At 41.8% G+C, this 60948-nt stretch overlaps 2 protein-coding genes across 11 annotated transcripts; both read left to right on the top strand.

Annotated features, from left to right (window-relative positions):
• Positions 1-9609: 9609 nt before the first annotated feature.
• NAP1L1 (nucleosome assembly protein 1 like 1) lies at positions 9610-34423 on the top strand. Of its 8 annotated transcripts, none has more exons than XM_083574654.1 (15): positions 9610-9896; positions 19010-19048; positions 20895-20983; positions 21602-21704; positions 26948-27089; positions 27289-27369; positions 28296-28424; positions 29165-29236; positions 30208-30347; positions 32245-32390; positions 32491-32510; positions 32864-32986; positions 33530-33562; positions 33702-33752; positions 33870-34423. In XM_083574654.1, exons 2-15 carry the CDS (start codon positions 19032-19034, stop codon positions 33903-33905), a joined length of 1182 nt encoding a protein of 393 aa, XP_083430780.1. In that variant the 5' UTR covers positions 9610-9896; positions 19010-19031; the 3' UTR covers positions 33906-34423. The 8 variants fall into 8 exon arrangements, with proteins under 8 accessions (XP_083430780.1, XP_083430782.1, XP_083430785.1 ...); XM_083574656.1 differs by having other exon boundaries at positions 9622-9896; positions 28299-28424; XM_083574659.1 differs by having other exon boundaries at positions 9755-9896; positions 21650-21704; positions 28299-28424.
• A 5402-nt stretch (positions 34424-39825) lies between these two features.
• On the top strand, positions 39826-46243 carry PHLDA1 (pleckstrin homology like domain family A member 1). 3 transcript variants are annotated; one of them, XM_083574754.1, is made up of 2 exons: positions 39826-40734; positions 42204-46243. In XM_083574754.1, the coding sequence occupies exons 1-2, from the start codon at positions 40433-40435 to the stop codon at positions 42328-42330; spliced, it is 429 nt and encodes a 142-aa protein (XP_083430880.1). In that variant the 5' UTR covers positions 39826-40432; the 3' UTR covers positions 42331-46243. The 3 variants fall into 3 exon arrangements, with proteins under 3 accessions (XP_083430880.1, XP_083430878.1, XP_083430879.1); XM_083574752.1 differs by having other exon boundaries at positions 39826-40965; XM_083574753.1 differs by having other exon boundaries at positions 39829-40730.
• The last annotated feature ends 14705 nt before the right edge of the window (positions 46244-60948 follow it).

Genomic DNA, 60948 nt, shown 5'->3' with positions numbered 1-60948 from the left:
CTTGCCTGGAAAACATTCATTTATTTAAATGGCTGCCTTGGAAGCTCTTTTGAGGGAGAAAATTGAGGCTTTCCCCTAAGAAAGTTGCAAGGAAGGACCAAATAGGCATAGTGGTATGTAATCCTGACTGGCCCTACTATGAGGTAAGGTGAGGCATCCACCTTAGGCAGCAGATTTTGGACATGAGAGGGTAGCAAATTGTCAAGCTCTTTAAACTGTAATTATTGTACTTTATTGCCAGGGAGTAGGAGAGATGCTTGTGGGGTTTTCTGTCTCAGGTCCCCAAATAACTTGGTCTGGGCTGAGGTACTATGCACCTTCATTTGTTGGGGAGACATGGTGCCATTTGCTACTCTGCCTTCTGGCAGCAAAATACCTTGGTCTGCTCTGGCTCCTCCCTTTCCCCTCAATTTGCACCTTCCTCCTCTGTAGCAAAGGAAGGGAATGGGAGCAAAGGAAGCTCACAGCCAGGACAGAACCCAACACATTCAGGTATTTATTTCAGTAATGATTTAAGCATCTTATTTCAAATATATTCTTTGTCCATTGGGCAAGCAGAAATGCTTTCACTGATGGAACAATCTCCTTACGTTGAATTCTACCCAATATTCTTCCTAGTGTAAATGATCCCAGAGTTTGCTTGCTTTTGTCTTTGGCGATTTCTGAAACCTCCAAACACTTAAAATGTGAGTTGTAGTTTGTTATTTTAATCATATGTGTCAATAAAGTAATATCGGTTTCTCCTTACTTCCCCCCACCCATTCACCCTTGCAGAATACATATGTAGATCCATAATAACAAGCTGAGGACCAGTAGAGGTCCAGAAAAAGTAACTGGCAAATCCAAATTGATGATAGACTGGAACCAATAGGGTTCACACATCCATCCCACAATAATACATTTGCAGAGCAAATATTGTGTGGACTAGAAGTTAAGTGAATGAACCCCTCACTTTGATTTTGTCCTGCCAAACTGCCTCCCTGGCTCTCTATATGTGTGGTCACAATGGCTTGCACAGCAGTTAGGACTACAGTTGTAGTCCAGCACATCTTGAGTGCATGAGGGTGAGGAAGGCTCTTCTATGGTGTGTACTAGCTTGGCCCCTTTCAGCTTATTTTGCTTCTCTCCATGGCTACAAAAATAGATTCCTGCAGGGTTATTTTCTATCAGCATAGGTATCTGATAGCCAGAGTGAGTCAGAAAGAATTGCCATCCTTGACATTTCTGATACACCGCATAAGGATGCTGAGTAACATCAATTAGCTTTATTACAGGCAGACGATACACCTTAAAAATGCATTAGGATAAGGTGAATCTTAATGTAACAGCTATTTTATTCAAGTATACTAATGTACACAAAGGAGACCACTGCTTCAGGTGCAAGGTGTATACGGCATAGATCCTGTTCAGCTATGAGTTTGGGTGTCTCACTGGATTGCTGCTGTTGAACTGTTGCGCAGTCATTCTCCTGCACCCCTTCTGTATGGAACTTGGGGTATGCATAAAGGTAAAGGGACCCCTGACCATTAGGTCCAGTCGTGACCGACTCTGGGGTTGCAGCGCTCATCTCGGTTTATTGGCCGAGGGAGCCGGCGTGTAGCTTCCGGGTCATGTGGCCAGCACGACTAAGCCACTTCTGGCGAACCAGAGCAGCGCATGGAAACGCCGTTTACCTTCCCGCCGGAGCGGTACCTATTTATCTACTTGCACTTTGACGTGCTTTCGAGCTGCTAGATTGGCAGGAGCAGGGACCGAGCAATGGAAACTCACCCCGTTGCGGGGATTCGAACCGCCGACCTTCTGATCGGCAAGCCCTAGGCTCTGTGGTTTAACCCACAGCGCCACCCGCGTTCCTGGGGTATGCATAGGATGATAATAACTTACTAAGTGAGCACTTCTGGGAAGACTCTAACTAACCTACCCTATCTCAGCTTAACCAACCACATAGATTGTTGTGCTAAAAAAGGGCTAGAGAGAACCATGTATGCAATGTGTGGGGAACCTTTTGCCCTCCAGATGTTGCTGAATTACAGCTCCCCTCATCTCTGGCCACTGGTCATACTTTCTGGGGCCGATAAGAGTTCTAATCCAGCAACATTTGGAAGGCCAAAGGTCCCTCACTTCTGAACTTTATGGAGTAAGACATGTCATGTTGTGTATCTCTTGGCCTCAGCAGTCAATGATATGAAGTGGGCAATCATACATAGAAATATAATCTTTTTATTCTTAACTATGTAAAATGAAATTTGACTTTAATGCAAAGCTCCATTTGAGAATAAACTTCAATATGAAAGACTCCACTATTTCAAACTGAATACTCAGAGAATATTCAGAGAAAATTAGCATTTAAATTTTGGACGGTGAACTATTTTAGGAAACCCTCCAGATTGCCTTTAACTTATGTACCGTTCTGTAAGACTACAAAACAAATTTTCTACCACCAAGAGAGGAGTTTAAAAGCTTTTTATTCCATTGTGTAGTTTCTTCGGTTGTAAGCCACCTTAAGGACCACTTCAATGAAAAGATGGGATATAAATCTTTTAAATAAACAATAAATCTTTGAACTCAGTTTGAGATGTGATGCCAGAGGGCTGAGATTTCAGTGCTAAATATTAATCTGAGCATGGCTCACTGCAGTTAAAATAATAAAGCAAAAAGGCAGTGAATTAATCAAACTTCAAAAATAGAGCCTACTGAATTATAACACCAATTAATAATTTATGATAGCAGCACACGATACGACAGTTCCCAGATCAGAGAGACCAACGAAAAGAAGAGGCATTTGATAAGCTTTGGATAAAGATAGAAACTGATCCAGCAAGTTTTAAAAGGTGAACTTTCCACACAATATCAAGTAGGGTTGTTTGGGGTTTTTTTGCCGAGTAAGAGCCGCACAGCCAACTGAGCTTTCTTCCTGAGGAAATCTTAAGGATCTAAGTTCAGCCAGTGGCTTCTTAGTTGTCTGCAGCCAAGAGAAGGTGGGATGTTTCGAAGACAGTGAAAGAAAGAGCTCACCCACTGCTCCTGTTCAATCTGTTTTCAGGACTCCACAGGAGTACGTATATGAAAATGTAGCTACTGTACTTCTTTCGGTGTATTTGAAGCCGCAGAGTTTATTGTCTGCCAATAAGCATTCAAGTCTTGAACCTGTCCATCCAAACTTAGGTGTTACTAGAGAGTGAAGGTGGGCATGTGTCTCCTCTAAAAATGCCCCCCTTCTTCCCATTCTGCTGGGAAAAAAACACCCTATTGGTAGCAGATGGCCAAAGCAGGAACCACAGCTGCTGATTGAGCCAACAAGCCATATCTGCTTTCCACCTCTTTCTTCTGAGACATGCTGCAAGTGGCAAGGTTTGGTGACTATAAAAACCTATTTGACATGAAAAGAGTTTTATGACATCATATCACATTCATCCCACCCACCACTAATATCACCACTGAATCCAACATAATTGAGACAAGGTCAATGCAAGCATGTGGAGGTTCTTGCACAAGGATACGTCTGTCTTTTGTAGATATTTATCGAAGCATTATTAATTGGATTTTAGCACAACAAATGCAAATTTGCTTACTCATTTGCTGTGCATAGTCTAGTGCCTTCTATCTTGAGGTCATTCTTCTGTTGCAGAGATACTGCATTTTCTGAACGACAGATGAGCTGTATTTCGTACCTGATGAAATGGGATGCTTTCCTTAGACAGGGCAACCATCGCTAGAATGCTGTTGCACAATTGGCATGCCATTTAACTAATACTGTCTATGATGACATAACGCTGAACGATATCTGGAAAAGTTTACAGTCAAGGGAACTTTACAAGGTGCTGCTTATCATCATCTGAGCTTTCTTTTCTAACTAGCTGCAAGCTGTACACCAGGTGTGGGAATCTTTGGGCTCCCAGTTGTTGCTGAACTATAACTCCCATCATCCCATGCCATTAGCGTGTTCAACAACATCCGGAGGTCCAAATTTTTCCCACACCTGCCGTTCATCATAAAGTAAGTTTACTAAGGAGAAGAATATTGCAACCCAGTCCCAGAACTCAGTCCATTAGACTATGAATTTGAAAACCTGACAAAATGTAACGCTAATTGTTACAAAAATGTTCAGTTTGATAAATTCATGTTTCTGCGCAACTGCAGCAGAACTTGCAAATGGAAATAGGTGAAACATTGTTGTGGGTAAGTTACTGCATGTCAGTTCATCTTATATGTCAGATTCTTAACAGCTTGTGACAAAATGTAAGGCATTACCCCTTTCCCTTGCTCTCTAGAATTTAAACTGTACAGATAAAAACCGAGCATGTTTCTATATTATACATACCTCACCAGCACATTGATCTTATATTCTTTCTATGAATCACTTTCAGTTTATTGTGTAATATCTGCAGTTCCAATTGCAGTAATTTGGACAGTACTGGGATGTTATAGGTATTGATCCTGAAACACAGTAAATATTTTGTATCATATGATTTAGATGAGTCTGTTTTACTCAGACTGAATAGCACTGTAGACATTGAGAAAACAAATTTATGCAGCAATTTTCTTTCCATCAATACTTTGTCATCTAGAACTGACTCATATCTAACCCATGACCTTCAGCTCAGTCTGACATGGAAGTCTCCCAGTCCTATTTCTATGATGTCTGCTACCAATTTACACTGTAAGGTAAAGGTAAAGGGACCCCTGACCATTAGGTCCAGTTGTGACCGACTCTGGGGTTGTGCGCTCATCTCGCTCTATAGGCTGAGGGAGCTGGTGTTTGTCCGCAAGACAGCTCATGTGAGACAGGTCATGTGGCCAGCATGACTAAGCCGCTTTATACTGTAGCTTCTTGTAAATAATTGTTCAGGCTCTGTTTCTCTAACATCTACTGTATCTCTCCAGTTACCCTTCATCCTTCTATTACTATCCCAAAACCTGACTAGAACAGTGGCTTGTAGCCCTGTGATCATCCCAAGGCAAATCTGCTTCGACTTGGTTTTCGCTAACACCCAGAGACCATGCTAGTGCCAGGCTCGCTGGCTACCCCCACGCCTTCATTCAAAAATGCATCCTTCCAATGCTTCCTTTCATTAAAGAAACAAACAAACCCTGTCAAGCTTCATCAGAGGTATTTGCATAAAACATGCAGTTTGACCCAGAAGAGGACTGTGTCACACTTTAGCATTGTTATCCAAAGCTACTAAAACGCACTGTTTTGCATCTTATGCCACTTTCTGATTTTCTCTATGCACTGTACTCCCTGTGTGCATAATTAATCCTTGTGGTGTTAAGGCAAGAATCACGGCTTGTCCCTGAAGAGTTGAAAAACTAGTGAAGAATAGATACTTTAAAGAAACTCATATTTATGTCAAAAAAATGTATAATCACGTTTCAACTTTTCATTCTACCCCATACCACATTCTTGTTCTCTTTTCTTTTCTTCTCATGATGTTCCAAGAGGTTCTACCTATATTTCTCTACTTGACTGTTGTGTCCCCTGGGTGGAAAACTACTCTTTTTTCACTAACGAAAAGAAACAAGTGAAAACAGAAAGATGGGTGGGAATCTTGTTTAAACTTACATGGGGAACTGAATCCCCTGCAATGTGATAGCATCACTGGGGCTCTATTAAACTATAATCTAACTCGTTTCCTGATGAATCACTAATCTGCCTCTGCTCTAAAAATATCAGTCAGGAAGTAAAGAACAATAGGGAAGGTACTGTGAGTCCTTCACTGAATTACTATCTTGATTATATATGCAACATTTTCATTGCCAAGAAAAAGTGAGCATGTCATGTTTGATGCCCCACAACTGCCATAGAAAAATACATCTTCCAAACAGACTATTTACTGAGCCATCAATTTCTCTAGCACAATGCTGGCGCCATTTATTACAAATTACAATGTAAGATCCAAAGAAACCCTAAATAATCCATATGCTAATGTCACCAAGCTCAATGAATGAACATGCTCTGATCCTGCAGCTTTAAGCATTTTGTTAGTGGCAAAATTCACTAAGTGGCACAGCTTTTCCCATCACAAAGCTGCAGTGATGGAAGAAGTCACGCCCATGATAGTTGTTTATCCACTGTATCCACTCATGCCAATATTAAGTTGGTAAGTCTTTCAGGTGCCACAAGACTCCTTATCCTTTTTTGCTACAATTTAACTAAAACTGGGAAGGTATTGTATGTTGCAGTTGGGAAAGCGTGTGACTCTCTGCAGTCAGTTCAATTATGAGTTCTGTAATATATTCAGTCCTATTAATACTCACTTTATTCTGGTAAAGGTCTCCCGTAAGACTGCAATCCTACCTGGAAAGTATAAGACTCATTGAACAAAACGTTATTTACTTCTGAGTTAAAATGCATAGAATTTGGTGGATACTTGCTGGTCCACTGCAGAAAAAGCAGGTTTTTGTTTCAAGAGTGCACAGCATTCTTCATTTTTGGGTGCTTCCATGCTAGCCATTTACTTCATGCTTGCAGTGTCCCAGGCACTCGTTTTTAGGTATATTTCCACATGACGTCATGCTGGAATTGAGCATGTATTGATTAAAACCCCTCCCCCACCTAACATATTATATAGCTTTACCTAAGGGGGGGGTATAAGACCAGTAAAATCACAAAAACTAGACAATTCAAAGTGAAATTATTTCATATTGTTGTAAATCGCTCTGTGATCTTTGGATAATTCAGGTGCAGCTGTCTCTCTCTCTCTCTCTCTCTCTCTCTCTCTCTCTCTCACACACACACACACACACACACAGAGTCCTGTGTGAGTTATTGTGCCACCAATAATAGAGGCATGCCAGGCTTTTCAATGAAGCATAAGTCCTACTCCACCATGAAAAAAAACCATTCAGGTCCAGCTGTCACCTCCATCCGCTACTATAGGTGCTGCATGAGTTATAAGTGTGGGCAGACAGTGACAACTGTACAACAGTGAACTTCATGTGGGCATACAATTCCAAAATCCCTGCTGTACTTTGTGATTTGTACATATGCTCAATGAGGTGAAGCAGATAGTCAGTGGTAAGCACTAAGAAAGGGGGAGGGCCTACATATGCAAAACAGGCACACTGAGTCATGCACTGATGTGGACAGGATACAGCAGACGTAAATACTTAAAATTCACAAAGGCGTGTGCCATTCCTGATCCTGAAACAAAGTCAATGCTGGTGCTGAGTCCTACTGCAAATTAAGGCTTGATGTCAGGAGTATTTTGAGCCTAACTGCTCAGTAGTAGAAAGCAGTAGGGCTCAAGCTTGCTTTGAAACCATCTGGTTATTGCTCCTGATTCACCAGATGTGAATTAGGCTGTGGCTGTTCAAGGGGGTGAAGGGAATGCACTCTTTGGGCTCACAAGCACTCTGTAATGGTGGCATCAGCATTGTTAAGGCATTTCTACAACAGATAAAAAGCTGGACACAGTACATATGCAGTTCAGGAAACTGATCAGAAGAAAGTCTGAATATGAGAATCCCCACATTACCTAACACTAAAAAATCAAGATGTTAAGTCTGAGCACTGCAAATTTCTCCTGTCTTCTGTTCTCACCTTGGTCCCCTCCTGTCTATTCAGCACTCTGCTTTGACATGCAACACCTCTGCTTAGAATCTTCATAGCCTCGCCCCTTTCTGATTGCTCTGCTTTTGAATCCTGTACATCCCTGCCTATTTATTTACTTAAGTCCAGGACAAAATATCCAGGTGAACATAACATATCCATAAAGCTGCAAATATACTTAGCCAATACCTGGACAATGATGCACAATAACTGATGGTTGAGCTATACATCATAAAAATCCTTAAGTAGACTTAAGTAGCCATCTGAAACGAAATGATTCTTGCTAAAGAGTAATAGGCAAGAAGTTTAGTGTGTGCAGACACTAAATGTCCTCTGCTTTGTAGAAGCAAGGCAAACATCACGTGGCACCCTTAACCGTGCCTCCCTGGCTGAACGTAATGATGGAGCAAATTTATATGGGGCAAGGCAGTGCCTCAGTTAACTGGTCCCAACCTGTTCAGGGTTTTATATACTTCTAGCAATACCTGGAATTTGGTCCATTAACATTTAGACAACCAATGCAGATCCTTATGCAGAAGTGCTATTAAACTGTTGATGGGAACCCCCCCACCAGCAGCCAGACAGTTGCATTTTACACAATTTGTGGCTTCTCAACCAAACACAAGGGAAGTCCCACATAAAGTAGTAGTGTAATTTTGAGATTACCAATGCATGAAGCACAGAGACCAAGCTATCTTGATCCAGGAATGGCTGCAGTTGTCTTACCAGATGAAGTTTATAGAAGGTGCTCCTAGCCACTGAGACCACTTGGGCCTCTAGTGATAAAGATGGATGCAGAAGGACCTCCATACTTCAGACCTGTTTCCTTAGCATAAGCCCATCGAGGATAGGCACTTTACCTGTCTCCTAAACACAGAAACCACTCACACACTGTGCCTCCATCTTACCAGGACTCAAACTTTGTTTATTGGCCCCCATCCATCCCACTACTGCATCCTGGCATTGGTCCAGGGCTTGCACAGTCTCACCTGATTCAGATGTAATAGAGAAGTAGAGCTGAGTGTCATTGGCATACTGATGATTTCCCACCTGAAAATTCCTAATGAAGCTTCCAACAGATTTATATAGCTATTTAAAAGCATTGGCGATAAAATGGCGCCCTATGACCTTCACTCGTCCATCTCCAGAATCCTCAATTGTCCCAAGTCTCCAGCTTCCTCAAATGAGTCCATCCTTTGTCCCTTGCTTACCCTTTGGCCTAGAACTTACACCCAGGACACCTGTGTTATTTCCTTGAAATCTCTCTCAAACCCCACATTTTTGAGCGAAGACTGGACAATTTATTTCACACTGACCTGAAATCAAGCTTAAGTACCGAAATAAACACATTTTATTCTCCTGGCTCCATCTTCCTCTGCTGCCTGCCCTGTATCAAACTGGAAACTCTTCAGGGCGGAGATCTGTCTTCTTACACTTTGTAATGCACCGTGTTTGTGGATGGTGCCAATGATGATGGTGAACAGGTCAACATGGCAATATTGACCAAGTCAGCGCCAAAATGGGACAGAATGGAAGATGGGATCTCTCTCTCTCTCTCTCTCTCTCTCTCTCTCTCTCTATATATATATATATATATACAGTACTGTGTACAGCGCTTGTGCATGTGCTTGAGTGTGGCCCCTTCCCACCTCCTCTCTGTACACACGATGGCTGCAAGCGCACAGAAGAGACGCAGGCAGGATGTGCTTGAAGCGCTGCTCAGTCTGTGGCCAGGATTAGCCAGGCTGGCCGTCACGCAGGGCCGGAGGGAACCACCCAAGGCGCGCCCCAAGCTCTCAGCTCTCCCTTTCCTTGCCAACTGCCCGTCAGCCCGGGCTCGCGGCGCTGCAATCCCCCCTCCCCTTTCACTTCCTCCCCCCCCCCCAACTCCACGCACACGCTCCACACACCCAAGCGCGCTCGCGCTCTGTTGTTTGTCCCAGGGAACCCGGGACCACGTGGCCTTGCCTGTGGCGTGCCCAAGGCCTGGCTCGCGCCCGGGCCGAGGTGGTTGGCTGGGACTTTGGTTGGCGGGCTGATTGGCGGGCGAGAGAGAGAGAAAGAGAGGCGAGAGGAAAGAAGAGCCCCTTGCTTGTCACTAGGCAGCAAGGCTCGCCGTTCCAAGGCGCGCGCACGCACGGGGTTGCCTGGAGACAGGGGCGCGCGGGAAGAGGAAGGGGAGGGGAAGGACAGAGGAGGAGGGAGAGGAGGAGGAGGGGGGGATGTTACGTGGTGACGTTAATTCTATATGAGCGCGAGCGGCGGGAGCTCGGGTCTTTTTACCGCCAGCCGCGCGGCGCTTCTCCCTCGCTCCTGAGTCACTGCGAGACCCGGCCTCGCGCAGGTAGGTAAGCGGGGCGCGTGGGCTCGGAGGGTGGGGGCCGCCTGTTACAATAGGAGGCGGTTGGTGGCGGGGGAGGGAGGGGGAGCCTCTGCCCTGGCTTGCAGGGGATCTCGCGCTCTGCTCTGAGGCGGAGGGAGAGGGAGAAAATAGGGAGGGAGCAGAGGTGGCCCCCTTCTCTGGCGGCCCCTCCGCAGGCGGGGAACGTTCCCCCACCGTGGCCGTTCTCGATGGGGCGCCGTGGGGGGCAGTGCGGGCGGGAAAAGGGCCGCCCGCCCGCCCGTCTCCGCTTCTCCCTCGGGGCGAGGCTGCGGTCAAGCGGGCCGCCTCGGCTTGGCCTAGTCTGGCCGGCTGAGCCACAGGCGAGCACGTGGGGACGAGACGGGGCTCTGGCTGGGCGGCCTCCCCTCTCGCCCGCCCGCCCGCCTCGGGCGTGTTGAGGAGAAAGGAGCCGCGGCGCTGTGGTGCCGAAACGTAAATAAGCCTCGCGGCGACTGTGGCGGGTTGGGAGGGCGGAGGAGCGGGAGGGAAGCGGAGGGCCCGATGGGGAAGGGGAGGCACCGCGCCTGGGCAGGGCTTGGAGGGGGGGCGCTTGTGGCGGGAAGGTTGAGAGTCCCTCCACGCTTCCTTCTCTTCGGAGGAGAGGCGAGACCGGCCAAAGCAGCTCCGGGAGGGCTGGGTGCTGCTCGAGGAAAGGCTTCCCCCCGGCGGAGCCTGGCCGGGCTGCATTCGCCAGGTAGCAAACAACCGCTGGCCTCGGTTTCCCGCATTTTGTGTGCCCTTCTTGTCGCTCTTGGAGATTGAAAGGCTGCAGGGTGAGTGCGTGTGAATAAAAATGGGCGTTTTGCTCTTTTTGAGGTGTCAACTAAGTGTAACAAATAACCGGCCGTTTCTGGCTCGGGGGGGGGGTAGTTGCGCTGCCTTTAAATTATACCAAACGTCCTTTATTGGGTTTTTTTTTTAAGGTGCCACAAAACCCGAGGTTTTCTTTTTATATGGTTAGTTTACAGTCGCCTGGGTGGGTTGCACTGAAGACGAGGGCACGGGGAATGACGCTGGGCGGAGGCAGGGAGGCTTACGGTCTTGAAGGTACTGCCCACTGCCGCCTTGGTTTTCAACTGGCAGATGGATCATCGCACGTGGGTTGCGTCTGATCCAAGGTGGGTCTCTTCTTGAAGCGGTGGATTACGGGTACCGAGAGACGTGCCATGTAAAATATTAAAAGAAGGGTCCGTGTTGTGGGTTAGGTTAAAAGTGGTTCTGAAAAGGCAGCAAAAGACGGATTTGTCTCTGTAATGATAGGCTGGCTAAGTGGAAAAGCTTGTTGTGGAACGAAGACCTTCAAGACATGGCTGTTTTCTGTAGGCTTTGTTTAACATCCAGCAACAGCCTGTAGATGGTCAGATAAGTGCTGACAAGGCCTGACACTCGGCTGGAGTTGGTGGCTTTTCTTAAGTTGTAAATACCAAGCAAATCAGGCTTTAAAATTGGCTTGGATTTCAAACAGTAGGTTTCAAGGTTCATATTTACCTTGAAGATCTCATTGAACAATGGATGTTGAGTTTTTCACAAACAGGGATTTTAAAGATCAAAAGTGACCCTTCTAGGCTCCATGTTGTGTGTCTGACCTAATATTAAATTTTGTGTATGGACGGTAATGTCAATTTTTGTGGCCTTAGTATATTTGCTACAGCAGTATAGGCAGTGTAAAAACATGCTATAGATTTGTTGGTAACCTCAAGCAAGTCACCAGTCTCTGCTTCAGTTACTCTTCTGTAAGTTGGGAATATTAAGGTGTTTGAGGGTGGATTCGCAGAATTGTAAAGCACTTTGTTCCCCATGTTATTCAGATATTCATAGCAGACAGTGATAAAACATTCAGAATAACAAAGTCTCAGTTTAACAGATTCCCATTATGTGTGTTTTAATAGAGGTCTAAAACTGGAATTCTTTTAGCAGTTAATTAGGAGCAAGCCCTGGTGAACTTGGTGGGACTTACTTCTGAGTAGACATATATAGGATTGTGCTGTTAGTGAATGCATTGTGGCTTAATTCCACATAGGTGTGCATAGGATTAACCATGCTTGGCTTGCATATCTCATAAGGCTCAAAATTGGAAGGGGTATACAATTGATATTACATACCACTGTGTAGTTCAAATAAAAATTGCAAAAGTGACCCTTCAGGTGTTCCTGTGATTCAGGATTTAATAAACTATGATTTAATAAAGTAAATAATAAACATTCACGTGAGGGGAGCTGAACAGGAGTATTGGGAGTTCTGCACAGACCTCCATTTTCTGTGTTCCCATGCATGTGTGCCATGAGGATGCAGGGCACTTGTGCATGGGGGGGGGGATCCCTGCATGTGCTTGTGGTCTGCTTTGAGGTTTCTATCTTGCCTTGTCTTGGAAGGTTGCAAATGGCACCGTGCATGTGCCTTTAAATGAATGACAATCCTAGTTTACCTTAGTACAGTGACTTCACCAGACTCATAGCATCAACAGAAGTGATACTTAATGAAACTTGTGTATCAGGGTCAATGCATGGAAGTTAGACTGCATTTTGGAATTATAGTACAGGGATGTAATAATTTTATCCAACCCAGTAGAGAAAAAAAGGGGAGGAGTTTGGATTTTATATCCCGCTTTATCACTACCCGAAGGTGTCTCAAAGCGGCTAACATTCTCCTTTCCCTTCCTCCCCCACAACAAACACTCTGTGAGGTGAGTGGGGCTGGGACTTCAAAGAAATGTGACTAACCCAAGGTCACACAGCAGCTGCATGTGGAGGAGCGGAGAGCGAACCTGGTTCATCAGATTATGAGTCTACCACTCTTAACCACTACACTACACCACACTAGCTCTAGTGCATCCCTATCTACTATAAAACTGCTTAATATGGGTAAAAATTGTTGAAAGAAGGTGACACTAGGTAGACTAGCAGCAAACTAGTCAGAGAGAACTGGCCAAACACTGAGACCAAAATACAGCCACACCTGCTATGAAGCTGTTCTGCCTTTAGTTCATATGACTCTTCTATGTCCAAACTCTTTTATTTGTTCTTTAGCAGTTCTTTTTTGTTGACAAAGTAATTCCAGGTCTCTTTTTACCATCTTGAAAGCAGCACTTTTTACACTTCGATGACTAGTGTATGTATTTCTGCTAGTCTTTTTAATATACTGGTAGCACAGTACAATGTCACAGCTTGTTCTATTCACCAGTAAGGTCTCCTGATACGAGTTTGTTTTCATAGTTCAGTTAAGTATAAAATTATTTCCTTTACAACTCAATCCTTCTCTATTGATTATATTGGCAGGAATTCTATTTTTATGTTGTAAGGATTGTGTGAGCTGTGACCAAAATGTTTGGGGAAAGTCTCAGAAAACAAATAAGGAGGGGGCACTTAGATGCCTTTGTCTTTCAGTTCCCTTGAATACCAAGAAGGGAATATAATGTGTGAAAGTTTGAGGTGGAGGAATTAGGTGCATACTGCTCCTCAAGTTGTCCTTTGCCTTTGTCCACTTCTAGAGGCTATCCCCCTTTACATTGAAATGCCTGTTGGAACATTTAACCTACTGCATGTTGATTGAATGGATCTGAGAGGGTTCTAGTGTACTGTTCTTGAATATACTTCGTTACTTCTAAATGATTGGCAGCAGTCCCTTGTTCCGTTTGGAAGCTCTAGGAAATACAGTGGATGGTCGGGTTGCGAACGTGATCCATGCGGGAGGCACGTCCGCAGCCCCGTGCCTGCGCATGCACGGGTTGCGATTCAGTGCTTCTGCGCATGTGCGACCGCCGAAACCTGGAAGTAACCCGTTCTGGTACTTCCAGGTTTTGGTGCGTCCGTAACCCCCCAAAAAACACGCTACCTGAAGCGTCTGTAACCCGAGGTATGACTGTAGTTCTTAACAGAGGTAGCAAACATAGTTGTCAGATATATGGACTGCAACTTGTAACATTCCCAGCTAGGATTGAACAACAGACTTGTTTGAATCCCACACTGAATCAGACTGATTTGTGCTGAATCAGGATAGGGTCAAGGCAGCTATAGAACATGTCAGGTAGACCCAGATTGATTTGTAGTGATATGTGCTGATCTAGAGCTCAAAACAGTCTCTCAAAACTCCAGATAGACTGCCTCCAAAGTTGTGCAATTATTGCAACATCATATAAGGAGAACATCCAAGTGAGGTAGGAGCGGGAGAGGAGCAGGACATTGTTCATTAAGGGTCAGACTCTCATCCAGCATTGTCTCTTAGGAGTTCTGACTCTTAGAAGTAGTTTGGTGGCATTTATGTTCTTTTTCCTGCACAGTACTCTACCTATCCTTAGGCTTATTCGTTTTCTATTCTTTCTTGATCAATCCTAGTCCCATACCTACACAATAACATAAACATATTTGTCTTTGTCTTAGCTACTTAAGCAGTGTCACACACCCCTCCCATTTGGACCCTAGTTTTTTAAGGTTAGGTTTGCATTTTATTTACATCGGTGTTCTGTTTTCTGTGTCTCTTTATTTGTGCTTTTGTGTCGGTAAGTCTTGTAAGTACATTGTGTGCAGTCAGTGCACAAGGAGCACATATAGTATAATAGCACATACATCAGCATTTTAATTTTTTTTCAAAAAAGCAAACTTCACACAAAAACCCTAGAGCTACTAGTCTTAAATCTGGCAGGGTTGATCTCCTTTTGGGCAGCTATTCTATCTCCAGATTTCATGCACCTAGGTGAAAAAACAAAGTTATGGTCATTTTGATTTCCTGGTGCAAGTGAATTGAAATACAGTGGTATCTTGGGTTACGAACCATCCTGTTTACGAATGCTTCAGGTTACGAACTCCGCAAACTCGGAAGTAGGTGTTCCGGGTTGCGAACTTTGCCTCTGGATACGAACGTAATCCGCTTCCAGGGCCTATGTAGGGAATGTACGCCTTGGGTTAAGAATGGACTTCCGGAACGAATTAAGTTCGTAACCCGAGGTACTACTGTACAAGTTTTGGATTTTAGGTAGCGTAGTATATGAGCTGTGTATTCTATGGGGCATCCACTGAAATAATTTTCTGTGTGAGATACTGTTATCTTAAAGGGTGTAATGGCAGTAATAAAGTCTGGATCATCACTGATGTTTTTTTTAATAGGACCTGTTTGTTACATCATAGAAATATTAATTTTCAGGGCATTTTATCTTGAGGTCTGCATACTATTTCTGTTTCTCAATAATACATATTTTAGTTGCTCACAGTACTGATGGTTTTTATTTTCACTTTATTGATTTATTTTCTATTTACTAACTGGGAATTTTAGTCTTGTTCATGCTAGGGTACAGCAGCATACAAATCTTATCTCTGGCATGTTGTAGTAATTTTCAGTATTTTTTTCATAAGTATATCCAAGTACTATTTTATACATAAACTAGATATGAATCTAGTAGCATCAGCATGCTTGTAAATTGACTTCTGCTCATTCAGGTGGGACTTACCCTTCCTTTTGGTCCCCTGCAGACCCAATGTGCCCCCATAACCTGCTCTGGATGTTGGGTGACCCTGAAGAGCTGATGGGAGGATAGTAGGGGACTGTAGAGGGAGACCATCTTAACATGTACATAAAATATTTGGGAAAAATTATTCCAAATATTTTAAAGTCTCTTTTAGGAAATACATTTTATCCCCCCACCCCCATGGTTTCAGAAAATAATATTTCTATACCATTTAATGTTTAGATGTGTTCTTTAGTACATTTCGGTTGACATACCATCTTAGCAAATTGCCCTGTCAAATATGTACGTGTTTACTTTTTAAAAAATTCATATGAAAAGAGTAGATAGAATTAGCATTTGAAGCAACTTTGGATCTGGCGATCCTTTGTGTTTAGCCGAATAGGCTGTCTTGCATTCAGCTTCATTTTCATTTCTGAAGCTGCCTTTAGACTTCAAACCATAAGGTATATATAACAATACTTTTTCTCCCTCTCTGCCCAAGAACATCTCCGATAAGATTTGCTTCAAAGCTAAAGAGAAGATACCATGCTTATGTTAATTATCCTTTTCTAGCAGGTTGAAGCTAACAAAGCAATGACAAAGTATGAATGTTATTGTTTGACTTTTGTTTGAAATACATTAACTTCTGCAGATTGCTTTCTAAAGAATAAACTTGTACCAGGAATAGTTTTATAGAAGGCCATCCAACTACAATGTATTCACTAAGTAAGACAGCTGCTGTCACAAACTTGAAATTTACTCCCCATCCACCCAAGAGTTCAAAGAGGAAACGTACAGTCCAGTTGAAGGCTGTGAGGAGAATTTCAAGGGAGGGGAGGGGAAAATCAATGTTATGTCTTCCTTTACCCCAAGTCTTTGCAGACTTGAGCATTGTGCAGATTGATTTTACCCCCAAGAAAAATCTAGCCATGGTTATGCACTTTAAAAAGTTTATGTATATGTCATGGTCTTTTTTTTTTTAAATAAAAAAATGGACATCCTGCATGCATGAAATATGCAGGAAGTGACAGGACTCATGCCTAACCCAACTTTTTGTTAGCAAGTGCTCATATTCTGACATTTCAGGATGAAACGGGCTGTTCATTTGGCTGAGAACCTGCTTCTATTGTATTACATCTATTTTCACTTACTCCATTAATATAGAAGCGCTTTTGTAACTTAATTCCTCATATCAATATTTTAGTTGTCCTCCAAGTTTAACTTAAGTGTACTTAACTGTGCTTAAGAAATGAGAGTTTGAACTTTGGGTTTGGTCTTTATAAGCAGCTGTTCTGATCATCATTGGTAAAGCCTGATGACACTACTAAGCAAGGCTTCAGAGTGAGCCCTGGCATTGTGAGCCCTGGCATTGTCAGCATGTCTTGCAACTTTGTGCCAGCAACTCTGGCAAGGCAGAAAACTGTTCTGGAATCTCAGTTGAAGGTCTCTTGAATATCACTGCTGCTTCTGTCCTAGTGCTGGGGTGAAAATACTTGATAGAAAATTCTGATAGAGAATTCCAATGAGAGATTAAATGACTTGCTCTGCAGTGCAGAAGGAATGAATGATGGAGAAACTGTAGTTCTGGAAGATTCGTGGATATTAGGGTTTTTGATGAGGGGCAGAATCATTTATTGAATACCACTGTTGAAAATGTGGTAAGATCACATCCTTGCGGATACATAAGTTTGTCAAGAATAAATGAGAACTTTCAATAATTTCCACATTCTTTTAACCCCCAGCATGCTAGGCTCGGTTGTACATCATGAATCTACTCTTTCCCATCTCTTACTTTCTTTTTTTATCCTTACATATTTTTATTTTTAAAAGAAAATGGAAGTTGCTGGTTGCAACTCATCTCTGGGATGCAATCATTGATCACGTAGTGAAGACTCAGGCACTCTTGATAAATCCTATGCCATGCCACTGTTGCTTCTATATTTGCACTCCAACCATAAGAACAGTTACTCCTGTGCTCAAGGAGGCTGAGTTGAAGTTCTTCCATGGCCTTTGTTACTCCCATTTAAGATGCATCTGATGGCTTGGCCTGCAAGAGTATCTACTCAGAGTGAAGAGCAGTGTTTGAAATTCATCAAGCTCATTTTGCAAATGGCCATCGGCCACTTGCAACCACATGAAGATGCCTGGGCTGACTGACATCTTCACCATCTGGAAGTCCATGCCTAGACTTCATTGGATCTGGACTGTTTTAACACACTTCTGCCACATCCTGTAGAATTCTATCAGTTCTAATTTATCTGCACAGTTGAAATAAATTTCAGGAACCAAAATGCTTTTTATGTGCAGCTTGAGCAGGAGCAGTGAACAACCTTAGTTAAATGTTGTAGCTTACTCCACCCCATTGCCCTGCTTACAGTTGTGAAGAATATCCCTACGTTATGAATGGTCCGTGTCACCATTCATTAAGGAAAAAAAGGTTATGCTGGGCATTGGAGTCCTGAAGTCAGCAATGTGCTGGGAGATTGGAACTTTTCCTTTTATCAGTGTGTTGCTTGTCTGCAAGGTGCTTTGAAGTCCAACTTCAGGACCTCAAAGCACCAAACATCAAATCACCTGACATAATTTTTGACACCACTTATTTTGGTCCACGGACCCAGAACGTTTCCACACTTCTGCTGTAAGAAAGCATTTTATCAAGTTGTAGATGGGAATTGCTGATAGCCACTTCCTTAACAATACATTTTTCTTTTGCCAGCATAGTCACAGGGATTCTGCAGTTATATCCATGCAGTTCACACCTGAATTTCTTAATCACCATAATTTTTCTCATGCTGATAATGCACAATGCTGCAATTTATCCCCAAAATGTATATATCATGAGTTGTGAGAAGAAACACCCTAAGATTATGACATCAAAATAGTATTTATACATAGTATTTAAAGTTGTGCTTCCAGATAACATGAAATACTGCCATATGTAAAGGTTTTGTATCATGCAGAAGCCTTCAAATCTTGTATCTTCATCTGCTGAATCTTAGGCCTGTGACACTAGGTACAGGATTATTTCATATGAGTATGAAAGGATGTGACCAAATAGGTGATATGGGTGAGAGGCGTTCGTGAAAAGAAGGAAATGGACATCAGAGAAGGAATTGAAATGGGACATGCCTCACATAGCCAAAAACGGCTGGAATCTGGAGATCTTAAAATAAATGGTGGCTGGTTGAGCGATCAGCCCTGGTGAGGCCACTATGTTAAGTCTTCCATGCAGAAGCCTTTTAAGTGGTCTCCCATCTGATGGCTTGCAGTGGAAGAATTTGCCTTAAATAGCACCGTCTCTTGACTGACAAATAGTCCTGTAATTCAGAATGTGCACAAACCTAGCAATGCTAAAACCTTTTGTATATGATTTTGGGGTGGGAATACAAAGTTTAGACACATTGGACTTCAGTAGTCGTAATGTCGTACAATCATTAGCTTTTTCAACCAGTCTCCGACATTAGTTGTAATGTTAGAATATGAAATGATTGACGGTATGACAAAACTTCAGACTGAATATCTGTTTCCCAAAGGCGTTATAAAAGGGTCCTATCCTGTTTTATTATTTTACTGTTCTGTTTATTTTATTGTTTAAGCTGCAACTTAATGTAAAATAATGTTTTCTGTTCTTTTCTAGGGGTTTTCTGAGGTCTGGGAAAATGGCAGACATTGACAAGTAAGCATGCTAAATTTTGGCTAATGTGTCGTTCTAACTTTAAAAGCTTCTATTGTGTGAAATCTGCAATTGTGTTCTTTCTTACAAGGGCATATATAGTTAGTAGCAAACAGTGTTCTAGGTTTTCCAGTTCTTAATATAAATTTGTAAATTTATAGGCAATACTTTTTAATCCTAGACTTAGTTCAGATACTTAGCCCAAAGCCCAGCAGTGTTTATGTTGGAGAAGCAAATACCGCTTATTTTGACCATGCACATGATACAATGTGTTCTTCCCACTCAATTTTTTGTGTGTATCAGGCCTTCATGTAAGGGCTCTTTTGGTGCTTTTCCCATATCAAAACATATTAAATGTTATTGTACATTTATGCAAAGTCTATACTGTATTCATAGTAAACTTTACTTGGGACTTAGGGACATATCCAGCAGGTTCGACTGAGTAATAGCAATTTAATTGTATATATGGATCCTGGTCCCTTAAAGCAGTGTTCCCCAACCTTGGGCCTCCAGCTGTTTTTGGACTACAACTCCCATCATCCCTCGCTAGCAAGACCAGTGGTCAAGGATGATGGGAATTGTAGTCCAAAAAACAGCTGGAGGCCCAAGGTTGGGGAACACTGCCTTAAAGGGTTGGCAGTAATTATAAACCACATACATGGACTCAGAAAGAGGTGTGTACTGGTCATTTTTTATGTAGCTATTTGGAAGCAGGCTTGTGGTTTACCCAATAGACGTACATATCAGGTGCAAACTAGAGAACATTGCATGCCTTCAGTCCTGTCACAGTGAGGACAGGGTGTTTTCTCTTCAGTTAGGATAATAATGTTAAATCAGAAAGACAGTGTTGTCTTACCTCCTCCTGAAAATGTCAGTTACAGTTGCTTTTGATGCTAAAGGCAAGGTAGTACACAGTTGGGGAAAGATGCAAGTAGAAACATTTATGCAAGGAAGGTAGAACATCAGTTAATTTTCAGTATGTCTATGTAGAACATGGGTTGCAAGTTGTGAATACAAATTTTACTTCATCCCCTCCCTCAATAAAGTTAAAAAATCAAACAGTCAGCTTGTAGAAGTCTGATTCTAATAATCATTTATCACTCTTGGAGGGTCTTATCAAACCTTTGTTCTGTTGCCCACCAGTTAAGCAGTGCTGTGGCTCTCAGAAGTATTAATGTGGCTTATTATCAGGATGTGACCATTACAGAGTATAGTTATGCTCAATCTCCTGATGCCAAAGGGTTTGACAAGTTATATCCTTCCTTCTACTTGTGATGGATCTCTGGTGTAAATAATATCTTACAATACTTTTCACTAGATTTTTCTTTTTGCAAAAGGTCACATATTTTATCTGCTTTACACTGCACCTAACACCTTCCAATAATATACGTGCAATTGCAAACTATCCAAAGGTTCTCTGTATAGCTGGAGTAAGTGTGCATCTCTCCTCTTCCTCCAGTGATAATTGCTTTTTAAATCAAACTGGAGGGAAAGTTAGGATATTGCGGATGAGAGGAAATCATTGGCTATATCTTTCATGCACAGTGCCTTTTATGGATCATGAGTATACACCTTAATAGAACAGTGTTTGTCTCTGATTATACTGGCTTTTTGCATGTTGCATGTGCTTTTGCAATGAGAGCCTTAAAAAGCTCAAGTCCCTGCCAACTTAGAGATAACATATGGGATGTGCATTAGAGAAATGGTTTGAAAGACACTAGCTTCTGGGCATTTTCTGAACTTTAATATGCTAGATTAAATCTGAATTGGTAACTTGCTAGATGTACTTTCATTTACATTTTTGGGGTTAAAGAGATTCAAATTCCTGTTTTGACTTGGAATTTAATAGCAAAGAACAGGCTGAGCTGGACCAGCAAGATATGGAAGATGTTGAAGAGGTAGAAGAGGAAGAAACTGGAGAGGATGCTAACAGTAAAGGTAAGGGGAAAATGAGCCCAGGCAAAGGTTTTCTTCTGTAGGCATAATGGAAGAAGTGCTTTTCTTGGCTTAGTCTGATACCTGCTGGTTAAATATTCACCTTCAGCAAATCTTGCCATTCAGAGGAAAAACAAATTGATTGTTTAGTGCAATGCTTACCTTAAATGCTTTAGGCAAAATTGTCCTTGTATTAAATACTAATGTGATTTTTGTTTCCCATCTCATAATCTAGCTTTTTCTGTGCATGCTTACTTGGAGGCAAGTATTGCTGCCCAAGTAATGTGTATAGGATTGCTGTCTTTATAAACATAGATATTTAGCATTTAATTTTGCGACTTGAGGTGCGTGTTAGACCTTATGTATCCTAATTATATCTGCTACCTCTTTTGGTTACTTAACATGGGAGGTAGACATTTAAACATAGTGATCCTTCTGCTATAACAGTAGATCTGTTGAGGCAGGTTTCTTTTGACGCTTGACTTCTAGACAATAAGTAATGCAAAATCTTGACATTTTATGTTATATCATTTGGTAAAATCTGAATTGCAAGCACTGGGCTAAAATTTCATAATGGGGGAGTATAATAGTGGTTTTTAAAACTTCTTTTGTTTTGTTAAGCACGCCAGCTGACTGTACAAATGATGCAGAATCCTCAAATTCTTGCAGCCCTTCAGGAAAGACTTGACGGTCTGGTTGGAACACCTACAGGATATATAGAGAGGTAGAGTGTTCTGCAGTTACATATATTAATTCCTCTTTGTTTGTTCTTACCTCTTTAATAGATAAAATTGTTTGTGTCATGTTAAATGGTCTTTGTTCTGCAATATTAAGTACAGAAGTACGACCTACAGGTTAGAAATAGTGATGTTGGAAGGTAGTCTAAAATCAGGACATAACAATCTGCTTGAGAGAGTAATAGTGACTGCTACTTCAGAAAACTTAAGTAATTAAGGTTGCAGTTACACACACACACACACACACACACACAGCTTGAGAATAAGTATAACTGAACTCAGTTGGGCATGGAAACAATTGCAGTTTTAGTATTGAAGATCAGAATGTGGTTGCTGAACCACATATCTGTTTTGTGGGTGTTGTATGTTTGAGCATACAGGTATACAGGCATACAGGTATACAGGTATTTCATTTTTGAGACATACACAGAGTTTGCTTCCTTTGAAATTTGCAGAGCATATGTGTGCTCTCCATATTGCACATTCTGCCCCTCTTGAGTAACTTCTGATTTATCTCAGGCTACACTGACTCCTGAAAAAAAATCATTGTAATAAAAGGATAAAATTTTCTTGGTATGCATTTCGTAAGTGTGGGGATGGAAGATTGAAACCGATTGACCATACTGCTGAAAATTCACAACCCATGTACTATTTCAGGCTTCAGGTATAAAAGTGAATGTTGTGCCAGTGTAATAGGCCCCAAGTCCACTGCTTTCCACACAATGGAGAGCCACAAGTTTTTGGTAGGTAGGTAGGACAAGTAGTAACAATCCTCACGGCTGAGTGGGCAGTGATCTCCATCACTAGCATTTTGTGGGCTACTTCAGAAAAGTATTAATGTAGTACAACTACCTTCAGATCATCTGCAAGATTGAACTGATGGATGCTGGGTAGAATATACTGCTTTTAGGTTGGAAGAAGGAAACAAGTTTCAAATGATATGTCCTTTAGATAAATCCAAAATGTGAGAATTACTTTTAAAAAAGGAAAAAGCAGGTATGCATTTGAATAGAGCTTCAATAAAGTAAGTTTCTCATTTTTTGTGAAGACATCTGTACAAGTGTTGTCCCCAAGAAGCACCTGCAATTCCCCCCGTTTCTTTTCCTTTTCCTTTTTACATGCAAGTGTCTATAATGATTCCCTGATAACTGTTTATCTGAATAAAAAATGTAATGGGAAGCTGCAATTTTGACCACAGAAGGAGGCATGTTTGGTTTGTTACCTCCAGGCTTTTTCTGTTCCAAAAAGCCTCTTAGGTGTCCCATCCTGAGGTGCCACATAAGCATTTTATTTCTATTCAAGCGTAGAAGTGGAATTCTGTAGGAAGGAAGCAACTGGGCAATCAGTTTGGAGCAGAAATGGCAAGCAAGGAAAAGGTCAAGCACCCTAGAGCTGCTGCTCTGAATAAAAAAGTCCCCACACCATCTAATCGCTGGCCACAATTGATCTCACATCTGCTGTGAACTTGCTTTCTTTTCTCTCGTAGCATATTTAAGTAACCTGCAAGGTCCTTGATCCAAGATCAGCAAGTCCTTACTGAGTTTCATGCTGTGCTTTCACTGAGATACTATACCTTTTTGAGAGTTTTCAAAAAGCCAGCTCTTCATCACTTCAAGTACAGTAGCTCATCCCTAAAGCTTATATAGCATGTCAACTAAAGCATTTGAAGCAAAATAAATTAACAGGAGTACTGTGTTTGAGCTTTGTCTAATACTTGCACGTTTGCTTGATCTTAAAATGTTTTGTAGATGTCTTTTGCATTTCATACTTGATATCACCTCTGAATATGAACTAGAAGGGCAGGTTTGGACTACTTATCTATAAAATATGCAATGTATTCCTTGCCTAAATTGATTCAAGAGAAGCTACTCTCTGTTACACAAACTGACAGATGGAGAATTTGGAGCCCTTATTTATTACTGTAACTTTTACTCCTTTGTCAATTTTTAACTTGATCTAGTGCACTGAAATATAGTCTCCCATATCAAGCTAAAGAAATACCGCTCAGCTATATCATTTCCTTTTGTAAGTAGTCAGCCACTGTCCCCTGGCCAACTGATATAACTGGCTGGTGCCCCATAATCCCTGACCATTTACCATACTGGCTAGGACTGGTGACAGCTGTAGTACAAGCATCTGAGGGCACAGTGTTAACTACCCTTAGGCTGGCCCAACTGCTACTCAGTTACTGAGGCACCCACCTGTCAATCACCTGTTGTCATTAAGCCATCAGGTGACAGCATAAAATGGGCTCACTATCAGCATTGATTAGCTTATTGGCACTGACAGTGAACCCCATTTGGTCCATTTTCAGGCAGTGTTTGGATTCAGACCATGTCTGGAGACAGGACATTTCCCCCCACTGCAAACCTGTCTGTAAAGAGTCTGCAGAGGACAAATGCCACTTACCTTTGATTTGTAACAGCTTACTCATGCAAACAGGGGCTCTTGGTGGGTGTGCAAAAATGCAAAGGAACAAGAAGTTCTCTATGTCATTATTTGTTGGTCTCTGTTTTTTCAACCCAACATAAAGAAATTTTACTGAAGCCAAACAAAAACAGGTATCTCATTAAAAAATTGTGGGGAAACACAGCTTCTGCTTTTAATACTCTTTACAAATATTTAAATGTTTTTCTCTTGACCATAAACTAAAGGTAACAAATATTGTGACCTCCAGGTGTTGTTTGGCTGCAAATCATGTCTGATGAAAGTTAAAGTCCAGCAAAATCTGGATGCTCCCCCTCCCTAAACCCATCCTATGATCAGCTGTGTGTTGCTGCTTTGGAATCCCTGTTGTAAAAAAGGCTCTTCAGTAGTTTAATTACTCCACAGTGCCTCAGAAGCAAAAATGATTGGTATTGGATTTCTGGAAAAAGAGTTTCGCATTCACATTTAGATAAAAAATGCCCATCAATAGAGCCCTATTTTTGTATGATTTAATATGGAGCGGTTATTAAGAACCTGATTTCTTGTTATGTAAAGAGGAATTGTTGTATTTCCTCCTTTTTGTGTGTGTTTACTAATTCCCCCTGCTTTTGTGATTGACCAGTATAGGCCACATTAGCCCAAACAGAGTAGGCAGCAAAGTTACCCAATTTTGAAAAAAGACACAGTAGAGTGTCCCATTGATTGCAGCAGGGTATATCGCCATGTGGTATTTTTTTGGAGTGTTGCTGTACTTAAGAAGCATTCACTTGGGGTTCTTCCCCCCGCCCAAGGTTTCTGGAAGAATATTGCTTACCCCTTTTTTAAATAGCCTTCACAGTAAACTTGGGTCTCGCTTCTGCAGCTTGTAAAATTGCTTTAGTAATGTGTTGCAATCTTTTTTTCTTTTCTGGTTTTGGTCGTGTTTCAGAACATTTTCACATTACCAAAAATAGGATATGAATAACTGAAAGCAAGGATAATATTCAAACGCTAGGTTATATATGGTGATCAAATTTAGAAATAATTACTAGAATTTCAATTTCATAGACTTCTGAGCCAAATAATTGCCTATCTAAAATTCTCCACCCATTGACCACCTTGTCTCAGTAAGAGACAACCTTGTCTCCTGAATGTCCGGTGTTGGGCATCCAGGAAGGTGGGTAGTGGCCTGAATCTGAAAGAAGGCACGTCCACTCACATTCATTACTGAAATGAAGTTATCTGAATGGGTTTCTGTAAGAAGCTGTCGTTTTGGCCTCAATATTGAAATATGCAACTTTCATACTATTTTTCAACTTGGTGTGAACAGATACAACAATATAAAATTAACCTTGAATTTTACTGACTTGCAGCTTTATTAGGTTTTGCTTACAAATTCTACCTGAAAGGTGTCGCCATGCTATTTATTACAAAGCATACCTAATACTGACATAGCTTGTAATGTAAAGCAGTTGTGTGCTGGTGTATCAATCCTGGGGATCATGTAACACATTGTTTTTATCAAACTCTGACTACAGAAAACACTATATAAATAAATACTAGAGCTTTGAATTTGGAGCTTTTGCTTACTAACTGTCCTTAAGTCCACCCAAAACTAACTTAAAATATGAAAAGGGGGGGATGGAGAAAAAAGTAGGTGTATAATGTTAATATTTTGAGTGAAATATCAGTGCAGGAACTTCTATCAGTATCGTTGCATATGTGTGTGTGTGCATGTATGTATAGATGTTCTTTTTAAACAAGTCTCATCTATTCAAGAAATGGCAAGTTTTGTCCTAAGCATTGGTGCTGCAGGGTTTAAGCAATTTGCTATTGGACATGCTTGGTGAGACAGCAGTATTGGGGAACTTAAGGAACTTACCATGCTGTACTTCTCCCTTGTCTTCTGCTTGTATATGACGAGGTGCCAGAGGCATGCTTAAGTCTTGACTGGTGATCTTTGCAAAGTTGACATGTGCAAAGCACACCTGAAGTTGCTTAAACAGTGTAAGGCTAGGGGGCATGATGAGTCGGGTAAAGGTGGCTCAGGCTGGACTCTCTTAAATTGTTATCCTTGTCACGAATTAAAATTACCAGCTCAGAATACTGTAATAGATCTTTGTTGTCTGTGCCTAGTTGTTGCCAGAATTCACTTTTACTTCAGTATGTGCTGAATTATTAAAGAAAACAATGGGTTCTTAGAAGCCAGAGAATTCAAAAATTCTCTCAATGTTCAGCACTCAGTCCTTTATCCTAAAATCAGCTGACCTGAGCAGCATTTTTAATGTGTTTACTCAACTTTTCAGTTGTTAGTGTCATGTCACTTTAACTTTTGAACTGCATGGAGTGCACCTAATATACTACTTGCAAAGAAGTCACAGATAGTTGTTTAATCTGTCGTTTCAGGTGCTAAATTAAGTTATTTAAAAAGTTAGTTTCTAAAACATATATACACCTTGAATTTTGAAATTTCAGTTGATAATTGATATTAAGAATTGTGCTCAAATTGAACAATATTTTCCACAAAGAAATATGGTCTGAAACACTTAAGGAATTTCCTGGGAGGGGCGATTATGGGGTTTATCTTGTTCTATATGTAAGTGATTCAGAATTGATTCAGAATTGATATTGTATATGTTAATATCCATAAAACCTTCAAAAATAAAAACCACTCTTGTGTTAATATCACAATTTTGCTCTGCTGTTGCTCTTGGAAATAAAAGTTAACAGCATAATCCAACCTGTTTAAAGGAAACTTTATTAGGAGAATGAATCCACATGATTGTCATTGATGTAACAATGCAGCATTATTTTCCTCCCTCAGCTTGCCTAAAGTAGTTAAGAGACGCGTAAATGCACTCAAGAATCTTCAAGTTAAATGTGCACAGATAGAAGCAAAGTTCTATGAAGAAGTTCATGAATTGGAAAGGAAATATGCTGCTCTTTATCAGCCCTTGTTTGACAAGGTACTCTTTATACTTTTACCTCTAGGGATGAGAGTTTAATTGTGCAGAGTCAAATGGGACCAAATTCCCACTGGTTCAGTAATTCTGTAACCTTTTATTTGCAAAAAAATTAATAATAATACTTGTTTGTTGCTTTTGTTGGGTATCGGGTCAAACTAAATTCTGGTAACCTGAATAAACAAACAATTTACTCTTCCAGAGGAGTGAAATCATCAATGCAGTTTATGAACCTACTGAAGAAGAATGTGAATGGAAAACAGATGTTGAAGAAGAAATTTCAGTGAGTACTTAAATATGATTGTGGGTGGGATTAATTGTGTATTCGTGCTTTACAAGTTTGAAGTACTGTAGACTTATTCTAGTAGTAAATGCAGACAAATCATTTAATTTATAACTCTGCAAATTGTTTGCCCCCTTGATGGCTAGTAAACATTTTGATCGGGTTGATGTTGTTTTGTATTGGATTGATATAGCAGCCCACCAATAAACATTGCCTATGTGTCTTATAACAATTAAACACAGTGACCCCGTTCTCATGTGGCTCTAAGATAAGACATGGCTTAGTGCAAACATGTGGAATTCCAAAGAGCAGATTGCAGCTGCTGCACTCTTCCCTGGTCCTCCTGCTGCCAAGAGGTCTGAAACACTTAGTGTTCTGTGTGAACCAGGATTCATGGTTTGCCTCCTCCAGAGAAACCATGTGCTTGTAACCAAATTTTGTTTGGGAGTTAATAACTCATGATGTCTGGGATGAGACAAACAAAGAGTCTCGGTTCAGACAGCACATCATACCATAGTTTACCTCACACCAGTACAGTAGCAGAAGGACCAGTGGAGAGCGCATTCACACTAAGCCATGATTAGGCTTACTATTATATGCATACTGAACCAATATATATAAAAGTAATTTAAACAAGACAGCCAAAAATCTTCCTGTACAGATGCAGCATAAAACAGCACAAAACATTTTACAACTCATATTTAAGAGTTAAAATGTTCTGATCCTATGTGTGCCTTGAGAGGTTCTGTGTAGCTTTAAATAGTAAGATGCCTGTCTTACATAAATATTGGAGTATACAGCTGCTAATCTGATAGTAGTTGACTGAAGGTTTTCCTGTTTGTTGTGGTTACTAGTATAAAACTAGATTTCTTGGTTAGTGTGCAGCACTCAATTTTTAGAAAGAGTAACTTCTTAATTTTAACAAGGAGGAAATGAAAGAGAAAGCCAAGCTTGAAGAAGAGAAAAAAGATGAAGAAAAAGATGACCCTAAAGGAATTCCTGAATTTTGGCTGACTGTGTTCAAGAATGTTGACTTACTCAGTGATATGGTTCAGGTAAAAGAATGACTTTTAATTTCTTGCAATTTTGCTGGTAAGCTAAGGGTTGCATCCAGTGTTGTCTTGCTTAGAGTAGACTCACTGAAAATTATGTGCGTGACTTTCCTAGGTTCACTGATTTAAGTGGGTCCACTTAGAGTAGAATTTAGTTCAGACTCTAAGGAGCCTGGTTTTTTTCTGGAATTCAGCTTTAGTTTCTAGTAATCCATTTTTTTCTGAGAAACATTCAGAAAGAATAGATCATTTGTCTTTATGAACTCAAAATTCTACACCGTAAGAACATGACATAGTTGTCTTAGATCAATCTACAGTGGAATCTCATCCAATATTTTGTTCCTAAGTGTTTCAGCAGTGCCTTTTGGGAAACCCACAAGTTAGGGGGTGAAGGGTGCAGCCATTTAAAATTGGTCCCCAGTATCTCATATTTGGTGGCATACTGCCTCAGAACATGGATGACCCAGTTAATTTCATGGACATCAAGTGCTAATCTAAAAGCTTTTTAAAGTAGTGGTCCTGGTTACATGCTACGGCAGTGAATTCCTCTTAATTTTCTGAACTTTTACCACCTATGATGAATGTTATTCAGCTGTCATTGCTCTCACATGAGTCTAGCTTTGATTGAAATATGGATTTATGAATCAAATGCTCACCCCAGATTATTTTTATTTGCTTCCTTTTGCTATGTTACACTGCTTTTTCTTCTTGTAGCTACATGATAATTGTCATGTTTTTTGTAGGAACATGATGAACCAATTCTGAAACACTTGAAAGATATTAAAGTGAAGTTTTCAGAGGCTGGGCAGCCTATGGTAAGTTCTTGATGAGAGTGCATTGAATATTGAGATACATAAACTATGCTTCTGTTCAGTACCGTTCAGTAATCAACTGCAACACTTGAAAATTTTGCAATCTATTCTACACTTGTAGGAGTCATAAACTTTATGGTCCACATGACTTGTTAGCTGAAAATAAGGGTTGAGTTACATATGTAGGATTTTGATACTTAATCATGCAAAGACTTATCTCTGATTTTCAGCTGAATGTGTGGACTGGCTCCATTTGAAAAGGATATATTATGAATATGGATATGTGAAGATTCCATAAGAACTTTATAAAGATCTGTGTTTCCAGTTGGGCATTGCTAAATGAGAGCTTTACTGAAAATGGGATCCCACCAGTGTAAGTTCCCTGAAAAAATGGGGAACACAAATGAATGCCATACAGAAAATGAAATGTACATTTACGTGTTTGTTTTGCAAAATTGAAGTATAACAGTTCTGTTATACTTTTGAAGTATAACAAAACATTGTGTAGACCTGCTTTCCCCAACTTGATACCCTCCTGATGTTTTAGACTCCAACTCCTAACTCTAACCCAGCCAACTCCCTGCTGGCAGAGACTGATGGAAGTTACAGTCATAGAATCATAGAGTTGGAAGGAACCCTGAAAATTCTCTAGTCCAGCCCCCTGTAGTTCAGGAATGTGCAGCCGTCCCTTACGGGGACTGAACCTGCAACCTTGGCATTATCAGCACCACACTCTGACCAACTGAGCCATTCAGCTGATGTGTCCAAAACATCTGGAGGACATTGAAGGTGTAGAAGGCTGCTCTATCCAATGTATACATTTGAGCAGGAAATAGAACTTAAGCAGCACTGTTTGCTGCTTCATTGTACTAAAGTAATTCCATTGTTTTGACATATTGGATAGCTGACCTGCGGTGCTTAATGATGCATCATTCACTTCTTTCTAACACAGTCTTTCTATTTTTTTTAAAAAGACTTTCACATTAGAGTTCCACTTTGAACCCAATGAATATTTCACAAATGACGTGGTGACAAAAACATACAGAATGAGGTCAGAACCTGATGATTCTGATCCTTTCTCCTTCGATGGACCAGAAATTATGGGTTGCACAGGGTAAGTGTGATGTTCTCTTAAAATAAGTGGTTGGCAGTCTTCCATAACATGAGAATGGCCCAGTTTGCATGTAATTCTAAGCCAAACTCTTTGCAGGCTCCTCAAAAGGAGATAGCAGCCCAGTCATTTTGCTACTATGCTGAGCCAAGCTGTGGTTTTGCTTAGCATCCTTTTCAAATTCACATTCATAGTTTACCTCTCTCCAGGCAAACCAAGAGCTATAACCAAAGTTTACCTGCTTGGTTTACCAGCACGTTTGCAAATGAGGACAAAATCTGTAATATATTGTAAGAATATATACAAGTTAACTGACAATCCAGTAAATTTAAAAAGTGAGGCAAAGAAAAACAAAGAGTAACATAAATTCCACTAATAGCAGCTGCTATTAAGTTGTCAAGTAAAAGAAGAGTTTTTTTACCTGTCAACCTAAAGGCTAGCAAGTAGGTGCCTGACAAATAAACATAGAGTTTTACATAGGCAATGTGCTATCACATGAAAAGAACTTTCACTTGTTGTTGCCCACCTTGCCTCTGAAGGTGGCGGTATCCAAGTCAGGGCCTCTGTTGAAGTCAGTATGGGTATTTATGAATGTGTGCCTGCTTACTTCATAATGTAAATTTGCTTTAGTACAATAGATCATATTTTAATGGACACAAAATGTTTTAACTTGTGAGTGATATACCCCTTACTCTAAAGAGATATAGATAAGTTAAATATAAATTATATGTGCATTCTCTACACCCAGCAATCACAGTGCAGAAAATGACAAACATTTAAACCTGGTACAAACCATTTCACTAAAGTGTAATTAAATTCACAGATATTTCCTGACTCTTACTCATGACCAAAGTCCAGCCCAAATTGAAGGCCTTGCAATATTCACCATTACATTTTAATTAGCAATTTTATCTCTCCTAACCTCCAGGAACATTAATGCCTTGCCTATATGCTGAATTCCTTGTGTAATATGCATGATGGAAAGGTTGCTGGGGTTTAGCTTGAGATTGCTCACTTTTTGATTTAGGGCCTTGTGCATTGCTTTGAAGTCAGGTTCTTCTGATCCTGGTATTTGAACCAGAGTTATGAACCTAGTTTCTCGTAGTTGAATGGTGCTTGTTATCCTGCCTGTGCACGATCATCACGAGTGCCTAGATACTAATCCACCCAGCTTTGTCTTGCCAACCTAAAGACAAAACTAACTTCTATTGCAACATGTTCAAGGGAAGTTACTTAAAAACATCTGGATGTTCAAAGATGGTTACTTTAAAACATCCAGACCTTCTCTGCATAGGCAGAGGAATTTCCCCCCACCCCCAGCATGTTCAGCATTACTTGAAGTAATTAGTGGCAGAGTTTCAAAGTGATGGTAACACCTTTGATACTACAGTGCTGCCTACAATACACTTGAGAGGCTTTATGGAGAAGATTCAAATAGGGGGTTTAAGGGCAAGGGATCAGGACAGCCTGTTGGAGGACTGAATGTCCTGGAACAAGAGAGACCCTGCAGCCTTTCAGCTTAGCTGTATTGCAGGTGGGATATGTGTTGAAATACTGTATGATGAGAGAACTCATTTTCAAACCATGTATTTTGCGGTTTTATGACCCCCCTGCCCCCCCGGTGAACCGCCCTGAGACCTGCAGGTATAGGGGGGGTATATAAATTCAATAAATATTAATACTGTTCAGAGGGAAAGAAAAATGTAATTGATTCATTTAATTCAGGTGTTACTTTCTTCCTCGTACTAGACAGCTCTGGAAAAAATAGCCTGACACTGGCTTGTTATTCATAGGATTGAATTGGACTCCAACATCACAAGTACTTAACTGCCCGTGTTCTAAACTAGCTGAAATACTTATATAAGGATACCCTTGATTTATTAATTTAATTTTCTCATAGGTGCCAAATAGATTGGAAAAAGGGAAAAAATGTTACTTTGAAAACTATCAAAAAGAAACAGAAGCACAAGGGGCGTGGAACAGTTAGAACAGTGACAAAAACAGTTTCCAACGATTCTTTCTTCAATTTTTTCAGTCCTCCTGAAGGTAAATGGTTTCTGATGTTTTTTTTATTACAGTAAAATCTGAATATTGTGGATTTTAAAATATAAGTATAATCCTATATCTTACTACTTTTCCTTTGCAGTTCCTGAAAGTGGAGACTTGGTAAGTCCCTCTAGTTTAATTTCCTAATAAATATAACTCGGAGAATATTTAAGATAAAAGCAGTAGCAAGAGATAAATTTTGGGCTTCTTTAAGATAATTTAAAATGATTTAAGCAGAATTTCAAGTTTTCAGACCCAAATTAAATGTGTTATTTTTGGTGACTGAGATTGAGAATTCAGCACTCAGTCGGGGCACAAATAAAGATTTATTTTTTTTGGAGATAATTAATTTTGCAATCTGTTATAAATAATTGGGGAGAATATGGCTTTAGACAAATTTTGTGTCATCGAGTGGTATCATTTTTCCCCTAAATGCAAAGTCATATAGCTTTGAATTCATATTACCTGTGCAGGATGATGATGCTGAAGCAATTCTGGCAGCTGATTTTGAAATCGGTCACTTTCTACGGGAGCGCATAGTTCCACGATCAGTATTGTATTTCACAGGAGAAGCCATTGAGGATGATGATGATGATGTAAGTGGTGCTTGTTTTCAGCTGTGCCAAAATTACCTTGGAATAGTAGCTGTACCCCAGGGCCTAAACGGAGCTATAACTTACCACACAGACTTCATTCATTATAATAGAATTAGACATAGATGGAAGTGCATTTTACGTTACAGTGCTAGATTGTACGGTTACACATAGGGCTGAATTTCAGGCTGTGTGCTTTATGTTCTTCATGCAAGAGCTTTTTTTTAGAACACATAAAGTATGAATTGGGATACAATCAGAATGAGTTTCCCCCCTAAGCAGGCGCAATAATTAGATGTCAAAGCAATTTGGGTTTAGAGTGTAGATTTCATTTTCATGCTAAGGTTTAAGTGTATGCAGAATTGTGGCATTAATTGGGTTTTTGCTAAAAAGTTGCCACGCTTTGCAAAGTGCTCCTGTGCAATGTAAATTAACATTGTATGTCTGGAAATAACTGCAACTCAAAAGCTCTAATTTGCAGAGTAATGTCCTTAAAGTACTACTGTCCTCTTATCTTAATTTTTGTCTCCCTCCTTCTCCCCCCAGTATGACGAAGAGGGTGAGGAGGCCGATGATGAGGTGAGTTTCATGGTGGCTTAACTGGTTTCAGTAGTTAAAACGTAGCACAAAGGTGCTTACGAATCCTGGAATGTCAGACTCTCAGCTTTGTTCTTTATGACCCCAAGTGCGCATTCAATGTATGTCCTGTATATTTCAGGAAGGGGAAGAAGAAGCGGATGAGGAAAATGATCCAGATTATGACCCCAAGGTCAGTAATTGATGCATATGATCTATGTAAATCATTTCCCTCCAATAAAGTTATCAAAGTCCTTTAGCACAGCTGTGGTCTTCACACTGATATGTTGGTGTGTTTTTTCTTCAACAGAAGGATCAAAACCCAGCAGAATGCAAGCAGCAGTGAAACAGTGTGTATGTGGCCTTGAGGATTATCTGCACTGTAATAGCCTAAACACAACTATTAGTTACTTACAGCCTTATGTTTTGTATCTTGGTAGAATTAAGTAAACAATTTGTTAAAACAAACTGACAGAACCAGTTTAAAATGTAGGTTCCTTGTACCTAGCATTTTAATAGTACTTTTCTGCCAAAATGTAGAATGCAGTAAATCCCTAAAGCATGAATAGTTAATTCATTGCTATATATAGTTTGGTTCTTGTGAAGTCTGTTGTCATGTAGCTATTAGACTGCAGCTGTGAAGATACCAGAACTGTTGACGGAGACCAATCTTTGCCTCCTTTCCTGAAGAACCAACCAAATCTGTCAATTTCCATCAAGACCACATTGGACGTTCATAACTGTCTGCTTGTTTATGCTCTAGGTTTTTGTATTTTGTGATGGTGACCTACAGAAAAAAAACTAGAGACATCATATTAAGGTTGTTTACCACTGGGGTGTGAATAAACCTAGTATTTTCAGAAATTAGTTGTGTGCCTGTGTACATTAAAAAAAAAATCTTACAAGTATATCACTGTAGGATGTTTTTGCTGAACAGGACCAGCCCTTGAGGGTTATGTGCACAAGCACCATTGAAATGCCTCCAGGGTTGTACTCCTGCACAAGTTCGTTTCAGTAGGCTTGCATAAACTATTTCAAAGGACTTTTGCACTACAACTGTAGCACTTTCCTGCCTAGAAACTTTGAAGATCCAGTAATAATATAACTTTTTAACTGCCTTATCCCCTTAAAAGTAGGACAGGAGAACCTCTGACCATCCATATGTTTTTGGACTCCTATCCCAACCACCATGATCAGTGGTCAAGAATGATGGGAATCGTAGTTGAACATCTGGAAGGCTATGGGTTCCCCATTCCCGGTTTCTTCAAATAAGGTTATAGGATTAGGTGCTTCTCTGACATGTTTCACAGAGGGTAGGCATCTTCAGTTACTCCTTTAACATGGTCTTTACTTGTAGCTGAATTGAGATTCATCCTATCTAAATCTCCAGTGTGCTCCAGCCAACAAAAAAGAATAAATTTTGTACGTCCAGTTTTGAGTTAAGCTGGTGATTGTCTGACAAACTTCTCGGTTGTAAACTACTAACCAGTCTTTATCAGAACATCCACCTGGAAGGTTGGCCAATTTAGGTATGCCATTTGCTTTTTCCTTCACTACTTCCTTACATCTGGATATGCATTGGGGAGAGGTAAACTATCACACCCAAAAAAAATAAACATTCAGTCAGCTTGAAACTTTCCCAACTTTACAATTTGTCCAGGACTACTACTTTTTTTAGAAGTAGTGTGTCAAAACTATTCAGACTCAGGATAATTGGGCAAACTCAGAGATGCAGAGTTTTGGTGAATGCTCCGAGGCTATTGATGCCCTACTTTCTATTGTAATTCTAGTGCCACCTGAAAAGATGCTTCTGAAAGATGGAAAAACCCTTTTGCCTGGCACCTGATACAGCATGAGGAACCACAGTCAGGAGAAACTGAATAGGAGTCCTAAGCCTTACAACAGAATTCTTTCTGCAAAACAAGGATATATTTAGCCAGGGCCAGCCCACCTATGAGGCAAGATGAAGTAACTGCTTCAGGCAGCAGGGTCCACAGGGGCAGCAGATCCTGATATTAAACTTTCTCTTCCCTCCCCCCCACACCTTCCTGATGTAGATCTTTGCTCACCCCTTCTTCCCTGGCAGGGAGGGAGCCACCATTTTGCGGTTTGCCTCAGGTGCCAAACTGTCTTGGGCCAGCCCTGTCTTTAGTACACGGCAGGTTTTTTCACACCAATACCACAATTGCCGGAACAGCAAGTTATATTTCACCACTTAAGGTATTTTCATACTACATACATATATTACCCCCACACTGCTGAATATATATCTTTTCCTGTTTATTGGGAGGCCTACTCTTAATACAAGAATTCCAGAAATAGACCTTGGGCTCCCAAGAAGAAATGCAGCATAAAGAACAGTGGGTGCAGGAGCCAAACTCTTAAAAGCATGAAAATCCCTACAAAAGCTCCCAACTATATATTGCCCTTCATTGGTGGGGGCGGGGGGAGTATGTGTGAAGCAAACAAGCATGGGGGGCGGGATTCTACAAAGGCTCTGTACAGTTTGTGTGTGGAAAAGATTGAAACATTGCTTATTCAAAGGCCGTAGCTTCACTGTTTAGATGAGTTTTAGATTCTTATTAGAGAGCATATTGATCCTGTGTCAAAGCAGATTCAGTGGAAGAAACGAGTCTCAGAACCTGCAGCTTCCTTAGAAATGCTACCTCTTTTAGAGGAGGGTGGGAGGTGCCTTCTGTTAGTACTCCCTCAAGTACCAGCTGTGAACCCAATAACTAAATAACTTTCAGCTGGTTACAGGGTGGCTGCTGGGGTGGTCTGATGCAGTGCAACAGATTGTAGGCACAAGTTCAACTGCAGTCACTGAAAAGGCTCTTAACTGAACACATTCAGTTTTAACTCCATGTAGCAGCATTCATCAAGGCTCCATTCCCTGTACATCTGGCCCAAGGTAAATATGTTCCAGTAACATGTTCTGTTTGTGTATTTCTGGTAGCTATGCTTTTCCACAAGGAACAAATTTGGCAAGTTTGTAGGAAAGGATAAAGACAGGCAGCCAACGCCTTTAAAATTGCAGTTCGTTTTAAGTTCAGCATTTCCCAACACTAGTTTGGCAACTTCCATGCACGTTGAGTTGCTTTTAAAGGAATTTATTTTGCACAGAGTAATATGAGCAATTACATTTTGCAACATTCCTAATGGATGAAATATTTCAAGTGTGACATTTAAGAATGTTTTGTACATACCGCTCGTATTTGACCACTGACAATGAGCCCACCTTTGGGTCACCTGACAAGTGAATGGAAAGTGCAGTAAGTATCACACTTTGCATACTACTGAAGCAGGGGCTTTTACAGGATCCTAGAGATGGTTAGGGATGCAGGTGACGCTGTGGTCTAGACCACGGAGCCTAGGGATTGCCAGTCAGAAGGTCGGTTCGAATCCCCACGATGGGGTGAGCTCCTGTTGCTCGGTCCCAGCTCCTTCCAACCTAGCAGTTCGAAAGCACGTCAACGTGCAAGTAGATAAATTGGTACCACTCCGGCAGGAAGGTAAACGGCGTTTCCGTGCGCTGCTCTGGTTTGCCAGAAGCGGCTTAGTCATGCTGGCCACGACCCGGAAACTGTACGCCGGCTCCCTCGGCCAGTAAAGCGAGATGAGCACCGCAACCCCAGAGTCGTCCGCGACTTGACCTAATGGTCAGGGGTCCCTTTACCTTTAGAGATTGTTAGGGTTTGTTGGTGCCATGTTTAGTTTTCAGACAAGTGGCTGTATCTGCTGCAGGAAAAACAGCTAAATTATGTTTCTCTTTGAAAAGTAAATTATTTTAGCATAAGCCTTCATTGGCCAAAACAACTTGATTTGATGTCTGGGTTATATATATGTACATTGAGTACAGAAGACTTTTGGGGAGGTGGAGGGGAAACACTTTTACTATGGCAGACTCAACAGGTCAAGTGAGAGCTATAGGTGTACCACATTTTTATGTTGAGCATAAACACAAAATTTAGTTTGACACTAGAGGGCGTCTCTGTGTTACAGTATATAAGGCCAAATTAGGCTTGCTGCTTGTTTTGGTAACGCATCTGATATGAAGATGCAGACAAAGCTGGTTGAATTCTGGTTTTTGAAAGTGCTAATCTAGCAGAACTTAAAGGTAAAGAGACCCTTGACTGTTAGGTCCAGTCACACTAATTCAAATAATGAGGTATCTGTGTATCTAAACATCATTTACTTCCATTATCATGGAACCTGAACATAATCTTTGGAATATATGCTATGCTCATGGATGTGTTGAATTTTAAGATGGTATTGAATAAGTATCCCTACCAAATGTATTCTGCTTGTATGAATGTTAAGACATTTTATATAGGACTGCCATGGTAGCTAGAGCGGTGCTGTTTCCTAATACAGGAAGAATTCATTATATTAGACCTGCATATCATAAAGCCTTCCCCCACAGAGGAAATCTAAATAAACGTTGATAGCTTGGAGTGGCAGAATGCTAATACACGCATTCAGAAGTGTATGAGGGAGTTGACACCCATTTTTGCAGCCAGATGTTGCTGCTGAACTCTGCTATAAGTAATAGAAACAAGGCTATGTAAGATAAGCAGAAAAACCAAAAATGGAGGCTGACATAAGATGCCAGAGGAAAAGGGGATTTAACCACGCTTTAAGATCAGAAAGATCTGTGGACTAAAAAGAGAAATGGGAGTGGAAAGAAGGGGTGAGCTATGAGATGGGCAGAGAGGGAGAGGGTAAATTTGAGCGGGTTTTACAATTTTAACTAAAAAGCTTTGCTGCTTATAAACGATGTAGGCTCTCAAGTTATAAAAAGGGTCTGCAAAGGGATTTGATGCATTTGGAAACCCTGGTATATTTTTAAGAAGGCATTATGAAATAGCTTCCTTTCCTTCACTAGCAAGGATTGTGCTGTAGCTTCCTTCAACATATATTTTAGAGCTATTTTAGCGAAGGTATTTATAGAGGGCTTCAGAAAGCATGAGTTGCGCTCAGGGTGTTTTGATCCAAGTCTCAGCTGCTGTGTTCACATGATTACGTAGATTTGTACACTTCCTTGACCGTTGACAGATATAACTTGGGTGCAAGCAACAATTCTGTTTATTTTTCTTCCGTATTTTTTCAGTCACAAAGTGCTGGCTTGTATACGATTCTTTCATTGATTTTCCTGTTGTCAGTCACTTGGTACAAAGTCGAGGAATGCAACCTTCCTCTGAAATAGATTCAGAGGAATCTTGACTACTTCCACTGTCTTAGAGTCCCTGAAAAAGATACCTCTAAAAGGCTTTCTCCAGCAGTCCTGCTAAAACAGGGGTCAGCAACCTTTTTCAGCTGTGGGCCGGTCCACCGCCCCTCAGACCATGTGGTGGGCCAGACTATATTTTGGAAGAAAAACAAACCAAAACGAATTCCTATGCCCCACAAATAACTCAGAGATGCATTTTAAATAAAAGCACACATTCTACTCACATAAAAACACACATTCCTGAGAAGGCGATTGGGCCACAGGTTGCCTACCCTGTGCTAAAACAACTCAAACTCTTACTATTTGGAGCAGTGCCTATAATCCCTGGCCATGAACCATGGTGGCTGTGGGCTGATGGGAGTTGGAGTCCTCCAGCATCTAGAGGGCCATAGGTTCCCCATACCCAGTTTAGACCACAATAAGTTGGTGTGTATCTTGGGTCCCCACTCGTGCCCTCAGCATCAAACCGCCTGCCTACTAAGCCCTCCCTGCCCTTCTCATTTTTTTACTTCAAAGTGAGGAGTTTGGGTGCTTTGTTTTGTCAGGAAGTTCAGTGTATGTATTGTTTGGGGAAGGTGTATGTTACCTGCTTTATTGGGGACAAGTGCCTGAGCATCACTCATTTGTCTGTGCAAAGAGCATTTCATTGATTTTCAAATGTCTCCTAAAAGATTGGGGATCTGCAGTGCGGGCTCTCACTTGCTAGCCAACCATGTAGGCTGTCCAGTTGCCTTACAAGAAATGATAGTGTTATTTGGTGATCCTATGAGAAGGTGCATTGGATAGTGACTATGACACTCCTCTATATGTTCAGTCTTGAGACTGCGTATTGGTGCGTTCGGGCCCCTAGGAGTTTTAGCCTCCACATCAGCACAAGTATCATATAAATGCCTCGGGGCGTTTTTTCACACCGTGCGTGCCGCCCTCGATCCAATATAACGATCGCACTGCGGAGGAGTTCCGCCGTTGCAGAAACAAACAAAACTGTTATGGATGATTCGTGAAGCCCCGCGTCGTGACACAAGCAGCTCCTCAGCAGAACTGTTGCCTTCCGTCGGGAGGAGAAGTTGGGCGGGCAGGGAGGCGTCGGGAGGGCGGCCCTACGCCCCCCCCCCCGCGGTGAATCAGCTCCTGTGGGTGGCGCATTCTCCAGGGGGCGCCAGGACTGCAGCCTGCCTGCCTGCCGATGCCATTTAAAAAGTGCTCCAGCCCCGAGCGCGCCGGGTTCCTCGCCGCCTCGAGTTTGAGGAGCGGAAATGGCCAGCGCGGGAGAAGCGCTTTGTTCTTTGGCGGCGGCGCGGCGGTTCGCGTGAGGCGCTACAGGCCTCTCTGGCAGGAGGGCAGGAGACGGAGAAGCGGGGAGGCGCGCCGGCCCTGAGGCGAAGGGTGTGCGAGCGAGAGCGCGGCGGGGCTTCCCTCCTCGGCCAGCCTCTCCTTCCGCGAGCGCCCTCGGCCCCCTTGACGCGCCCGGCTGGGGTGGAGGAACCGCGTTCAAAAGCAGCGCGAGCCCAGCAGCTTCCCTCAGTGGCTGCGGGGGACGCCCGGGCGTCGTCGGAGGCGGAGAAAAGGCTCCCGGGACCCCGAAGGCTCCTCTCCTTGCCCGGGTCTTGCGGGAACTTTGTTCCGGCGGCGCCGCCGGGAGGATGCTGGAGGGCGGCTGCAAAGCCGTGAAGGAGGGCGTGCTGGAGAAGCGCAGCGACGGCTTGCTGCAGCTGTGGAAGAAGAAGCGCTGCATCCTCACCGAGGAAGGGCTCCTGCTCATCCCGCCCAAGCAGCCGGAGCTGGCGGCGGCGGCGGCGGCTCCTGCTCCGCCGCCTGCTGCTCCTCTCCCCGGCCTGGAGACGACGACGACGACGACGAGCGCGGCGCCCTCCGTGGTCGCCAAGATCAAGGAGCTGCCCTTCTCCACCATGAAGACGGTGGACTGCGTGGAGCGCAAAGGCAAGTACGTGTACTTCACGGTCGTGATGGCCGAGGGCAAAGAGATCGACTTTCGGTGCCCGCAGGAGCAGGGCTGGAACGCCGAGATCACGCTGCAGCTGGTGCAGTACAAGAACCGCCAGGCCATCCTGGCCGTCAAGTCCACGCGGCAGAAGCAGCAGCACCTCGTCCAGCAGCACGGGCCGCGCCTGCGGAGCGCCTCCAACTCCGCCTAGCCGGGCCCCAGCCAGGGCAGGTAGGAGCCAGGCGGGGAGAGGGCAGCTCTCCTGCCGCCGATCGCCCCTCTCCCCTTGCAGCCCTTCCCCAGCGTCTCTCTGGAAAAAGCCTTTCCGGGCGGATTCCCTAACAATCATATCTCTCTGCCGTCTTAGTTTTGCCCGGCGAAAAGTGCCGTGTGGGGTTGCAAACTCGTGTTGCTTTCCTGAAGCGCGCGTTTGGATGGGCAGCCCGCTTCACGCGCGCGATGTTTTGCTTGGAATCATAGAGTTGGAAGGGACCCTGAGGATCACCTAGTCTAATAATAATAATAATAATAATTAATAATAATAATATAATTATTAATAATTTATTCTTTATACCCTGCCCATCTGGCTGGGTCCCCCCCCCCACTCTGCACTGCAGGAATCTGCAGCTGCCCCATGCATGGGGTCGAACTTGCAACCTTGGCGGTTATCAGCACCAGTCTGTAACCGGCTGAGAGAAGTTGTGCATGAGGCTCAAGCATGAAAAACACGCGCAAATGCTCTCCTGTGGTTCGTGCACGTGTGTATGTTTCATTAGCTGTGTGTGTAAAAGAGAGAGTCACTGGGTGACTTTCATTCCTTTCCCTGCACAGAAATCCTCTTCTGTAATTAAGAGTAAGGCTTGAAGCGCTTGATCGGATCCCTCTAGCAACCCTAGAGCATGTTGTTTGTCTTGCTCGCTGGATAGCTTTTCCAGCCCTTCTCAAACAGCATGTGCTTGCAGTGTGCTGTGGCATGATGGATTCTTGTGCAGCTGCTAGATCAAGGCTGGCCCAAGTGCTTTGCCACCGGAGACAGAGCAAGAAATGCTCTCCTCCGCAAGTCAAGGTGAAGAGCACCCAAAGTCAATCAGGTGAATTTGCAACCATGATTGCTGTGCTTTAGCAAACACCAATTATTATTTTTTTAAATCCCTGCCCGTATCTGCAAATCATTCAGTTCACATGTCATGCTTCTCCTTCCAAGCAATGGGGCTGAGAACAGTTAGTGACCCTTTGCATGTAACTGTAAAAGGAATGGGTGGTGGTGGTGGTTAGAGCTAGCGTCTTCCTGGTACTGAAGCCTAGTTGTGGAAATAGCTGCCAGAGCCTCAGGTTGTTGCCTCTTGGAAGGACACTTCGCAAGAGACCCTGTGCTTTGTATTGTCGCTGTTTTAGGTAGGAAGTGTGTCTGTGGCTGTAAAAGAAGAATGCTGCTCAGTTATTCAGATCACTGTCCTGTGTTGTTATAGATGGAATTCAAGCAATGCTTCTGGAAGCAAGGTGGACCCTCTCCATCGATCACAACCTTGGCAAACAAAGGGACTGCAGACACAAGGGAGAGCATCAGTTCTGCTGCTGGAGTCTTTCCACTTTTGATACTGCCCGTGATTACTCCAGGGAAGCGTTTCAACTCTTGTAACTTTGACTACTGCTTATGAAGATTTGAAAGGATTATTTGGTCTGCTGGGCCTCAAAAAATATAAGATTGTTGCTGCCATATTCCACCACCCCCCCAAATCTGTTTTCTTTTTTATGTTAATTTATTAGTGGAGACTTTTGCAAGGTATTTCTGAATGTAGGCCATTTAGAAAGGAATCACACACAAGAGTATAGTTGCATTGGCTATATTGCTACACTTGAAGGGAGGAGGAAGGCATAGGAGAGAAGGTGATGTTGGAGAAATGAAGAGATGTACCAGAATATGGACTTTACAACTAGTCCCCCCCCCATGTCACTTTTTACATCCGTTTTCCGTTGCCACAAGTGAGAGACTATTATGAAACGAACGTGTGAAATATGTCCTGGAATAAGGAAAGCAATGACTTGGAACCTGATTTCTAGGTTGCTTTAATTTTTATTATACGTATGTTCATTTGGAGAGTATTATATTTTGTATTCAGTAGTAAATGCATTTGGGTATGCCACTTGTATGTATTCCTGCTTCGTGAAGAGGCTAAGGAAATCTGACTTCATGATCAAGGATAATCGATTTAAAAATACAATCATGCTATGTTCTTTTATTCAGATAATAGAACCATGCAGAGAACTGTTCATTGCACTTCTTTGTTTAAGTTTGGGACCCTGTCTGTAATGTTTCTCAGAGCTGTTACTTGATTCTGTTCAAATCATTCTAAAACCTCTTCAAATGCTACACTAATCATCCCATCCAGTAAATGTCTTACTGTTTAACTGAGGAACTTTCCCAGAGTTCCTGTAATTGAGTTCCTAGATGAGCCTCAGTGCAACATTTTCCATTGCCCCCTGCCATAGCCTCTAAGAACATAGGACATTTCAGTCAGGGAGCAGCACTTATTAATTTTTTAAAAAAACTAAGCAAAGATTCTGCTTTTGTTGTTTGTTTCTATTTACAGTCTTAATATGGAACAAGTAAGGCTTCTAATAACATTGTTTCTTTTCAAAAGGTATTTATAAATTGGTTCATTCAGTTACAAGGAGCCTAACGTAGTTAATTGGATAAGGGAAGGCCTTGGGTCTTGCAAGCACGTGTTGAACTTAAATCCAAACTTAACCAGTCCTGCATCAGGAGAAGACATTGTTGGGCACCTGCTGATACTGAAAGCATAGGTTCCTCTGAGTATCCAAGACTGTTCTCCTCTTCACTGTTAAAACCTGTTTACCTGAGCATGCAAGCACTCTAGGTAGATATGTGGATCGGGCAAGTGAATAGATTGCAGCAGCAACCATTGAAGTCATTCAGCAAGGAACCTTATGAAGCATGCCTTGCCCAAAGGCTTCCCAAAAGCCAACCCTTTATAAAGGGTACCTTGTGGTTCCTTTTAGCATTTCCAAGTTAGTCCAAGTCTGCCAACAACAAATAATGAGAACTTACTCTGCCCCCATTAACAACAGATTAGTACTGCAGAGCACACTCTGTTAAGAATGCAGGCCTATACATACTAATTCAGACAAGTTATGAATGGCCTGTCTTAGGCTTTGGTGATACCCAGTGTTCGTCATACCCTGAGTAGACCTATTGAAATCAACAGGCTTAAGTCTATTGATTTCAGTGGGCCTAATCTTCATGTCTGTTGACAGTATTCCTGGCTTCTTTCCTCAACATTATCTAAATAGTGTTTAAATGTTTGTAAAATAGATTACTCCGAAACACCAGTGGTTTCAGAAACAGGACTTAACATGATTAGTTTTGCCAGTCTCCTTTTCCCAACCAAATCATTGAGAGCCTCTCTCTGTGTCTACCTCCACTTCCACTGTTTAATGTTATGGAATGGGGAATTGGACCAAAATATTAAATTCCATGCTCAATTTCTTGAGGTTAACTGATGTTGTCATAACTGCTCAATACAGTGATACCTCTGGTTATGAACTTAATTTGTTCTGGAGGTCTGTTTTTAACCTGAAACCGTTCTTAACCTGAGGTACCACTTTAGCTAATGGGGCATCCTACTGCCCCCATGCCGCTGCCGCGCAATTTTGTTCTCATCCTGAGGTAAAGTTCTTAACCCGAGGTACTACTTCCGGGTTAGCGGAGTCTGTAACTCGAGGTGTTTGTAACCCGAGGTACAACTGTATGCTGTGTTTTTTGAAAAACGGTGGCAGAAGTCTTCAGTCATGCCAACTTTTGTTATTTTTCACAATGTATTGGAAAACTTTGATGCTAGCTAAGCCTTGTAAGCTCTGGCGGGAAGGTAAACGGCATTTCTGTGCTTCTCTGGTTTGCCATGTGCCATGGCCACATGACCCGGAAGCTGTACGCCGGCTCCCTTGGCTAATAAAGCGAGATGAGTGCCGCAACCCCAGAGTTGTCCGCGACTGGACCTAACGGTCAGTGGTTCCTTTACCTTTACCTTTAAGCCTTGTAATGGTGGATTCAGCTGATGCTACTGCCTTTAATGCATGACTGACTAGGCTAAAGGCCCACACACATTACCCCCAGTCACCACAGAGCAAATTGTATGAAAAATATGAGAAGTGTGAAGGAATCATGCTTATTCTCTGATATGAGGAATAAACATCTTCACTTTTTGTGGCCTCCTGTTGGGCGTATCTTAAGGACAAACTTCCTTCCCATCCCAAGATCATTTTTTTGTACTGAGAATATGTGACTTGTATGATCAAGTTGGCTGTGGCTTTGTGCTTCTTTAGGATTGCTTTATTTTGTATTACCTTTAAGACTTAGAAGAAATATCCACAGAAATTGCTCCGCTGCGTCTCTGTTGCTAAGAAATGTCTTTGCAGTGTATGAAACAGAGGTCATTCCTAGACTGTTTGAGACTATGACAGAGGGCAACAACTTTAGGGTTGTCTCTAACTATGCTTTACTCAGAACACACCCATTTTAATTAATGAACCTCAATAATATTACAAGTTTCATGAGGAAAGGACAAATTTTACCAAGGAAATTCAGGGTATAGTTACTTAGTAATAATGGATGGTTTTGCACATGTGCTTTTTTGAGCTTTTCCTCCCTCTGTGTGATGTTCTGCATGATGCAGAGACCCCACTAATGGAGCCTGTTACAGTGGCTTCACTACCAGCCTGTCTCCAAATAAGGTCCTAGTGAAAAGTTTTACATTAGTGTTGCAAATTAATGGTGGTGGGGGGGGAAGTAACAGGTAGGCCACCTGTGATTCTCCTCAGATGAAGATAGAACTTTAATAAAACAAACAAATTTCCACATCATGGTAAACCTATGAACTGCAGAGGTTTTTCGTACTTCGCTCCTTCCTGAACAAAAGCAGGAGCAACCAACCACGGTCCCTGACTTAGAATTACATTGGAACTAGGGATCAGGGTTTCTTTCATGCCAAACAAACTACAGTATGAAGCCACAATTTCGTATTGGCTTACTAATTGTGGTTTGTTTGAGCAAAACAAAACAAAATCACCGGCTTGGATTTATCACAGAGTCAGGGGTCATGGTTTGTTTACTCATCCTAGGGGAGGAGTGAAGCTGGAGCAATCTCCACATTCATTATAAACTTTATAATGACGTGCAAACTGGACATTTGTTTCTCAGTAGGAGATGCCTGTTTTCAGTTTTCAGAAGAAAGGAAATCACCCCTGTGGTTTTTCTGTTACATTTTGGAAGTAAAAAACTCCCCACCCTTTTCTTTTTTAGTTCATTGTTTTCAATTACTGGCTTTTGCAAAGTAGCTACAGTGATGTACCAAATGTTTTCTGGCACATTGTGAGCTGAAACAAGTGTTATCAAACAAAATATGTGTAAATATGATGCAAATGATTTCTGAGAGATGTGATTTATTTTTCAATATGCATTCCATTTCAAATAAAGAAATATTCATTGAAATGTTCCCTTGATATGGTATGAAAAGACTACATCTTCAAAGGAAGATGGAAACAAATTTTCTGGACATAATCAATAGACTGCTGTAAATCTTACATCTGTGGAATATCATTTTCATTGATTCAGCCATTTTGAGGTCACGACATAGAAGGTAGCTTGTTTTTAAAGAAAATCTATAATTGGTTTTCATTAGAGAGAGGCCCTCCTAAGAGAGAGGCTAGGTGACAAAAAACTAATAATTACAGTGGATATTTTCAAGAAGGGTTTCCCCCCTTTATGACTCACTTGAATGCAAGGTGCATCAATAACACTCTGCTCAACAGGACAACCTTCACCTGTAGCCTCTGTTCCTTTCCTCCTTCACAGCATGGTCCTTTTGGAGAAAATTGTGCTTGCCACAGGCTATAAGCTTTGCTTTCAGGTTGACTTTTTAATATTTCCATTTTACAAAAGAGTAATAGAGGCTGGGAGGTAGCGATTGCACAAGACCACCCAACAGGTTCATGACTGAGCCAGAATTCGATGCCATATTTCCAAAGGTCCAGGCTGAATATGATGTTCATATAAAAAGAGGGAATTTAGTAGTTCACTAAAGTATGTGTTATTATGTGACTAGGAGCCATCACATCACAAGTTAACTCATTTCCAGTAAGGAGGGAGGGGAAGACACTGAAAATACTGTATGTTTTGAAACAAGGCCTTGTCTGTCCATGCATGGCAATTTTCAGCACTCGAGCGCCTGGCATGCATTCAGCCAGCACCAAAACATTGTGACCTCCTTATTACCCAAGGGAATTGCAAAAGGATTTGCTTAGTCATCATCACACAGCAGTTCTGTAAATCAGTGGGAGGAATACATCATAGTCGTCTTGGATGACTGAATGGTGACTCCGGAACGGTTTCTTTTTCCTTTGCTGAAAACAAGTCCCTAATCCATTCTATAAATGTTGGTTTCTTTTCTGATAACAGTAAGGCAGATGACATTATTTTGAAACATGCCACCCTTTTTCCATTAAAAAGAGAGAGAGAGTCTCACTCAAACTCTCTTTGGCTCATTCTTCTCCGTGTTGCTCTCCTTTACCTTCAGCTTGACTGAAGACAATGTGTGCTTACATTAAAGGAGTGACAGGGGTCTGTTTAACCCGGCCCATCTCCACACCCAGACAAAACAATATCCAAGAGATATTGTTTGCAGATGATGCAGCCTGGACAGCACACCCTACGGAGACTCATCGGTCGTTTTGCCCAAGCCTGCATGGAGTTCGGCCTTACCATCAGCCTGACAAAGACCAACATGCTGGGTCAGTACATCACCAGCATTGGTGAATACATGCTTGAGGTAGGAGATATTTTTGTCTACCTGGGCTCCACTATAACTAGTGTCAGGCTTCGGGGAATCTGATTCCTCCCCCTGTGGCAGTAGATCAGAAGATCAAAGAAAGGAATGTCTTACCAGTTAGAAACTTTAATAATCACAGTGAGCGAACAAAGAACACTTCTCCTAGAAATGGTGGTGCTCCCAATTAAGGATCACACCTCCTTCCGTCCCTATTATTCTACGTCACTCCTATGTCTTGTAATCTGAGCTTGTACCCTTTGTGCTTTCTGTTCTGAGACTTTCTGAGCTCTTCTTGATCTTGGGCTGAGTGGAGGAATGCTGTCCAGAGACTGTGAATCTGTTAGCCCTTGCTCTTCCAGTGTTTCTTCTCCTGGCTGTTCCCCATCCTGCATTTCCCAGCTTCTGCCTTCTGAACTGTGTCCCTCTGTAAACCACTGTTCCAAATCTATACTGTCCTTCTGCTTCTGGGAAGATGCAGGAGCAGAAGGAGAGGGTGGCTCCCACCATTCCTCCTCAGTGCAGCCCTCCTCAGCACGGTCCTGAAATCCAGCAACTTTTCCATTGATGCTGAGCTGGAGAAGCATATTGGTAAAGCGGCTACAGCAAAGCCTTGCCTCTTTGAAGAGGTATGGAATCATGTGATGCTAATAGCCAATACCAAGATGAAGGTCTACCAGGTTTGCGCGTTGAGCATGCTGCTTTATGGAAGTGAGTCATGGGCAACTGACACCCCCAAGAATGATGCCTCAATGCCTTCCGTATGCGGTGTGTCAGGAACATTTTGGGCATTGCATAGCAGGACAAAGCCTCAAACTAATATGTGCTTTCCCAAGCCCACGTTCCCAGCATGTTTGCACTTCTGTCTCAGTGATGTGTGTGCTGGCTTGGTCATGATCACAGAATGGAAGATGGCAGTTTCCCCAAGGACATGCTCGATGGGGAGCTGGCTTCAGGCACTAGACTGCTGGCAGACCAACTCTTGTGTTACAAAGATGTCTGCAAACATGTAATGAAGGCTGGCAACACTAACCCCTGCCATGTGGGAATCCCTTGCAGATGATCACAGTACCTGGAGACAGATGGACAGATTGTGTATCTGCAACAGTGACCAGAGAAGGAATGACTGCTGGGAGGAGCACAGAGAGAAGAAATACAATGGTGCACCTGTAGCAGCAAAACCAGATGCCTTCATCTGCCCCACTTGCAATAAAACATGTCTCTCCCATATTGGTCTCTACAGCCACTGCAGGCGCTGCAACTCTCCAGTGGTTTGACTTTACCCCTGCAGGCGCATTCTTCTATTGTCTCCCAAGAAAGACGGATGCCAACAACTTGACTCTCAGGTCATATGTTGCATCAGTTATTGGATAATTGTTAGTGGGTGGGCCACCTCAGGAAGTGAGACATTGAAGGGATAGGTGTACAGTGCAGTCCTACATCTACCGAGAGGTAAGCCCCATGGAGTTTGATGATGCTTTATTCCAGAAAACTCTTATGGGATTGGAGGGCTGGTTTGAATGATGTATTTTGGTCCCCTCCAGGTCTGTGGTTTTGTGGAGGGGACCAAAAGTGGAGATATGTAGTAGAAGGAACTGCTGAAGTGGTCAAACCGTTTCTCACCTGGCTGGAGGACACCTCATCCTAGAGCCTCAGGGTCTAGTCTGGGCTAGTCTTGCCTGGAGCTGGGAAAACACACTCTCTGCTAGCTCCAAAGCTTTGAGGGCCTCCCTAGAAACCATGGGCTACTTGCACTCCACTGCTGAGAGGGCTGCATTGGTTACCAATCTGTTTCTGGGCCAAATATGAGGTTTTCGTTAGTTCCCTAAACAACTTGGACTCGAAGTACCTTAAGGACCGCCTGAATCCTTATGCTACCCACCCCTTAGTTGCTAAGGTCTTTGGATTGAGCAATTTCAGTGGTCCCAAATGCCCCCTGAAGGTTCAGCTGGACTTTACAAAGGATTGAGCCTTTACTGTGGCAAACGCTGCTCAGTTTTAGGCATCTTCTAAAAGTCACATTATTCACAAACCTTTCACACGTGAGGTTTTTGACATCCAGCTCTTATTGGTGTGTTCAATGTTTTTATTGTTAATACTTTGTTTTTAGCCTGTATACTTACAGTATCCATGAAAGTACAGTTTGAAAATATTTAAATAAAAACACTTATGAGAAGAAGTATGTAATAATTTCCAAGCAATCTTCTGAATTACGATGCATTTTTGGGAACAGATCGGCGCTTGCTTTCCTGAACTAAGGTTTATCATAATGCAGTGCACTGTACACCATTAATCGTATTATGAAAGACAAGCTAACGTGCATTTCCCACAGTCTAAATGACTTGCAGAGAGTCAAGAAATGTGTCTGATTCTATTCTGGGCCCGACAGTAAAAAGTTAAAGCTTGGAAATGTTTAGATCAAGGTCTCATTGCTGTGATTGTGCTAAAAATCGGAGGCTTTGATATCTTTGGGAAATGTAAACTCAGTACAAGTTTTTGAGCTTCCCAGTACCGCCCTTTAGCCAACATTTATTCCCCCCTTCAGTTTTCTTTCAATTTTTGCTGAGTTTTCTGTGTTCTTGCATTTTAACATGTTTATCTTCATGCCAGAAGCAACTACACTTACTTAATTTCTATCTGTCACACAGCTAATAAAAGCACTTTGGTAAAAGGGGAAGGGGGAATTGCAATGCTGTTTTTAAGGTGTCTGATGAGTTTATTCAACGAATGCACTTTAGCAAGCCATTTGGTCCCTTTACATGTATTATGTCAATTACATGCCTATGCACATGCCAAACAGAGGGAAGAATGGGATGGATATTGGTATTGCAGCAGTCCATGTGCAAACTCCACATTGCACCAAACTTCATTTCAGCCAAGGCCATTTCAAGTCACCTGAGAAGCTGTTGTGCAGATGACTCCTTAAGGTCGTGTGGCAGCACCTACTTTCTCATTAGCACAATGTTGCATTTGTCATATTTACAAATGGTTCCATAAAAAGATTGTGCGAAATGTGCTTCACAGGACTGTTATGGGAAGCAAAAGGCAAACTTAAGAAGTTGTTCGCTCTCACTTAAGGAATGTAAAAGGTCCCTAGGGTGTAGGATGACCTTTAAGTTCTGCCAGAAGACTGGTAAGACATATGCTTTCATTTAAAATAAATGTGTATCTTGCTCTTTCCCCTATGAAAATAAGAGCAAAATGGTGAAAAACTGCCCGAGAGCCTTTGCCACACAGCAATATCCAATTTGAACAAGATTTTCATGTGAACATTTTTCTACTGGCTTCTCCGTAATGAAGATGGCATTAAAGTTGTGGATGGCTTTCTAAATGTATTTTGAGGTTTTATTGTATCTTCAGCGTGTACATTTTACCTTTGATCTCCTTGTCTTATGAAGGTAAATGTGTAGTTGCCAAGGTAATGTGACATTATGGGCTTCAGAAAAGACAATGCCATACTGCATGCCAGGGCCATAGCTAGGGGCTGGTGAGACGGGCCCCCGCCAGGGGCACAGGCGACAGAGGGGTGCAAAATCAGCTAAAAATATGTCCATAAATATAAATATTGATTATTGCCTCAGAAGAAATGGTTTTAAATAGAGGGTGAATTGAATGAGGGGGGGATGTTGGACAAGAGGCAGAAAGAAGAGCTAATTAGTCTGTGGCTAGGGGGCTCAATCTGGATGGTTCTGCCAGAGGTGCAAGATCACCTAGCTACGGCTCTGCTGCATGCTATGGTACTGCAAACAATACAGTGGTACTTCGGGTTACATACGCTTCGGGTTACATACGCTTCAGGTTACAGACTCCGCTAACCCAGAAATAGTGCTTCAGGTTAAGAACTTTGCTTCACGATGAGAACAGAAATTGTGCTCCGGCGGCGTGGCACCAGCAGGAGGCCCCATTAGCTAAAGTGGTGCTTCAGGTTAAGAACAGTTTCAGGTTAAGAACGGACCTCCGGAACGAATTAAGTACTCAACCCGAGGTACCACTGTACCTTCATGTGACAAAGGGACTTGTCTCACCTCTGAACAGAGTAACATTTTCATACAGGCAGTCAGGGAGTCCTACTTGTCATTTTCCTCTACAAGACTGGATCGTGTGTTTTATTTCTCATGGGGCAGGCTACTTACTGGAAAGGGTAAGAAATAATCACCATGATGGATAGAAATACCACATGGAGTTTCTTTCAGAAGGCAGTGTGGTTAGATGCAAGGTTCTTGTAACTGATGGTTGTGGTTGCATTGGCAGGCGATAGTAACTTTAGGAGAGCCCTGAATTTAAAAAGTATGAGGAATGGTGACATAGTTGTAAGGTTAGACCTTTGAAAACTGAATTGTCAACACAACTGTGCTTAGTCTATGCCCATAGATAGACTATATTATCGTCCAGCATTACCGTCACTTTGCTTGTGGTTGGGAAATATGGAGGTGGGTTTTGAATTGCTTATTTTGCAACTCTTCCAGGAGCAATTATTTCACGTACAGCTAAAAGCTTTGAAAATAATTAAAACTCTGCTGCAAGTGACATGAGAGAGAGAGAGAGAGAGAGAGAGAGAGAGAGAGAGAGAGAGAGAGAAATCATTCAATGACAATTATGCTTCATGGCCTTCAAGACTCCTTTCCACAGTTCTTAAAAGCAATTAGAAGTAAGTAGCGAGTCTGGATTGTTCATCCCCTTTCACAGCTGCAAACTGAATGGTACTCATTAAGGTGTAATCTGGTTTGAATTTGCAGCTGTCTGCTTCCTAAGTTCCCTTTATTTTTTAAAATATCCATAGCCTCAAGCAACAATAATAAAGGGAAGAAAGAAGCGAAATAGCAACGATTTACCCTGCGGTATTTCCAAGACCTCTTCCTTTCATATGTATGATCATAGCTTCAATCTTATCCCACGCTTTTTATGCAATACTATTCTCAACAGAATCTTTAACAATATAGTTTCTGAGTACCATTTTAACACAACATATAAATGATGAATTAATATAAGTGTATCAGTGGTAAAGAGAGCTCTGTTTACCAGCTTAGGTTGATATGCCATCTGTGACCGGTGTCAGTGGTTGGACCTGATTCAGTTATTCATGCACTAGTTACTTTCAAAGATGACTACTGTAAACTACTCTACGGAGGACTGGTTTTGAGGAGGGTTCAAAAGCTCCACTTTATGCAAAATGTAACTGTCCAGATGTTGATGGGAGCCAACAGGGCGGCGGGGGGGGGGTTGGTTCCCTCAGCTCATAGTACCAATTTTGCACCAGTTGCATGTGTTAGTGGCGTGTTCCCAGGCAGAATTAAAAGTACAGTGTTAATAACCCTTAAATTCCTAAATTGGTTTGGGCCAGGATAACTAAAGAACCACCAATCCCTGTATAATCCTGCCCATATATTAAGAACAGCTACAAAGGTCCAGCTTGTATGCTTGCCAGTAAAATCTATTAGGCTGGTGGCATGAAAGACAGATCCTTCTTGATGGTGGCTCTGTTGTTATAGAACTCCCTTTCTGGACGGTGCTTGCTCATCTCCCCCCACCTGGTTCAACTGGGTCTTAAAAACATGTCTTTTCCATGTTGCTTTTCCTTAACTGTGTTTCTTGAGACTTTGAGCTGCCTTACAATTGTGTATTCTTATGATTTGACACTTCAAATCTTATTTATTTATTTTTAAATTTATATATCACCCTTCATCCAAAGAGCTCAGGGCAGTTCACAAGATAAAAATACAGGATAAAAATATAGCTTAATGTTTTGCATCTCATTGGGTACATGTCCTTGTGGGTGTTATGCCTTAAAAGGCTGGCTATATATACTTTAATCGTCCTAACCAAATGGTTGACTATTTTATGATATTCACTAAACAGGTGGTTGTAATGGTATTTGGCTGGCAATAGATATTTATACAAAAAATGATGGAAATAATCATAGTAACAATTTGAAATCTTTTTTTTTTTTTTAATCACCCTCCAGAATTCCAGTCATAAATTGTACATTCACATAAATAAACATCTCCTTTTGATAGCTTTGGTCTTTCCCCCAATCCAGTTTTCTTTCCAGCCTTTCAGTTTTATTTGTAGGTTTTAATCTACATCATATAAAGCACCTGGCTCCCTTTCTAATGGCTATTCTAATGGCTACTTATGCCTTTAAAGACCGGAGAAGTGTTTCAGCTGTTTCTGGAATACAGATTGCTCTGTTTTACACACGGAAATTCCAACTACATCTAACTTTCAGAAAGGCAATACTCCCTCAGCAAAAGTGACTATTGGAAGTGGAGTAAGATGAACCAGGGTAACACATGTTCCCAAGGTATTCCCAGTACAGGGAAGTTGAGGCCAGATGTATTTGAACATGCAGGAAAATTGTAATGTAGAAAAAGCCTCACGGGACTGCAGCTTACAGGACCTTTGGATCTCTTTCGCCCAACTGCAATTAATGTAAGTAGAAATCTTGGCTGCACTCCAAAAAGCACATACTTGGAGCCATCTCACCGGAATCGGAGTGACATGTTCATTGTAATTAATATCAAGACTGCAGGGTAAAGGGCCTTTGACCAAGTATCAGAGAAAGCAGTCCAGGAGACCCAGGGAAACACAGAGTTTGGTTTTTATCTCCCACTTCCACTTCCCTATGCCTTTGTCTCCTAGATTGTGTCAATGCCTTCAACAGATTTTTACATGGTACGAGAGTGCAGATTCCTCTGTTTCACCAGGTAACGGTAAAGGTAAAGGGACCCCTGACCATTAGGTCTAGTCGTGACCGACTCTGGGGTTGCACGCTCATCTCACTTTACTGGCCGAGGGAGCCAACGTTTGTCCGCAGACAGTTTTTCCGGGTCATGTGGCCAGCATGACTAAGTCGCTTCTGGCGAACCAGAGCAGCGCATGGAAACGCCGTTAACCTTCCCTCCGGAGCAGTACCTATTTATCTACTTGCACTTTGACGTGCTTTTGAACTGCTAGGTTGGCAGGAGCTGGGACCGAGCAACGGGAACTCACCCCATTGCGGGGATTCGAACCGCTGACCTTCTGATTGGCAAGTCCTAGGCTCTGTGGTTTAACCCACAGCACCACCTGCGTCCCTATATTTTACCAGGTACATCCCACCTAATTAATACAACTTCTGCACTTCTCCTTTTTTGGTTCCATAGTACATTGATAGTTCATATGCATGCAAGAATCAACTGTGTGAATCAGCCTGGAAAGCCAATGTGGGGTGTGGGGTGGGTGGTTTCTTCACACAAGGCGTGCAACATTGAGAAGATCCATATTGAAAAAAATCCACTTGGGCGCACCAAATATGAGCCTTACACAAGGTGCCATATTATGAAAGATTACCAAAATCCACTTCTGATGCAGGCAACCCAGCTTTTAGGAGGGGAGGCTAGACATGGCAGTTGCTTCAACCCAATTTGTGCAGCGATTCTCAGCTTGTGGAGAGTCCTTTGTGTGCAGTACTACATTGGATTGTTTAATGTGCTGCTGCAAATCCACATTGAGGATGTAAACAAGTGCCAAGTTCTCCACACGGCAATTGCTCCGCACAAATGTCTTGCTGAGCTGCAGTTATGTGAGTAACCTTCTAGTGGCCCCATTCCCACTTTCTCGGCATGAGTCCCGTAAGAAAACGGGGTGTGTGTATTTGTGTACTCTAATCTAGCCAAAAGCGCTGGACAGCTAGTCTGCCTAAATAAGTACACTTCAGAGGGAACGTGGATTTTTAATTAAAGGAAAAACACTGAAATCGAAACTTGGGCAGGTTGGCAATGTTAATTCCTCCAGAAAATAAGGATTCCCAGAAATTCTTTTTAAAAAAAACCAAAGCAAACCAGCAGCCCATAATTCAGCAACCAGTAATTCAGACACGGTGTCTGAATTAATTCAGCAAAAGAGATGACCAACAGTGGGATCCTAAACTCGAGAAAGAGGATGTTATACCACTTTAAAATGTACTTTATTCTCTGAGGAAACATTCACTCCAACCGCTAAGCAAATCTGCTCAGTTTGTCTTCTATCATTTAGGACACCACCTACAATTAATATCTAGTTTTGTTAATAAAAACACTACCCAGTTTCTCTTTATTACAGACACGGGTTTAACACGGTACCTTCTGTGTTCAAAAGCAGATGCTCTACCACTGAGCTGTGGTCCCTCACACACACACCTGTTTTTTTTACCATCTAGCCTGCTGAAGAGTTATGGAGAACTCGAAAACTTGCATGCTATTTTGCAACATTTTTGGCTTAGCCTAATAATGCCCCAATATGGATTTTTAATTGTTTATTGTGGACTGACATGACTACCTTTACTTTTAATGAATGTTGATCTCTCCCATTCATAGAGATCAACAACACAACATCATAGTAGTCTCGTAAGAAGAAAAATAATATTGTGTTTAGTCACCAGTTGAAAACTTGTTTTGCATATATTTGCATTTGATACAGAGCCAGTAGTTTGACATTACCATTCTTTACTGCAGCAGTAGGTCAGAGGAAATGTATAGAAAATTAAATAGAATAGCCATAGCTTATTGTTAACTGTCTGTGGACATCCCTGTCTGTTTAATGAGATATTTCCAATTAAGGTTTTAATGGGCAACCTGAAAATTCACCACTACAGTGAATTTTATATACAAAATAAATTGTATATAAAGGAAGGACTGACATTTGGGTTTTGCAGCATTAACTGTAATTTAATAAATAGTATCCCACCCTGCTCCACACACACACATTTTTCATGAGAACTTACTAGAAACTGTATTGATTATGTTTCCTTTGTTCAGTTCTTTAGCTCAGGCTTCTAACATGATTTTGTTGGCATCTGTCTGTCTTGAGAGACAATGAAGGAGTGTGCCTTTGGGGGTGAAGTCAAACCATTGAAGAGTTACAGCGCCTGCTGTGGCTGTGGATGCCAATACGGGAGAGACATGTTTTGTTGCAGCTGGGGCAGATGGAGGCATCCAGTTGTGCTGCTGCAGGGACACCATGGTGTTTCTTCTTTCTGCACTCCTCCCAGTGGTCATTCCTCCTCTGGTCATTGCTGTGGATACACAACTTGACTGCCTGTCTCCAGGCACTGAGATTGTCTGCAAGGGATTCCCACATGGCGGGGTTAATGTTGCCAGCCTTCATTACATGTTTGCGGACATCTTTATAACACAAGAGTTGGTCTGCCAGCAGGTCTAGTGCCTGAAGCCAGCTCCCTGCAGAGTATGTCTTTGTGGATCCTGCCATCTTTCATTCTGTGGACATGAACAAGCCACTGTCAACATCCCTGAGACAGGAGTGCAAACATGCATCAACTAGTGTCTTCCAATACTTTGCGACACAAGATCTACCCACCGTGGAAGAATGGCAGATGAAAGTGATAGACTATATGGGACTGGCAGAAATGACCAGCAGAATTCGAGACCAGGGAAAAGAGACGGCGGAAGAAGATTGGAAGAAATTTAAGGACTATCTTAGGAAACATTGTAAAATTATTGAAGGCTAGAACGATGTTGATTCAGAAATTAAGTGGTTAAAAGCTGTAATGATTATCTGATTAAGAAAAGAAAGGTTAAAAATTATACAGAAATTAGGGGAAGGATTTGCTGAATTGACTTAATTAGAGAATGGAATACGGAAGGGGGAGGTATGAGGAGGTCGGGAAAGTAAGTTTTATGAATATAAGGGATTGAAATTATACTTGTTGTTGTATGTGTTTTGTATGTTTTGTATGTATTTTTATTGTTCTTGTTTTTTGTTCTGTTTTTTCTATTTTATATAAATTCCTAAAACCTTAATAAATATATTATAAAAACAAACAAACAAACATGCATCAACTAATTATTTAGAGGTAGTCAAATTGTGAATTCTGCAAAGAACCCTAAAGCAGGTGCTATTTATCCTTCCCTAAAATAAAAGATGCTCTGTCCACAGCACCCAGGATTTAAAGTATCCAAAAAGAACACACCATTACAACTTGACACTTCTTCTTTTTTTGCCCCTTCCAATTGCTACAAAGCTTTCAAAGGCAGTTCTGCATAAAACACCTTGGTGGAGTCTAGTATTTGAGGCTTCAAATGCATGAATGATAATTGTCCAGTCTGAATGTCAGAAAAGCTTCTAGCTCACTTACCTGAGGGAGCTAGTGAATGCAACTCTTGCACACCACTGCAGATAATGGGATTATGATTGTGCAAGTTGGTAGTGAACTGGAGCTGTGGTAATGCCTTCACTTTCCACTCCTTGTGATGCTATAAAGTCTTTCTGGTTATAGGTAGCCAGGTGCAGTATCAGCTTCTTCCCAGTCTATCCCTGACCAGTGCAGCACCCTCTGGAATTCAGTATTTTTTTTTTTAAAGACCAGGCTGTCTTTCTTTCCAGTTTTCCCAAACCTTTGTTTAATTAAATAATCTATGGCCTTTTAAACTGTGTGTGTGTGTAGTGGGTTATTGTTTTTATTTGTCACTATGTTGTGTATTTTTGTATTTTTATATTGTAAACTGCTCTGTAATACTCAGATGAAGAGGGGTATAGACATTTAATTAATAATAATAATAATAATTTATTTATTGTATTCTTCATTATGTGTTTATAGCTCTACAAAAAGTCAGACTAACAAATTGGTGGCAAGCAGCAGCCACTTACTCAAATTATGGAAAGTCTTTTCATTTACATAAACCTGTTTTGCTTTTGCATCTGTCTTTTCTTTCTTGAAATGAATCTGCTGTTTGTGTTGCATTTCCCAAATGTAGAAATTAGATGAATCAGTTTCATAGAATTCTTTCCAAAACAGGACCATTTCCCTTCTCTACTCTCTCTCCCACTCATCCCACCTTCTTCCAAGTCAAGCATTTCCAAGAATCAGTGCTTGCTACTGTGGCCATTTTTAAAATATCAAATTGATAGCACAGCATAGGTAACCTTTATGATACATTATCTGATTTTCATTTTAACCAAATGATCTGTTTAGTGGTTGAATGCTATGGTCCCAGCTCTCTTAATCCTCACATATGTGCTTTGCTTTGCAAGGGTAAAGGTCAGTAATTATGAATCATTTCCTCCTACAGCTCCAGAAAAAGGTTTACAGAATGAATCACCAAGGAACAGCTCATGGCTGCAATCTTCTCTGAAGGCAAGTCCCCAGGCCCCGAGGCCTAGACAATGTAAACAAGGATGCCCTTTAATCTTCTAGCTATCTAAAATACTCTCCTGCACTATAAAATGTCATGTCAGAATGCTGAGGAAATGGGTGGCTACAAAATTCAGGAGATGTGTACCCTAAGGTGGCCGCAACTAAGAATGATAGTCATTATGCAAATCTCTACTTCTAACTATTGCATTTTGTGCACAGCCCAATGGTGTGATTGATGGCTGTGCATAACTGACACAATCCTTGCACAGAGGTTTTACAATCTGTTACACAACGTAAAAGGACAGTTCAGGGTTGAAAAGGAATGGTTGTGGAGGTGAATCAGGAAGTTGTGGATATGGAGAAGAAGGGATGGTGAGGCAGTAGTTTTGCTAAAGAAGTGCTTTAAAATAGCGCATGAGAAAGGAAAGGAAAACAGCTCAATTAATAGTGTGAGACATGCACCCCAACTCCCTGAGGGTGAGGAATTTCAGCGATTCTGCTGTTTACCTGGGTTTAGTTTCCTTATAATAAGGTCACCGGAGACATATGACATTTCCACCCCTGCTCAAATTCATTTTGTTTGTTTGGGCCCAGTTTCCCAATCTGTTACGGTGATCTTGAATCCCGATTCTGTCTTTTGTGACATTAGCTACCTCTCCCAGTTTGGTGTCATCTGCAAATTGGATGAGCATCCCCTCAATTCCTTCGTCCAAGTCGTTTATAAAGAGGTTGAACAACAACAGTCCCTGGACAGAACCCTGAAGCACCCACTTTGTAACTTCTTTTCATAATAATGAGGAACCATTATTTAGCATTCTTGGGGTCTGGTCAGTCAACCAGCTAAAAAAATCTACCTGTTACCTTGTCCGGCCCACATTTTAACAGCTTCTCCACAAGAATGTCATGGAGCCGGGGGACTCTGTCAAAAGCCTTACTGAAATCAAGATACACTGCGTCCACAACATTCCCTTGAGTCATGGAGTTTACTACCTCTTTGGATAGGCTCTTAGGGTGATATTCAACCAAGTCATACGTTGAGCATCCAGGTAATCAATTTGATTTCAGTGGGTCGTCTCTGAGTATGATAAAACTGGATTGTGTAGAGTAACAGGAGGGGGGGGGGAAACAAGTTGGAATAAATCCATTTGCTTTAGTTCCTCGATAGCAAATTGGAAATACTAATGTATTTTGCATATTTATTTACATGATCTACTGCACTGAATAATTGTGTGAAGGGAACACACACAAGAGGCTTGTGTGATGCAGCTTGATTTCCTCTGGCAATGCCACTGGAGGAGAACACTGAAGGGTTTTTGGTTTTTTTGAGGGGGAGAGGTTTCAAGAACACAGAAAAGTGGAAACTTTGCACCCCTTTAAATTATGAAAAGTGTGAGGGACGCCACATATGGTTTGGGGCACTTTCAGCCTCTATGAAGAGTCTATAAGCCAAGCATTAGAACTCTGAGACACTGATCGTTTGGGAACCCCAGGCTGGAATGATCTCTTGCGAAGATTCACGTGCTAAAATAAATGGTAGTTCAATGGAGAGTAAGTATACGTTTTGCACCTCAGAGAAAAAAACCTAGTCTGTCTTATAAGGTTTCCGAAGAGATCACACATTTCTGAAATGGACAGCTGGTCTGTTCAATCTGGGACATGCTAATTAACCTACCCGTTATGTTACAACTTGAGAATATTTAACGAGCCGGGACCATAGAAATTGCTGAGGAATTTTGGCACAGTGGACAAGGATTGCCTTGTGCACAGACAAATCCTTCCCACCTGCTGCCCAAGTACCAGACTATCCTGGCCTCAGTGGGATCATTAGTCAGGCAAGCCAGCATTTGCCCCCAAATGCAGAGAAACTTTATGGGATTGTCTTTTTTTTTTTTTTTTAAAAAGAACCATTCACCCACACCCACACACCACTTTCCCCGCTGATGGGACTCAAGGCAACTTACAGATAAAATCAAGAACTGTTGCACATTAACAACAGCAGCAGCAGCAGCAGCAACAACACTGCAGCTTAAGTCCCACAGTTCATGTCATGACCACCTTTGGTAGCAAATGAATAGACTTTTTGTAATCATTGGACTAGATGATCCTCAGCGTCCCTTCCAACTCTATGATTCAAGAACATTTAAGATCATAGAAACATAGAATTTTAGAGTTGGAAGGGACCTCAAGGGTCATCTAGTCCAACCCCCTGCGGTGCAGGAATCTTGACGAAAGCATCCATGGCAGATAAGGGATTCAAGTTAA

The sequence above is a fragment of the Podarcis filfolensis genome (genome assembly GCF_964270895.1).
Source record: "Podarcis filfolensis genome assembly, chromosome: 10".
NCBI lineage: Eukaryota > Metazoa > Chordata > Lepidosauria > Squamata > Lacertidae > Podarcis > Podarcis filfolensis.
The sequence above is the reverse complement of the archived record's forward strand: the minus strand, read 5'-3'. Positions and strand labels throughout refer to the sequence as shown.

Coding starts and splice junctions, on each gene's coding strand:
- NAP1L1 (XM_083574654.1), top strand. Junction 32,391..32,490: donor TTTTTTCAGTCCTCCTGAAG/GTAAATGGTTTC, acceptor TTTCCTTTGCAG/TTCCTGAAAGTGGAGACTTG. Junction 32,511..32,863: donor TTCCTGAAAGTGGAGACTTG/GTAAGTCCCTCT, acceptor TTACCTGTGCAG/GATGATGATGCTGAAGCAAT.
- PHLDA1 (XM_083574752.1), top strand. CDS start 40,433: ATGCTGGAGGGCGGCTGCAAAGCCGTGAAGGAGGGCGTGCTGGAGAAG.